The sequence below is a fragment of the Archocentrus centrarchus genome, chromosome 9 (genome assembly GCF_007364275.1).
Source record: "Archocentrus centrarchus isolate MPI-CPG fArcCen1 chromosome 9, fArcCen1, whole genome shotgun sequence".
In the NCBI taxonomy this organism is placed as follows: Eukaryota; Metazoa; Chordata; class Actinopteri; order Cichliformes; family Cichlidae; genus Archocentrus; species Archocentrus centrarchus.
Genome location: NC_044354.1, coordinates 27,501,909 through 27,562,856, shown reverse-complemented (window position 1 = coordinate 27,562,856; position 60,948 = coordinate 27,501,909). Strand labels below are relative to the sequence as shown.

Genomic DNA, 60,948 nt, shown 5'->3' with positions numbered 1-60,948 from the left:
TTTTTTAAAATTATTATTCATCAGTAATGCTAAGAGTTGATCAGAGAATGTCTCTCAAATGTTTCCTATGTGTTAACTGCTCCAAGAAGCAAACAAAAAGTGCTAAAATTTTATGACAAATCTTGAAATTAAAACCAGTGGTGCAGTAACAATGAGAAACAATTGAGAGATTAAATGTACCTTACGGGAATGAGTCAAAGGGTTTTAGCGCTTGTTTTTGATTTTTACTTACGTGCCATGTTTATGTACATTAAGAGAATTATTCAAGCATTGACCCCGGTATCCATTCTGGCAGTGTGGTGATCTCTTTCAAGGTGAATCTATTCTCAGGAAGGGTTCATGTGTTGCTTCAGCACTTGATGATGGGTGTGCTCAGTGTACAAAGGGTTATCTTTGGTTGTTCTTGTCATGACCTTTGCACCAGCAGTCACTTACAAGTCAAATTAACAGAGCTTCACTTATCAGTTAGCATGAACCAAGCTAGCTGCCTGTAACTGACTGGGTGATTACTCACTCCACAGACCAACTTCTTCATTTTGATGTTGAACAGGCCATATAAGCAACTACCTAATGGGTCATGGGTCATCGCAAATCATCACATTTTTCAAATATTTTCTGCTTCATCATTTCCGATTTGCAGAAACATTTTACAGTCCAAAGTTTGGACATATACAATGATTGCTATGAAATTTTAGCTTCGTATATCAAATGCTTTTCATGTTTTTTTTTTTGTTTTTTTTTTAAAAACGGTCCATTGGCCCACTTACAAGTTTTGGCACACGTTGAAATCTGAGGCCAAAACTATTAAATATAAAAGCCTGAAATTTTCACTTGTCTTTCTTGCCATAAAAATGAATGTGGATCTCTAATTTCTGATATATGCACAATAAAATTTTTATGGGTTAGTTAAAATATGAAGAAAAAAATTAAGCAGTCCTGTAAAGTGCCATATTTGAGCACACATAAATTAAAAAAATGACATTGCAAATGACAGTGAAGCAGTAACACACACACACACATATATGTGTGTGTGTGTGTGTGTGTGTGTGTGTGTGTGTGTGTGTGTGTGTGTGTGTGTTAATCGCATTTTAATCACATTTCAATATTTAACATGAGAAATATTAATTTAAGTTTGGTTGATGAATGAATCAATATACATGAGCTTAAACTTCAAAATTGTATTTATTTTCCCACCAGTCTACTACACAGACCAACGAAGGGCGGAAGTGCTCCTGTGATTAGCAAACTCCTGAAATTAAAGTTAAGCATCATAACTGGATAGTTTTATTCAACATTAATGTCTCACTTGTTGTAGTTGGAAATTAATCATTTGCTCAGCTGTATTCTTGATGTTGAAATGTGTCATGCTTGTTTTAACAGCTTATTTTGAATAAAAGAATGAAAATTAAACCACAAAAAGGAGAAAAAGTTCGTTCTCCGTTTAACAGCTGCTTTTACACAGCTGTGGTTCGCACTCACGGTTGCTAGGCGACATGAGCTACGCAGAGGTGACGACGCTGATATGAGGGCTAGCCGCTCACTTCCGGCCTTTGTGGTCTTCGTGGGCTGCGAACGATGCGGCCCCTGAATTTGGACATTGCGCATCGTTATAATCTGTATGCCTGGAATTCGTGCACTGAGAAACGTTCCACGGTGCAAAGTGCGATTAAAATGCGTTAAAAATTTTAATTTGTGTCACTAGAAAATTTCAAAACCTATTCAAAGCTAATTTTCTTCCTTTACTTGATCAGTCAAAACGACTCTTATCTAAATGGTCCCCATTGTTGCTGTCTCTTGTAGGAAGAATTAATTTTGTGAAAATGATGCTGCTCCCTAAATATCTGTACCTTTTTCTGTGCCTCCCTCTTATGATTCCTAAATCATTCTTTAAATCACTAGACTCATTAATTATTTCTTTTATTTGGAATGGTAAACACCCCAGATTAAGGAAAGCCTTTCTTCAGAGGCCTAAACAATTAGGTGGAATGGCCTTGCCTAACTTCCAAAACTACTATTGGGCAGCTAACATCCGAGGACTGCTTTACTGGAAGTATTTTCTTCTGGAGCCTTCACCTCCAGTCTCGGTGTCCATGGAGGTTCATGCTGGAGGTTCTGGAACTTCTCTGTCTGCACTTCTAGGTTCACCTCTTCCTCTTTCCTGTTCAGTTCCCTTCAGTGGTCCAGTGGTTAACCACTCTGTTAAAATTTGGTCTCAATTCAGGAAAACACTTGGTCTCCAGGCTTTTTCACTTTTAAGCCCTATTGCAGCTAATCACCTGTTTGTTTCATCAGCTGGCTTCCGGGTCTGGCATGAGAAAGGAGTGAAGTGCTTTGCGGATCTATATTCGGATGGATACTTTCTCAGTTTCTCTGATCTAACAAAAAAATTCGGACTTGCATCCACAAATTTTTTCAGGTTTCTGCAGGTCAGGCATTATGTGCAAAGTATGACATCACAATTTCCTGGTAAACCTCCAGAGAATCCTCTCGATGATTTTTGTCAATCAATCCTACTTCGAAAGGCCTGTTGTCTAAACTTTATAATCTCATTTTCAGTTTGCATTGTCCATCTCTGACTGCTATTAAAACAGTCTGGGAACAAGACTTACAATCCCCCATCTCTGATAATGTGTGGGACTCTATTTTGGATCAGGTGCATTCATCATCAATGTGTGCTCGCCACGCTCTTTTGCAATTTAAAGTTGTCCATCGGGTACATTTCTCTAAAGCGCGCATCTACCCAGGTGTGGACGCAACATGTGACAGATGTAGGAGTGCACCTGCGACATTAATCCACATGTGGCTGTAGCTCAGTAGGTAGAGCAGGTCACCTACTGATCAGAAGGTCAGCGGTTCGATTCCTGGCTGCTCCAGGCTACATGCCAATGTATCCTTGGGCAAGATACTTAACCCCAAGTTGCTCTCCGACCGTCCCGTCGGAGTATGAATGTGTATGAATGATAGTTAATTAAAAAAGCACTTAGCTTAGCAAAAACATGGAAGTGCTTGTATGAATGGGAGTGCATGGGTGAATGTAAACATGTTGTAATAGCGCTTTGAGTGCTCATACTGAGTAGAAAAGTGCTATATAAGAGCTAGTCCATTTACCATGTTTTGGTCTTGTCCCTCTCTGGCTAATTTCTGGAAATCAGTCTTTCATACTATATCTGAAGTTTTGCTCTGTAAGATTGAGCTGAATCCCTTGTCTGCCATCTTTGGAGTTGCCCCAGAACTGGATTTACCAGGTCTCAAACAAAGAATGCTCTCATTTTCATCTTTAATTGCCAGGAGAGCTATCTTATTAAGGTGGAAGGATCCAGCTCCCCCTTCTCATTCACACTAGATAAGGGATATTATGTTGTATATGGACTTAAAAAAGATAACATTCACTGTCTGAGGTCATGAAAATAGATTTTATAAAGTTTGGTGCCCCTTCTTGACAGTCTATGAGAAATCTACTACTATTGTCCCTGAGTAGCGCCCCCCCCCCCCTCTTTTTTTCTTTTAATAATTATTATTATTATTATTTTCCTTTTATACATATTTGTGGATAATATATTTTATCATCTTAAGGTTATCTTAAATGCCATTATTCATCTGGGTTTTTTTTGTTTTGTTTTGTTTTGTTTTGTTTTTTTTTTTACTTTGAGCAAATGTTATATCTATATTGTACCTCAGTTTAGTTTGGTGTTTCTGCTGTCTGGGGTTTTGGTTTTGGGTTAAAATCTGTTAAAAATTTGGTTACTACACATGGCTTTGTATTGTATCTGTCAATATATTTCCAGTAATCAATAAAAAGACATTTGAAAGAAAGAAAATTTTAATTCGTTATTTTCCCCGTAATGAATTAATCAAAATTAACGCCTTAAAGTCCCACTCTTAATATAAATAAATATATATATATATATATATATATAATATATATATGCAGCTGGAATGGCGTAGTGGTAACATTGCGGTCTTTGGAGCAGGAGGTCAGGGACTCGATTCCTGACCAGGATGTACTTCCAATAAGGGTCCCCAGGCTAGACCCCCTATGCCTGGGCTACTTACGGCATAAGTGGGCATGAGATGAGAATGCTACTACATGTAATCCCAATGATAGGGGTTACATGAAGAGGATGTGGGACCTATGGATTCTTCAAAACCCAACATCCAAACTGATGGCGAAACAACTTGTGGCTCAGTGTTCCAACATATGAAGGAAGCAACTGCCAAGCAAAGACTCAGCCTTGGCTAAGGAGATATACCAGGAAAATAAACCAGATGTTATCCACCAATATGAGAACAGCACCCCCACCACGGCTGGAAGAGCATATGGGAGAAGGATGTGTCACACAACTGCCCTGAACAGGATCCAGTAACCATCACAGTGGCAAACATCCAGGAAAGAGTCTCACATATGAAGAGCTGGACAGCTCAGGGGCATATGATTCACACCTATTGGCTAAAAAAGCTAACTGCACTCTGCGACCACCTGGCAGCTGCTAGAGGCTAGGACACACCCAGAATGGCTGACTGAAGGCCGGACAGTCCTGATCCCCAAGGACCCCCAGAAGGGACCAGTTCCATCCAACTACTAGCCCATAACCTGCCTCAGTACAACATGGAAACTCCTGTCAGGCATCATAGCAGCTAAGATGAGTAGGCATGTGGCACAATACATGAGTGAGGCCCAGAAACTGATAGGCAGACAGCAAAACACCAGCTACTAGGAGATAGAGCAGTCACTCGAGACTGTAAGACCTGACTGACCAACCTGTGCACCACCTGGATTGACTACAAGAAAGCCTATGACTCGATGCCACACACATGGATCCCTGAATGCCTAGAACTAAGATCAACAGGACCCTAAGAGCCTTCATCAAGAACTCAATGTGTATGTGGAGGACAACAGTAGAGGCCAACTCCAAGGCCATCACACAAGTCAACATCAAGCGTGGGATTTACCAAGGAGATGCTCTATCCCCACTGCTGTTCTGCATAGGCCTGAATCCTCTCAGCCAGATCATCAACAAGACTGGCTACAGATACTGACTACGGAATGGAGCAAGCATCAGCCACCTCCTCTACATGGATGACATCAAGCTGTATGCTAAGAGTGAACGAGATATCGATTCACTGATCCACACCACCAGGATCTACAGCAATGATATCGGAATGTCATTCGCACTGGAGAAGTAAATGGGATCGGATGGTAAAAAAGAGAGGAAAAGTAGTCAGAACTGAGGGGATTATGCTACCAGAAGGCAACATTCAGAAATTGAGGACGGCTACAAGTACCTTGGAATCTCACAGGCAAATGGCAACCATGAAGAGGCCGCTGGAAAGCTGCAACCTGAAGAGTTCTGAAGAGTCAGCTGAATGGGAAGAACAACATCCAGGCAATCAACACCTACACCCTTCCAGCTGTCAGATACCCTGCTGGGATAATAACCTGGCCAAAGGAGGACATAGAAGCCACTGATGTTAAGACAAGAAAGCTCCTTACCATGCATGGAGGGTTTCACCCCAAATCCAACACCCTGAGACTATATGCTAAGCAGAAGGAAGGTGGCCGAGTGAGTGTCAGAACCACTATCCTAGATGAAACAACAAAGATCCATGAGTACATCAGGATGACCACAAAGGATTATGTGCAGAAACCCGAGGAAGAAGAACAGGAACCATCATGGAAGGACAAACCTCTGCATGGCATGTACCACCGGCAGATAGAAGAAGTGGCTGACATAGAGGAATCCTACCAATGGCTGGACAAAGATGGACTGACAGATCAGCACAGAGGCACTAATCATGGCAGCACAGGAACAAGCTCTGAGCACAAGATCGATAGAGGCTGGGGTGTACCACACCAGGCAAGACCTCAGGAGCAGGCTGTGCAGAGATGCCCCTGAGACAATCCAGCACATAACAGCAGGGTGCAAGATGCTAGCAGGCAGGGCATACATGGACTGCCATAACCAAGTGGCCAGCATAGTATACAGGAACATCTGTGCCGAGTATGGCCTGGAAGCCCTGAGGTCAAAATGGGACACGCCCGCAAGGGTGGTTGAGAACAACAGAGCTACGATCCTGTGGGACTTCCAGATACAGACAGACAAACTTGTTGTGATGGCTAACCAACCGGACATCATAGTGGTGGAAAAACAAAGGAAGAAGGTCATGGTGATAGATGTTGCAATACCAAGTGATGGCAACATCAAGAAGACGGAACACGAGAAGCTTGACAAATACCAAGGGCTCAGAGAGGAGCTGGAAAGGATGTGGAAGATGAAGGTAACAGTGGTCCCTGTGGTAATCGGAACACTCGGGGCAGTGACTCCCAAACTGGGAGAGTGGCTCCAGCAGATTCCTGTCCAGAAGAGCGCAATAGTGGGAACAGCTAAGATACTGCACAGGACCCTCAAGCTCCCAGGCTGCTGGTAGAGGACCCAAGCTTGAAGGGCAAAAAGACCGCCAATAGGGGCGAGCTGGGATTTTTATATATATATATGTATATATATATATATATATATATATATATATATATATATATATATTAGGGGTGGGACTCGATTAAAAAAATTTATCGAATTAATTACAAGCTTTGTAATTAATTAATCGAAATTAATCGCATTTTAATCGCATTTCAATATTTGACAGTAATTAACAATAATTAACAGAGCTTCACTTATCAGTTAGCATGAACCAAGCTAGCTGCCTGTAACTGACTGGGTGATTACTCACTCCACAGACCAACTTCTTCTTCATTTTGATGTTGAACAGGCCATATAAGCAACTACCTAATGGGTCATGGGTCATCGCAAATCATCACATTTTTCAAATATTTTCTGCTTCATCATTTCCGATTTGCAGAAACATTTTACAGTCCAAAGTTTGGACATATACAATGATTGCTATGAAATTTTAGCTTCGTATATCAAATACTTTTCATGTTTTTTTTTTTTTGTTTTTTTTTAAAAACGGTCCATTGGCCCACTTACAAGTTTTGGCACACGTTGAAATCTGAGGCCAAAACTATTAAATATAAAAGCCTGAAATTTTCACTTGTCTTTCTTGCCATAAAAATGAATGTGGATCTCTAATTTCTGATATATGCACAATAAAATTTTTATGGGTTAGTTAAAATATGAAGAAAAAAATTAAGCGGTCCTGTAAAGTGCCATATTTGAGCACACATAAATTAAAAAAATGACATTGCAAATGACAGTGAAGCAGTAACACACACACACACATATATGTGTGTGTGTGTGTGTGTGTGTTAATCGCATTTTAATCACATTTCAATATTTAACATGAGAAATATTAATTTAAGTTTGGTTGATGAATGAATCAATATACATGAGCTTAAACTTCAAAATTTTGTTTATGTTCCCACCAGTCTACTACACAGACCAATGAAGGGCGGAAGTGCTCCTGTGATAAGCAAACTCCTGAAATTAAAGTTAAGCATCATAACTGGATAGTTTTATTCAACATTAATGTCTCACTTGTTATAGTTGGAAATTAATCATTCGCTCAGCTGTATTCCTTGATGTTGAAATGTGTTATGCTTGTTTTAACAGCTTATTTTGAATTAAAGACTTAAAATTAAACCACAAAAAGGAGAAAAAGTTCGTTCTCCGTTTAACCAGCTGCTTTTACACAGCTGTGGTTCGCACTCACGGTTGCTAGGCGACATGAGCTACGCAGAGGTGACGGCAGCTGATATGAAGGCTAGCCGCTCACTTCCGGCCTTTGTGGTGTTCGTGGGCTGCAAAGGACGTGGGCCGGGTCCTTCGCAGGATGCGGCCCCTAATTTGGACATTGTGCGTCAATATAATCTGTATGCCGGGAACTCGTGCACTGAGAAACGTTCCACGGTGCAAAGTGCAATTAAAATGCGTTAAAATTTTTAAGGCGTTAATTTCCCCATAATTAATTAATCGAAATTAACGCGTTAAAGTCCCACCCCAATATATATATATATATATATATATATATATATACTTTTTAATTTTTTTTCTATTGATTGCTCTTTGATGTTTCTGCCTCTTCATACTTGTTCTCCTCATCACACGCATGCTATAGTAGCACACTTTGTCAGCCTGCAAAACATTTCTCTTTTTTTTGCACACATTCTCTGCACTCTCTGGAGCTAATACTTTGTTCCTAGTTTCCAATTTCAACTGGAATACCCCCTTGATTTGGACTTCCAATTCAGAAAGCCCCAACGAGTTAACAATCCAAGATGGTGGCAGTACATGTAAACATTAGTGAAGCTGTAACACTTGTAATCTGTATTGCTGCTGCTGTGTATTTGTGACTCATTAAATAAGCCATATGCAGAGCACTGACTGTGTTTGTGAATGTGTTTTTCTAGGTATGCCTGAATATCTCTGCCTTATTAAGGAGCAAAATAAACCCTGTTTTTCTCTTGCTTTTGTGACTTCACTACTTCGCTATATAATGCCATAGCTGAAGGGGGAAACGAAGCAGTCTGAATTTGCTGATTCCCAGTCTGCATCTGCTCTAACAAATGTTAAATTGAGAGTTGTTTTATATTAAATTGTAATTCAAGATGTATTTTACAGTAAAAATAAAGCTCTGAGGGAACATTTTGGAATTTAAATTTTTATAAATTGGCTTTACTTAATACGTGTAAATCATTTTAAGTCATTGCCTGAAAAAAAAAATACTATATTTACTGTTCAGTATTAAGCTAAATACATGTCACACAACCATAGTTTAGCTAATTTTATATTCCATCCATCCATCCATTCTCTTCTGGTCATTCTGTTCAGGGTTGCGCCGGGGGGGGGGTCTGGAGCCTATACCAGCTGACATAGGGCGAGAGGCAAGATACACCCTGTGCAGGTCACCAGCTTTGCCGCAGGGCCAACACAGAGAGAAGACAACCGTTCACACTCACCTTCACACCTATGGGCAATTTAGAGTGACCAGTTAACCTAACCCCAGTAAGTGCATGTCTTTGGACTGTGGGAGGAAACCTATGTAACTGTGGTAACCAGAGTATATTTTGTAACAAAAATAGATCCAACAACAAACTCAGCAAAACACAGCTTGACTAAAATGATGATCACAGCCCTACTCGGTGCAGAATTTGAAGGTAAACATTAACAGTCCCATGAGTGTTTGAGCTTATGTTCTGTAAAGTGCATATAAAATGAAACAAGTATGCAGTATACTGTATACTTTACTTCACAGCATGTGGTCAAAAAGTACAATATAACTAAGTAAGAAAACTTTAAAGACTAGCATAGATTAAGTTAAATAGACTCATTTAAATAAAGTTTGCATTTGCAGTCGAGGCCGCAAATTCACCTTAAAGGTTTTCACTGCTCAGTAGCTGTTAAAAAGCACTTTGGTGTTATACGAGTTGGAGCAACATTTCACTGACTGGTTAATGGTTATGGAAATGTGGAAATGTCATGTACAATGACCCTGAGGGCAGCTAACCTTCAGCTCCCAAACAGAATCCATAGGCTCTGAGCTTGATAGAAAGCATAGGAGCACAGGCGGATAGGGGGTGGAGGAAGGTGGGGTTATATCCATGTGAAACCAGCCCAAACAAAGACTCCCTGTTTTTGGGGGCCAGGCAACCCCCCACTTCTCCAAGCAAGATAAATAAATAAATACAAATGGAAAAGAAACCATATACGCCCACTGAAAGGGCCCGTAAGAGAATGACTGACAGACAATTGAAAAGACAAATTGTTACATTGTCTTTGGGTGGGGATGGGCGAGGGGTTGATGCGCAAATATAATTACAAGGAGATGTGAACCTGGGGGTCAGGGGTCAGAGTAAGTGTCTGCCCCCAAGTTTTAGGCCAGTGCTGGGGAAGAAAGAGGCTCTGAATTGGGCCAGTGTCTCTCCTTCTAGCTCCTGCATTCGTTCCTTTTTGCTCTCAGTTCTCTTTCTTTCAATACCCCTTCTAGAGAAAATTAAATTAAAAAAAACTTTTCTATGCCAGAGCTGAAAATCTCTGATGAGGTGTTTGTCCTGCAGCCACTCACCCATGTTTGATTTAATTGCTTTTCCACCCCTCTGTGCCCCTCTGTCACAGCAGCCTGGCTCTGACGGACAGTGCTGGAAGCTGGAGAGGAAGGTACTGTTATTTTGACAGTCAGGCGAGGAGACACGGTTGACCTGACCCGTACTCACTTGGCTGGCTTTCCCATGGTGCTAAAGGGGATGAGAACTGGAAGGCTGGGAATAGCTCCAGCATCTGCCTATGGTACTTAGGTTAAAAGGAAGACTTGAGGTGATCAGGAGGATGTCAGCATTAAAGCAGTATTCTTTCACATTTTAATTTTTGACTCACAGGCTTTTAGCTTTTCTAAGCCTTAAGAAAAGATGGTAAAACTCCCAATTTTTAGGTGTCTCCACTTTTTTTTTCAGTGATCCCCCTTTCAAAATGCTAATATCACAGAGCACATTCCAGTGCTGTGTGATTAATGAACCCCCGAAAGCATGACTGCCAGGCAAGATCAGGTAGTAACTGGTTACATGTAATTGGGATGATGTAACCAGATTTTTAAAGTTAACGGCCATAATCAGCAAAAGGTAGCTAGTAGAACTAGTCCTGTCCAATCACTTTCCCATATTAATTATTTTCTGGGATAGCAAATGAAAATGATCACAAAGCAGGAGGAAAACATACAGTACACAGATGATAAAATATGCAGATTTGGGCCTTGTTAGCATTTCAACTTGTTAGCCACCTCATAATGTCATTATAGTGGACAAGCATACAGCTCCTTATTTACAGCAAGCAGCATTAGCATGTGTTAGAAGCATTTTTGGCCACCCTGTGCACCCAGCGTTCATTCTGCTTTTAGCTCTGTTTCGATGTTTAAATGTTACACTGTTTTTCGCAGCTGTTCATTAACTCTGTCTGTCTTCTATTTAGTACTCTGCCGGCAGTATTAGGCATTTACATGAGAGATTTAACATAGATGGCAGCACCTGCAAAACAAAGAGCTGACAGATGCTAAAACACTAGCACAAGCCAAGCCAAGTACAGAGAGGTTAAGACATTTTGTGATTTTCTCTGTACAACATTGACATTAACCACAATAACTGAATGCACTATAAATCTAAAAATCTGCATTAATGCAGTTTTAATGTAGCTAGCTACTGCAAATTAACAAAACAGAATAGTGCACCAGAAGTCTTGGCTGTACTGATCTAGTACTGATCATTTGTATGGACTGCACCGTATGTCTAAATGGTAATAGGTCTACACTCATATTTATCTTGGCAGTTCCTCAAAACTGCAGGAGTTTGATAACAGTGTGATCTGTAGAAAGGGAGGAGCTGTGGAGACAGTCTCCATTTGGGAAGGATGGATGAACTCAGGAAAAGTTTTCCTGATTAACTGCAGTGAGTTCCTGTTGAACCCACACCAGGGTCAGTTTAGGAGGGGGGGTGCAACTGGAGAGGTTCCCACTTGGTGGTTGTAAGACAAGAATAATGCATTTGGCCTGCATCACCCCAGCTTGGAGAAACAGCTCTTGATAAAATGCAAGAGGAATACAGGAGCTTTCTCTGGATGTGCTTAATTCCTGGCACTGAGGCTATTCGCACCTCTGCTGAATCCCGTGCTTTAAAGCTGGATGGTTCAGTTAAGTTTAATGTGATGTATATCTTGCTCATTAGAGCAATTTGCGCTTTACTGACATGTGAGTGTTTTGCATAAATTGTTTGCTGCCAGCATGTGAGATGGAGCTCCATTAGTAATGATCCAGGGCTTTGGTTTGCATTTGAAAAGCTGTTGTCTGTTCTCAGTGGTGATGGTATGGGCAGTTTGCATTTATTCAGTGAGAGCTAGAAGCAGAAAAGGCCCCACACAGTCTCTATTTAGGTAGGTGCGTGTTGGTGAGAACTGTGCAAGAGAAGAGGGGGGGTCAGTGCAGCTGGGTTTGTTTATCATTGCAGTTAAAGCCTTACTCTCAAGGTGAGGGACAGAACATAATCGATTGCATGAAAAATGGCCAGGCATTTGTTATTGTGGAGGCGGTGAGAGGGACATTTAGCTTCTGCTGTCGCAAAGGCTCATTAATTGTAATGTTTATGCATGTTAATGTTAGCCAGAACACCCCTTGTGCCCTGCTTTGTGTCAAACAAGCAGCATGTATCATGGGAGAGCCTGGAGGGCCGTCTGTATGCAGGAAGCCGGTGCCACAGGGCCCATCTCTGCAGCGACACCGTGCCCAGTGTACCTGAGAGGTCCTTGACTGCTTTCACTCACCTTCCTTGAGGGGAGCGCTGCAAAGATGGAAAGTTGCTGAATGGGCCAGACTGCAATGGATCTCAGCTGTAAATACTTCTCTTCAGTCACAATGTTTAGAAGGGAAGACAAAGTGGCCAGCAGTTGTTACAGGATAAAATGGAAAACGGAGCGTGAAAGCTTTATTTAATGTGTAAAAACAAACCCATTCCATCAGTTCAACCAGGAATTATGTCACCGCATTGAATGAGTGCAGGAACATTCCATCACATCTAAATAACAGACTGTAATGGGGTCAGTATGTTTCAAACAAGGTGTTGGTTTGGTCAGAAAGTCCAACAAACATGCTTACTTGTGCAGCAGGTGTGCAGAGCTATGAAGTTGAGTGAGATCTGAGCTTCTCTCAGTCACAAGAGTGTGTAATCTTTGCAAATTCATACAAAGCCATAACAAAGATTAGCTTCTGAAAACCCACCATGTTGTTTATGAGCTGATTAGGGGTTAGGCTTACTTTTATCCCTTTACACTGAATATTCATCTATATGGAAACCTTATAACAGAAGTACTATGAGGTCAAAATGAATGGGATAGACTTGCTTTCTAAGGTATCTCTTAGTTTGTGAAAATATGGTTGTTTACAATAAAACACAAGTCTAACCTTACCCCTAAGTGGTTCACTGATGATGTGGTGAATATTAAGAGTTTGACACAATGATTTTTTTTTAAAGAGAAATTTCACAGTACTTCAAAATTTTTTGTGAATCCAAAAGCTTTAGGTTCTTGCTCTGCTGGCAAATTTCCTCTTATCTGTGATTAGCTCAGCCAGTACAATATTATAAAAGGGGATGAGGTCAAAATAGTTAAATTATGATCACAGGTGTACTAAATCAAAATTATCCTTCAACACATGAAAACACTCATGGTCACTTTATTAAGTACCCCTTGTTAGTACTGGGTTGGACGCCTTTTCACCTTTAGAGCTGCCTTCATGTTTCACTGAACAGAGTCAACAAGGTGCTAGAAACAATGCTCAGAGATTTTTGACCATATTGACATGATACCATAACACAGTTGCTGCACATCCATGATCACAATCTCTGAACTGCAGCCTTAGTTTCCTGTTCTCAGCTGACAGGAGTGGCACCCAGTGTGGTCTTCTGCTGCTGTAACCCATCTGCTTCAAGGTTTGACATGTTGGGCATTCAGAGATGCTCTCCTGTGTACCTTGGTTGTAAACATGTAGCTATTTGAGTTACTGCTGCCTTCCTATTATCTCAAAGAAGTCTTGTCATTCCTCTCTGACCTTAAAAATACATTTTCACCCACAGAACTGCCACTGGATATTTTCTTTTTTCAGACCATTCTCTGTGAACTGTAGTACGGAAGCTTTTTTCCGCAACTAAAAAAAAAAAAAAATCGCCGTCCCTAACTCAAAATTTCGAGTTATTTTCTCAAAATTTTGATTTATTATCAAGAAAAATTGAGATGCGTAACTTGAAATTTGGAGTTACGCATCTCAAATTTTCGTGTTAATAAGTCAAACTTTCGGCTTAGCGCTGCCAATCAGGAAGCTCTGAGAAAGAGGTCATTTCCTTGTTACCTGGAAGGAGATGCCGCCAGTGCATGTACACTCAAAATGAGGTAGCGACAGTATCAGTGAGCTAGCAGTTTCTAGCAAACGTGAACAGATTGTTGGCATCTTTTTAACCGTCAATGATCAAAATGTCTTCTAGCAAAAAACAACTGCATGAAAGGTAAGGAATCAATGTTTTCATGTCGATCTGGTGGACAGCTGATACCTTCAGCTTCCTGCTTCCGGTTAACAAGTAAATGATGTATGGATCACGGAGCTTCATACATTTCGGGTTATTTTTCTCTGTATTTCAAGTTGTTTTCTCAAAATTTTGAGTTACTAAGTCAAAATTTCAAAATAACTCAAAATTTCGAGTTATGGATGGCAATTTTTAAGAAGCTTGTTTCTGCCACTAAAAAAAGGAGAAAAGAAAAAAGCCATCCGTAGTAACTTGAAATTTTGGGTTATTTTTCTCGAAATTTCAAGTTACTATGGATGGCTATTTTTTTTTTCTTTTTAGTGGCGGAAACAAGCTTCTTAGGTATAGATATGGAAGTTTATGGAATCTTGTTTCCACCAATAAAAAGAAAAAAGAAAAAAAAACAGCATCTGTAACTAAACATTCATTGTAATAAACACAAGTGTAAACTGAACAAATTATGTGGGACCTGAGGCAAATATTGAGCAAGTTATTTTTTTTTACTGAAGCACAGGAAAGAATGAAGACTTAAACTGAAAAAAATCAATGGTCAGAGGTATGAAACCAGAAAACTTCACTCATGCTAATCCATATATTGTGTTTACATGGAATATTATTACAAATATTATATTATTACAAATAAACCCAAACACAGAGGTCTGCCTTGCCAGAATATGCAGTTTTGTTTCTGGGAAGGTGCATGTCTGGCTTAGGGTATGGCAAATGGGAGGGGTGCCAAACTTGTTTCCAGGACCACATAAAGCCCAATTTAATCAGAAGCGGGCCAGACCAGTAAAACCACTTCATTAAAAAAAAAAAAGGAATGGCAAGTACTTTCTGAAAATATTCACCAGAATCAAAGCCAGGAGTTTAGGAAAGCTGAAACATAAAGGAAAGACATTCATTACTCCACCCACCTAAACAATACTAATTTGTCTTTATATTAAAACATCTTGTCTATTCCTAGAAATACTTCTATACAGTTTCTCTTCTTTGTAGTAATGCTGGCATCAGCACATAATAAAAATAATAAACATAATATAATAAACAGTTTATTTTATTTATAAAAAAGGAACATTGATGACTTCACTGAAATCTTTACACTTTGCAAATGACTACTTCTGGCCCCACAGCCAAATGTTTGACATCACTGACACAGGGTATAAAGGGAATTAATGCAGTACTTTAAATTGAGCTTAAAGAGCCTCTGTAGAGTGCGGTGTGGGCGTTCTTCAACCATCACTTACCCCATGCTTAATCCAAACACATCCAGTGGTTGAGGAATGGCCAACTTTTGATTGAGGAATGCTCTTTGATGTTCTTCGGAGACCTCTGCTTGGTGTAGGATACAGCATGGAGTTTTGAAGCTAGCTTGTCTGAACAACAGGTGGTCAGCAGCAGTTGAATACCAGTTTGTCCATGGATGCATTAAGAGTGTTGGATGCAGGACCACCATTCAGCCATTTTTCCATTTTGGGCTACATAGACCATCATCATAAAAGAAACATACATTTTTGGCTCTTCCACCTGATCAATACCATGTCCAGTTCTCTGTAATATATTAACTCTCTGAGGTCTAAGTCAGCACAGGTGGTAACTCTCACCCTATATTTTGGAGAAGACCAAAATGGGCTGGGGTCATCACTGACAGCAACTTAGACCTCGGAGGGTTAGAGGCTTGTATGTAAGTACTGAACAGTCGTGCATACAGCTAAGGTAAAACAAAACAAAGGTCAAAGCTTGGTGATGGAATGAAGTCATGCTGTTGTCCAAAATTAGGAGAAATATGTTAGACTGTTATGCATCAACTGATGTCACTTTCCTGGATACTGGAGATAAGTCTTTCCTTACTGCTTACACTTGTCTGGAGTCCCCAAAATGCAAAAGTTGCCAAATGCAGCTTTAGACTTTTGAAACATTTGGCTGATTGAACCCAAAGCTGAGTGAGCTGAGGATAATTACCCAATTGGAAATTAATACCATAAATTATGATGATGAATGGAATGCTGCTGGGGCTGCAAACAAGTCTATGTAATTGTACACAGATGGATGACTTTTAGCTGAAGTCCTCGTCTTCTGACCACATGCACACAGCTGCAGCACTTCCTTCACACAGCTTTTAATACTCACTGTCTTACAACATGATTATGCATGATAGCCTTCTCCTGTACCTTTTGGCTAGCCGGTTGGAGAGCACAAATTTAATACCGATGAAACCATTTCATTTCTATAGCTACAAAACCACTGCAGACACGTCCAGCATTAGAAAACTAAAGCTGGCTCAGATGAAGGAGAGATGCACAGCTTTAAAGTGGGCTGGCCTCGTCTGCTTTCTGAGTTGTGTGGTTTAACAGAAATGCAGATGGTGCCTGTGCATATGGTGGGAAATGCATGAGAAAAATGCAAAGACGTGTCTATTGGGTACATTTTTTTTTCCTACTTATATCAATCTGTCATTTTTGGTTTACAGATGTGGGTAAATATGCGCTGAGAGCTCAAAAAACATTAGCATGAGTGCTCGTGTGGGTGAAAATTCCACACAGAGTGGTAGATGTGAACCTTACCCTAATTCTAAACAGGTAGCTGGACATTTGGTCCAGCTACCTGTAAAGATTTTAAAGCATTTTTTCCTAAATTATTAGCAGTAACTTCGGTAAGGTAAAGACCCCATAATATTAGAGACGTCCCAGCATGTAGAATAATCCTGGAGTATCGACCAGATAACAATCACATTTCAGACACCTGCAAAATCTGCATCAGAAGATTGGGGGGGGTGGCGGGATAATTTGATGAGTTAATCAGCTGGGAGACTCAGTAAGGTTTAGGCTCTAAAAACTACCTGGTTAGGATTAGGAAAAGATTTTCCCTCCTCATCAGTAATCTTTCTCATTGACAAACAGTGTTTTGGGAGTGGCAGATCCCTGTCATTAATGCCGTAGCCTGTTGTCAGGGCATAGATGCCAAATGAGCCACACCAGTGATTTTAACAAAATGGCACTAATTGATGCCCCGGAGATCATAATGGGCTTGGAGAACCCCAACAACTAGATGATTCCATGTAGGCGAGCACTTGGTGAAGCTAGGGAGGAAAAACTACCTTTTAACAGGAAGCAATCACCAGGAAAAACCAGGCTGAGAGAAGGGCAGCCATCTGCTCCCCCCGAATGGGCAGGGTTGAGGGGAAAGTGAAGAGAGAAAGGGGAAGCATGGACAGCAACAGGCAAAGGTAGACAAAAGTTAGCAACATGCAACATTACCATAAAAACACATGAAGGAAAAGAGGAACATGAAGAGAAGTACTCTAGACATCATGGGAAGACCACAGCAGTCTCAGCTTAGAGGAGTTTTGCTGCCAATTTTTAACAAACAAAAAAATATCAGTGTAGGATGCAGCCTTAAGACTTACAGAAACCTACAATGAGCTACCTTGAAGTGGGACTCTCTGTGGGCCAGAAAAGCATTCACTCCCCACTCCTGCTGAGCAGTAATGCTGGCAACACAGCATGAGGTATGACTTATGTAGGCGGTATTTTGGCATGTGTTTTGAAACACACAGAAGCATCCTTAAGCCAAAGTAACTGCCATGTTTTTTTTTTTTTTTTTTCCCTTCTCGCTTTTATTCTCGCCTGCATCTAAATGTCACAAATTGCCTGGATTAGTCATGGCGAGAGCAGTGCATCCAGGCAAGTCATCACAGGCAGCTGCACACTGTGGCTCACTGTGTTGCGAAACTCCCTCACAGAGTATTGTTTGCTTTGATTTCGGAGATCATGAGTGGTAGCTGTACAGAATTACAAGGGGCATTCCAGCAGAACTTCTCATTTGGATTAACATACAAATTAACAAACTATTGACTTAACGTGTATCAGCCATGTTTGCCTCTAAAGATAAGAACAACTTGGATGATGGATGGCCTGCTTTGACTGTTATCATCTCATTGAATTGCTGTTACCATGTTATCACTTCGGTCAATCACTCTCACAGATATGGCCCATAGGCTCCCTGGTGGTAGTCCAAATAGCAGTTTATCTTCCATTTGAATCCATGATAAGCAGAAAGCAATTCAGACTATGTGGGAGGCCGCTTGCATTCATGTGAATAAGGGCATGAAAGTGGAGTCATCAAAGTGACAAAATGATGTGCTGATATTATGGCAGTAAAAATTTAATTCAAGTCAAAAGCCGTGCAGTGTAAGTCTAAGCAGAAATCTCAGGGGCTGACAAATGAATCAAAACGTGGAGGACTCAAAAGCTGCAGTTTCATGAGTACTCAGTCAAACAGGTCAATCCTTGGACTCCCAAGTTAAAATGCATAAGTCAGCAGCAGAGAAACATGTTTACAATTTGGTAAAAACACAATTTTGGTCCTTACAATTTTCTTCTTATTTCCTCTTTCATAAAAACTGCACAGGGGTGAAATGTCTTTAAATTTTGTCAAGGCTTCAGATTTGCGTTATTAGGGACCGCTTTGAATGAGTGGACCTCTCAACTGTGTTTCTTGTGTTACTGTCTTTTTAATGCTATTATCTGGCAAATAACATGGCTTGCTATGCGATTAATTTTTCTAACAGGTTGCACTCCAGTTTTGGTATGTGAAATTCTAGTTAATATTAGTATATTACCAACATCCTTCTAGAAATAGGTATTTTGGTAACTCAGCTGAACAGCTACTTTTACCACACATCTGAGACACACATCTAAAGGAATGGTTGGAGATTAAAAACTTTATTTGTTGAACTATCCGTTCTCTTCTGCTTATCCTTTTCAGGGTCACGGGGGGGGCAGGAGCCTATCCCAGCTGTCATGGGGCAAGAGGCAGGGTACACCCTGCACAGGTCGCCAACACAGAGAGACAGACAACCATTCACACCTGTTGGCAATTTAGAATGACCAATTAACCTAACCCCATGTCTTTGGATTGTGGGAGGAAACATGCAAACTCCACACAGCGAGAGGTGGAATCGAACCCAGACCATCTAGATGTTGTTCTAGCTGTGAGGCAGCAGTGCTAACCATGCCACCATGCTGCCCGTTGTTAAGCTCATGCCAAGCTAATTCATGATACAAATAATATTAGCCAAAAGAAACATTTGTATGCAAAGTACCCTTAAGTCAGATGTTACTATAATTTAGAGCTACCATATCCTGTAGCTGAAACGGTCATAAACCTCAATTGTGTGCATGTGTCAGTAGAAGAGCATGACTGGCTCATGTATTTTGCGGTGTGGCTAATATCCTCTTTGGGGGCAGGAGTAGCACAGCCACTGTTTTTAGTGCTGTAAAATTCTCCCATCGAGAGTGCCATGTGTGTCTTCCATATAATATTGCTAATGTTGTTTTTATTAAACAGCACATATTAGCTAACTGTTAGCACTCATTCAAACCTCTCAAATATGGTCACTTCTGGCTCCAAAACAAAACAAAACAAAACAAACACCAACAAAAAAGCAGATATCAGTAGGTGATGTCACTGTGGTTATACCCATCTTTTATACAGTCCATGTGTATTCGCCCATGGCTCCTGCCTTCTTTCATGGTCTTCTTTTGCTGTCTCCAAGTGAAAATACTCTGATTATTGCCATTCAGCATCACCAGCCTACTCGCTGGAGCAGATGGTATTGTCTGGTATTGTCTAAAGTGGTGATTACCACTGAGAAAGGCCATTCAATAGGCAATTAGCATTTGAAATGTTTGGATGCATAAACTGTAAGTTGTGTATTTTTCAAACCCAGGCTAGGGGGATACAACCTGACATACTCCTTGTGCTCGTCCTAAGCCTGGATAAATGGGAGAGTTGCATCAGGAAGGGCATCTGGTGTAAAATCTGTGCCAAATCAAATATGCAGGTCCATCCACTGTGGTGATCCTTTGGAAAATAAGGGAGCAGTCAAAAGTACCTTTCTGTGCTAAGTGATCAACTAAAGCTCGCCATCACATGGTAAATTTGAGCATCTGATTACAGCATCCCATCTGTGCAGCTCGTGGTTCAATTCCTGGTTAGTCAGCCCATTAGCTCCATGGGGAAAGACCTGCTCTTTTCCCCCATGTTCCATTTCTTACTCTCCATTGACTAATAAAGGCATGAAATAATTTTTTTAAAATAGTAGTCTAGACACGAAAGCCCAGTAATACCCCTGATGACATAATTAATAATATTTTACGACTTGACAAAGATCCTCCAGAGTCACAGAAGACAGTATGTAACTGTTTGCACTGAATGAGCTGCTCTTTGGATGGTAAATGAACTGAGCTTGATGTATTAAAAATAGCTGTAATCTGCTTCAACTAACCATCTGGAGCTATTACTCATCAAATCCAGAGAACAACAAAAAGCAAAAAGGCACGCATATCTAACTGGCTCCATAACCATGTTCAATTTTAAGTCATTTTCCAGCAGGATCATCCAACAAGCTTGCTGACCACACACATGTAAGCTTATTGCTCCACTCTGAAATAAATGAAGAACACACACAAGCATGTTGCATAAGTATATATGTATATTTTAAACAAATTTGTGCTGCCCTATTTGTTTTCATTCTTTTAATCATACACTGTATAGAAAAGATGGATTTAGCCACCGTAAAGTCACCCACTGATTAGCGATGTCCCTCTTTTGAAGCCATTTTGTCCCATCTCACAGGGGTAAAGAATCCTTAATAAAACTCCTGGATTCACATATGAATTCAATTCATCTCCAAAAGTTATTCACGTCTAAGTTGTCCTCCAAGCCTGCTTCTGGTGAAATTTTCATGCAAATCCCACAATAACTTAATAATCTTGCTACAAATGAAGAACAAAGCAAACCAGTCATATAACCTCATGACAGAGGTGGCAATACAGTATGAAATTATTCAAAACTAGTGTTGATACTGTCATATTTATCCTTCATATGGAGGCCATTTGGATACACATCCTCCAACTAAAACAATCTTATGCCACGTTCCCAGCGCAGGTCGACTCGACTCGCCACGGTCTTGTATTGTTTCCGTTACAACTGAGTACCACCTCAATGTAGTAGTCTCTTGATGTAATTTGTATGCGGCTCAAAACACAACGCAACAATGGATGAGATAGATGCAAGCTAACATAGCTAATGCCAGTTTACTATCGTCATCATGCACAAGTCCTCCATACAATGTTTTAATGGATGAAGGTTATATTGTTAAGAATTAACCCTATACCGTCGAACATGTCGTAATCGACTCAGTGTACTTCAAAAGTGCTGCCGTTCCTGCACTTCCAGCAAGAATTACCATAATAACCCTATGTTGGGTGTGAAGTGCAGTTTCTCAGCTTTCAGAAACCGTTTGAATTTTTCTGATAGGACAAACGGTCGCGTAATTACGGTAATTCCAAGTTCCTTTGATCAGCCTCACCGCTCTGTGTTAACCAGCTGTTCGTGGCTAGTAGTTCATGGCTAGCAGTGGTGCTATAGGAGAAAGATAATAGCATAAAGTGAAATTCCTCTTTTTCCAATATTAATGTTAGAATGTTATTTCCTAAGTCACCAAGGTGCAGAGTCCTTCCCAACCATATGAATGGTGCAAAGTTAGGATGAGCCCTTGAGCCCAAAAAACCACATTTATGGAAAATACACCAGATTGCTCTAAGCTTTTACTTAAGTACAGCATCTTGGCAGTGGTGCACCCAGGCAGTAAATATGATCCATAACTTCAAGAGCCAAAACTTCAATTTCAGTGGTCACTGGGATCATGCACAGACTACATGCACAGAATCACCAAATCTGATCAAAACCACCTCATAAACTTTGATTTTTACCCCCCAAAAAACATACAAGTTATACTTCTACTGCACATGCACAAAATTACACATCACTATGACTTCATTAGCAGCTCAGTCCATGTTAATTCATGCTGTTGTGTTTCTTTGCTGACAATATTCCAACCAACATCTTTACTATGATAACCAGCAGATATGCATGTCAGATACAGGTGAAATTGGCATGAACCTCCTGTTCTGCATGCTTTAGCGCAACACGTGGTTCATATGTTTCCAGATTTGGCTGTTGATCAGCTCTTTGGGGGCAGGACAACCACCATCTTTGGCATCATGGAATTCTCCCATAGATTTCTATCCAGGATTCATGCAGTGCCATGTCTCCTCCTTCTAATGTTTCTGATATAATACAGCCCTGAAAATGGAAGGAGCTCTATTCATCTTCATCACAAACACTGTAAAGAAAAGGTCATAAAAGATACATAAAAGCTATACCACTTTCATTTCTTGGAATTCTACACACACACACACATGCACACACAATCAGTCTCCAATCACACATGATGCAGCAATTATCATTTTTCCATGACAATCTTTCTAAAAATCTGCTCATGGAAAGTCAAGTGCACATCATCCATCATAAAATGACTTCTCATGAGACTTTAGAAACAGCTAAATGAAACCTTGCAGGTCATTGCTAAATAAAATGATGCCAAACAGTACAAATCAATGAGCTCTCAACACTCTCCTGGTGTTACCTGACGAAAAGCAGGTGTGCTCGCTACTTTAAACTTTGACGGTGTCAAAATGGAGCTTTTTTTTCAGCATCCTTCATGGACCTCATCAGCCCGCAGCTGATGTCGTGCTCTGGAGCAGATCCAGTGTTTAGTCAGGGCTCGCTGGTGACAGATGCTTAACGACATACATGTTCATTCTGCCAGGGCCAAAATGCCCTTTCATGGCAATACATGCACATGCACCCCAGACTGTGTAGCTTTAAACACCGGTGAATATAGATGGACTGAGAAACTCTGTTCTCCCACAGGCCTATAAGTCCAAATATTTAGCCTTTCCTGGGTAAGTCATACGCTGTTAAAGAAACAAAGTTTAATGTTCCTATCTGCTATTGTTTGTAGGACCCTTTTTTTTTTTTTTTGGGTCTCCATTTCTTTGCCCCACACTCATACGGAAAGGCGCTGTAGACTTCTCCACTCGCAGCCTTTCTTTTGACTCACTGAGATTTTTGGCTTGCCCCTGTCCCGCTGGTAGTTTTTAACAGGCCTATCACTCTGGATAGGAGGCTTCCATGTGCATTTGAGCTAAGCCAGGTCTCGTCTGAAGAAGAAAAAGAAAACAAGCCTCCTGTCTCCTAAATTTGGAATTTGCTTTAGCAACCATCTCTGCACAAACTGTTGTTGAATGCCATCAGCCCATAAAGCAGTCTGTACAGCATCGCTGCAAACACAGCCCCGCTTGTTAAACTATCACCATTAATTTGAAATGTTAACCGAGGTGTCGTCTTTAAAGTGCTTTAAAAAAAAAATCACTTGGCCTTCTTTTGAACAGACATCACCGCTCTGGCATGCAGATTGCTGTGCAGAGGTCTAAGTTAATGGATAATTTAACTCATGAGCAATCTGAAGCTGGTTTATTTCTGATTTGATTATAACTGCAAGATGATTTGCAGCTTTTTTTGACATCTTTATTTGTCATTTCAACTTTTGTACCCAGTAAATCTTTTTTTTTTTTTTTAAGTGGTGCCATCTGTCACATCTATCCTTTCTGCACATACTGTACTAAACATTCTGCATGCTGTTACAGAACATTTTCTCCTGGCCTCAATTCAATAAGAAGAAAATGCCTAGGTGAGCAGCGTCTCTGGCACTGGAGACAGCTGTAAAACACATTGATAAGTTCAACTAGGCTGTTCCTCTCAAAGGCCTCTGTTTGCTGTGTGGACACTTAAAATCAAATTAAGTGCTTTGTTTTCTTTTTCCTCTTGCTCTACAAGGGCTGTTAACATCACAATGGAATGCAAATTGACCTCCATTTAAATAGAGGGATTTCACACCTTTGGCCTTATCATAAGATGGGGTCAGGCCGGGGAGGAGATGGACGCTCATGGGCTCAGCAAATTGACTTTAGCCTCAGGTGTTAAATTGAGTTGGATAAAGAAACTGTTCCCCAACAACCTGCACAGCAAGCATAGTATTAAACCATCAGCCCCCAATTGATAAGTTAATGTACCCAAGAACTCCCAAAGGTGGATTATCTGAACTTTTCTCCTTCAGAAATAATGAGTGAAAACACTGTTTCCTGTCTTTACTTGGGAACCTTCTTATCCTTAAGGCCTCACTGTGTTTCCTGCAGCATATGTATTTGTAGTACCACTGGAATTAAAAGGCAGCACCTAAGCAGATGTATTATGATTATTATATTATTATTATTATTATTATTATTATTATTATTATTATTATTATTATTATTATTATTATTATTATTATTCAGTGAGTTATGAATCAGACTCTTAAATCCAGAATCACTGAAGAAACTTCAACCTGTCAGCAACAAGGTGATAAAATGCTTTCACTCCCGTTACAGAATGTATTCCTACGCCCTACGTCAGTTTTAAAGTATTTACAATTAATGTGTACATTTTCAAATACTTTAATTATTTTGTACTGACAAAGGAAATCCACCGGGAAAGCTAGGGAGACTCCCGGAGAGCTTTTACACACAAGGTAATTAAGCGCTTTGACTGACAGCAGAGTGCCAAAAGGCGCAGACGCACTCCGATTGGTCAGAGCGCACTTTACAACCCCCTCTTGTTTCGGAGCTCGTCACAGTCACAGCGCATTACCTCCCGAAGCTCTCGCAGGATCCAGACGCAGCCCAGCAGCGGGACTACAGCCAGAGGAGACTGTGGACTTATTACAGAGCTTTTTCTGCACCGTTACCGCTGTGCGTTTCTTCATGAAGTGAGTGCTGAGTCGCGCTCCGGGCAGTATTCATTCTGTTGTTGCAAAGAGAAAACATGAGGTCTACTTCTGAGTCGTTCTGGAGGATGATCCGGCTGGTGGTAACGGTGGCACTCTTGTCAGGGTGCAGGGCGACAGAGTACGAGTACCTGAACTGGAAGTCGGACGGGTACAACGCCGGGCGCAGCTACGGCAAGCAGCCACAGTGCGTGGACATTCCGGACGACCTGCGGCTCTGTCACAACGTGGGCTACAACCGGATGATGCTGCCCAACCTGCTGGAGCACGAGAGCATGGCCGAGGTGAAGCAGCAGGCCAGCAGCTGGGTGCCCCTGGTGCATAAGAATTGCCACCCGGACACGCAGGTCTTCCTGTGCTCGCTCTTTGCGCCCGTGTGCCTGGAGCGGCCCATCTACCCGTGCCGCTGGCTGTGCGAGGCAGTGCGGGACAGCTGCACCCCCATCATGGAGGCCTTCGGCTTCCCCTGGCCGGAGATGCTCACCTGTGACAAGTTTCCCCAAAGCGATGTGTGCATTGCCATGACATCCCCCAACGCCACAGAGGCCACCAAGCCAACAAAGCCCACAGGTAACTCACAGCACCATCAATACTTTATAAAATGACTGAACATTGGCAGAAATAAGTGTCAAAAAATACTAGATCCCAGGGCTGTAACTAAAATTTTACAAAAACTGAGATCAGGAGCCCAGACGCCACCACTCCCCCCTGAAAAAACGAAACAAGAGAAGAAAAAAAAAGACACTTAAGTGTTAATTTATATTTTTGTTAATTGAACTCAATTTCTCAGGGTGAAGTTTGAAAGTAAAAATTTTAAGCTTTCACAAAATATCAAGAAGTCCAACTTCTATATAAAGTTTAGAGCATTTTAGGAGAATTACACATGTATATTTTTGTATAAATAATATATTAATTCCAAAATATGTATTTTTTGTATTGTATTTATAGAAAGCGTGTGAGGGCTTCAAATTTATTAATTTTTTATCTATCTATAATTAAAAAAAAAAAAAAAAAACATGCTCTCGGTATAGAAACTGAATTCCTCAAACTGTCTTTTGTCAGGACCGAGAGCCTAAAAAATTTACAGGGACAAAAATCTGCAACTTTAAAAAAAAGAACTTGCACCGTAGCTCGATAAATGTATTTTCTTTGAATCCACTACAATGCAGCAATTCAGGATTTCTTAATATAGTATTAACTACCTAACACAGACTAACTAGCACACTGAGAAAACAAACAGCCAGCACTTTTGCCACTGTGTAAAAGTCGACACCCGTGCAGTTAAATGAGCACGAGAATGTTGTTTCAGGGGTGAAAAGTGTGTTTGCAGATGCAAATGCGAGCACAAACAAACCAAATCCAACCTTTTGGGGGAACAAATTCAGCCGTGAAAACCTGGATTTGATCCCATTTTAACAACCCACCCCCCTCATGTTTTTTAAAGAAAGTCATTTTCTTTTCACCCTGTAATCTCCTGGCTTTAATGTGAAGGTGGAGTTGCTTGCTATTGACCAGCAGTGATGGTGTAATATCAGAAACGCTCCAACAGATGTTAATCATTAATTTCAAGGTGTTCTCTGGGCTGGAGGACAATTCTGGGAGGAAGTCAAGCAGCAAAACAGCAAATACCTGCATCTATTAATCCCTACTCTCTGGCAAATGCAGTTCATCTGATGAAAAGATGGAGCTCTGAAAAGCGCTGTCCAAGTGATGTCTGGGGGCGGTTTGCTTCCAAGGACACACTTTTACCCCTATCATCTATCACTTATGGCTGCTTTGGTTCAGATTCCCCAAGAAACAGCATCAGCAAATGGGGTTGTAGGGGGCAATAATATTAGTCCTGCAAAATTGTCTTCCAGCACTAACCTCTGTAAGCCAAGCTGAGAAATACCAGAGAAGCCCATAAAAATTGCAGAAAATAACAGTTCTCTGGATTATAAAGCTGAGAGTTGGGCCGCAGTGCCAGGTTCTCTATCAGTTGCTGAGGCGAGGTGTAGGGGAAGGAGTACAACCACCTCATTCACTTTAACCATAAATTTAAAGGGGTGGGGGCTCGACTTATATTTCAATCTAAGGCCGCTCACCGAACATGTCGGCCATAAATGGAGGGACTATGGATCTTCCAGCAATAACACAGAGCCCGCTCTATCTTAAGAATGGGGGGGCATATCCCATGTGTTTGTGTGTGCTGAGAGGGCGGGTGTCGCTGACTGACAGTGGTATGGATGGAGGCCTGTTTTGCTGAAAAAGATGCCCTTTTCCGAGTAAGGGGGGGGGCCACACAGAGCTCCATGCGCTCCAGACTTCACCTGTTATCATTTGCCAGCACTGGCCCACTTTTCTCCCCACAGGCCAGCTGAAGCTGAGCTCCTCAAGAGTTGTGGTTTCTGGAGAGTCTCTTGGTATCTGATATTTAGGTTGATAAACGTTAACAAAAGAAAGCCAATCTCCTCGGCCGTTAATGATTGTTCACAAAGGTCAGTCAACCACACTGCTGCAGCACGCAGCCTGGTGATAACTGATTTAAAGTTGAGCCAGGCTCACAGAGGCAAAGGGACCCAGCGACTCTGTAAACATTGTCTGTTTTCACAAGCTCTTCACACCCGAGTGATACTTTCACGAGTTTGCGTTAAACAAGTGTAAACAGACAACTGGCAGAGAAGAGAGGGCTGTTGGCTTTCCCTGGCCTGATCGATCCAGACCCACAGTGGGACACTGGAGTGTAGTTGGTTTGAATTAAGTCCTGCAGGACGCTGCAATCGCGTCGCAGGTCCAAGTTTGTTTGGAAAATCGGCTCAGCCGTTTGGCATGAAGCGATTGTTTGTGGTATTCAAAAAAATTGAAAAATCGTGTCAGTAAAACGTTCGCAGATATGCCTCGACTGAGTTACTTTTTGGCAAAAACACTTTTTGGCTCTTCTGGGGGGGTTTTTGTCTTTGAGCTAGCTATTATGCACCCCACACTCAACCCTCTTTTTTTTTTTTTTTAAACCTTAGAATGTCAGAACATTCCTTCAAGGTTGAATTGAATATCATTACCATTTATTCCTTCCACATTTATAATAATTTTTTATAGGTGTATACATGGCTGTTGAGCAGATCCATTTTGAAGACCGTCTCTGTAGCAGAAAGTCAAGAAGAGTGTTTACTGCAGCTCTTAGTTACAGCTGGCTATAAAAGCTTAAGACATTCCTCACTGACATCAAGTCATCAGAGTGTACGAAACCCAAGAGACTAGATGACTGACCACGGACACTGACCAGTATCTCTGCATGTGTAGAAACCTGCAGGATCATTGACAAAAGTTGAGTATGAGGGCTCCTGATTGGTCCCCGAATAGGTGGTGAAAATTCCATGTGACATTTTGCCTCCCATAGCACTGATTTCTGAACTGTGTCCAATTGCTTCTTTGCTTTTTCCACCCACAGGTTACTCTCCCATCTGCCCTCCGTGTGACAATGAAATGAAAACAGACACCATCCTAGAGCACATGTGCGCCAGCGAGTTTGGTAAGCAACACCCACAAAACACGGACAGTCGGTTACGCTCCATAAAATCAAAAGAACTATTTGCGTCTGCTTTATCTTCCATCTTCAAACTTCAGAGTACATCATTTTTTTTAAAAAAGTATTCAGCTTTTAGTTTTTTTTCCTTATAGTGCACTGTGTACTGGCCATACTTGGTCATATTTGGCAATTCAGTTTAATGTGAAGTTTTATCTCTTGGTTAGATACACTATCCCTGTCTGGTCTGGTGGAGCATGATGTTCTGTGACTAATGAATTGGGGTCATTAAAATCTTTAAGTGGCAGGTCTTTGTGGTTGTAAAATGGGATGTTTGTTCTGTTGTCTGGGCTGACTGATGTTACAGATTACCTTCTGCATATGGAGGGAAATCCACATTATCTTCCTAAAAAGAAAAAAAAGTTAATGATAAACCATTTCCAGAAAAATCTTTTCCAAATGACAATAACATTTCTTCATGGAAAAAGATAGGAATTCTTTTCTCATTCTGTTGACGCTGGGAGCAAAATAAAATCAAACTGACCTGGAAGGTCTTTGGGTCAAATAGTTCATAGATCTAAGCTATTATAGGCTTATAAAGCTTAATGTGTTGCATGGTATCACTTTTTACAAGAACGTTCCACTCAGAAGCACAGCTAGCATTCTGGTTAGCATTCAAGAGAAGTGATCGGTAGTCTGAAATTTGCTGTCCAACATTTGCCTGTTTTTTCTATTATAATTCCTTTAAATACATCTTTAGCTTTTTTACAGCATCTGTAGCCTTTTATTTTCCTCAAATGGGTGGAAACTGGAAGAGTAGGCTAAATATGATGCATCAGCAAGCTTAATCATTGTAGCTGTAAAATTCCAGTGCACAGGCCACAGCATAATACAGTGGTGGAAACCCCACTGGGTTATTGTTGTCATCTTAGTCAATGCAACTTGTTGAAAGCTAGTGAGCCGTGTTAAATAGATAATTGTGACAGTAAATTATTGTGTAAATGAGAATGTAGCATCAAGATCATTTAGAAGCTGTTATTTTAAGGAAACCGTGCTGTAACTGTGCAGTGTGGTTTCTGGTTTTGCTACATGCAGGCGACTGGATTCAATTTAGATATTAGAAATGGCTCGGGTTTACTTATTTCAGCTTCATTTCATGCCTTTAAAATCTTGGCTCGGGTTGTTAGGTCTGTATTTTGTGACAGCTGTAGCATTTTTGGGAAATCAACTGATGCTCCTTAAAACACCATTCCTTTGATTTAAAAAAAAAAAAACAAAAAAAACAAAAAAAAATAAAATATATATATATATATATATATATATATATATATATATATATATATATATATATATATATATTGCCATACTCATAAAATGAGCAAAAGCCTAAATTAAATCACCAATTTTTGGTCAGACCTTTCAGAGTAAAATCAAATTGAAAACAGGATGCAGAGATTTCTTTAGGTCTGCATTTATGGATGCAGTGACAGACTGTGTTTACTTACAAAGGTTTTCATGTGGGGATTTTTGCTACAAAACTGTCTGTTTTAAATGCAGCACAGCCTGATGATCTAAAATTCACTGCCATTCTCAATTGGCTTTTGGCCTTGTCCGTTGTTTATTGGGATTCTTCCAGATTCTTTGAACCTTTCAGTCATATTGCATACCAAAGGGATGAAATCTCCAAATATTTTGTAATGTTAGTTTGAGAAATTTTTAAATTGTGGTGCTGTTTTCCCATGCAGTCAGTTTTTAATAGAGAGGAACTCCCTATCTTCCCAGCCGAACCTCAGAAAAGCTCAGCCTCTCAGGGACGCGCTTTTTATACCAACTGAATCTATTATTGACAGTTTGAATGAACACAAGTGGATGTCACATGTTCCACCTGGAGGGTTCTTTACCGTTACACAACTTTTCCAGTCCTTTGTTGCCCCCTTTCAGCTTTTGTGAAACATGTTTCTGGCATCAAATTCAAAATGCAGAAATGCAGCAGAAATCACTGTTATTTTCATATATACATAATATCTAAAAATATAGTTTTTACAGTTTTTCTGGACAAGACGTTGTATCAAAAGCGGTTGTACGAGCAAAAGTCTGTGGCACAACGGTTTAATTCTGGAAGTATATTGTTCATTTTGAAAGGTCTTCACTGGCTCCACAGTCATGTTCTTAGGTGGTAATGGAAATTTTTTTTTGGAATATTATCAGATCTATCAGGCATATTCTAAAGGGGATTTGGAAGAGCTTTTTGAACATGTCAGGGCCTATTTGGAAATATTAGAGATGGATCTGAATCTGCTGCAGCCAGTTTCACACGCTCTTTTCATTAGAGAATCCTCAGTCCAACTGGAATGGAAAACAACATAAAAAAAAAAAAAAAAGGAAGGAAGGAAGATCTTAAGCTGATGAGGGCACTTGTTTTAATTGTGGAAATTTGGAAGTCTTGCACGAGGAAGCCAGTATAAACCATATGGACTTAAAAAAAGGAAATTGAAAGCTTTGAGTTCAATTAATAACACAAAACACAGACTAAGCTGCAGTGATGAGAACTTCCAGGAATAATACACACATGATGCAGACAAGATGCAAGATGTTCAGCTTTCTTGTTTTATTCACCAAAACTTGTGGCAGCTCAAATTCCAGGTGCCATGGCAAGCAAAAAAGGACTGGATGCACATTGAAAACACACATTCTTTCAGTTCTCAAGAAAAAGTTTAAAGTTACATTTGTTTAACAAATTGCATCGTGTTTATGCTGCGGTGATGCGACTCGCCCCTTTCAGTCTGCGTCCCAGTTTGCCAAGAGGAGAGGGGCACATTATTGGCTTGTTTCATCTTGGATGAAGACAGATGTTGTTTTGCTTGCTTGTCATAAGTCGCCCAACCAGCTGACATATGAGGATACACAGACAGATTTAGTGTCAGGCTGAGGATGAGACACTGTTGCTTGTGTTGACCCCGCGAGGGAGGGACCAAGTCTGGAATGCAACAAACTTCACTATCCCTTCGGTATGGCTTGCTTGCGGTGGGTAAACAACTAATGCGTAGCTTCACACGACACAGCTTTGCTGCGCGCCAAAGATTTGTTTGTTAATTTTTTATTTCTTTTTTTTTCCAGCAGACTGACAGAATTCAGTTTTGGTCTCAGAAGAAAACTATAAATACATCCAACAGCAGCTAAACAGCAGACGCTAAACATGAGTTAATGTCTTGTCTTGAGGAAAAGGAAAATATGCAGATGGGAATATCCCACGCTTTAATCACACTGTGTTTTATCCCACAAGGTCATCCTTATATCTTTATTTAAAAAAAAAAAAAAATTGGACTACACATGTTTTACAAGGCAGCGTCTTAAATCCAGGCCTGTTTTGTTTGGAGAAGACTGTAAAAATAGATATGATAGATGGCTTTCTTGCTTTTCTCAGTGGAACACAGGGATGGAAACCATGGAGGAGCTTGACGAATGAATCAGTGACTTACACTGAAGTCTTTATTAATCTTTATTAATCAGACCAATCATGTGTAAAAAAATCCTCGCCCTGGCAGCGAATTAGCATTTTTGTCCACTGAATACCTCGTTTTACTTGAAGCTGCAGGAGGACCGATCTTAGGATGACGTAAAAGTTAAGTGTGTAGTTTTTTTTTTTTTTTTTTAATACTAGTCTTTGTATCGTTTTGCATCCTGCATATCTGCTTCCCATCATTTAAATAGAGCATGTCTGATTTTTTCCATGCAGTTTGATAGAAGCAGAGGATGATGTGCTGAAGCCTTTGACTTGTGCAGTTGTTCTGGCACAGGAGGGAGGATTGTTTAAGTTACGTGTGTTGTCGAGCTGACACATCAGAGTTGGTGTAACGAGTAACAGGTTCACCTGGTGAGGACCAAAAATCTGATTGCTCTATCTGTTGGACACATATTTATACTCACACATCCCGGTTGCTGCACTCAGCTGTAAATGATTTAGAACTCATTCCACTCGGCTCTTTGTTCCCACTGCAGTTTATCTCCATGCTTAAGGTTTTATGGTAGCTCATTGTCCCCAAACCTCCAGCAGCCCTTCAATTAAATCCCTTCTCTGCTTCCAACAGCTCACTTTGTCCTTTTCCAAATTCCTCCCTCCCTTTGCTGATGTGATAAACAACAGGGCATTCCTATGTGGGATGACTGTTCACTCCAGCTTGTTGGATCAGTTGCATTTCCATTATTGTGAATGGGGAGCAATGCACACCCTCCTGCTGGGTTTATGATGACCTGGGCGCTCGAGGGCCCCGTCTGTGCATCTGAACCAGCAGAGGAAATCGAGTCAAGGTTCAGGGACCACAACAGAAAAAAAAATTCACAAAATAAGTGATTTTAGTTGCCTGATATCAGTGTGTAGATCTGTATAAAACCCAAATGATCTTTATATTTCTGTGGGAGTGACAGGAAGTGTAACCTCTTAACATCCACCTGATGTTAACTCAGTGGATTTTCACCTAATTGGTATACCCAAATAGAAATCTTGTCACTGAAGAACTGTAGGCTTATTATTCCAACTTGGTCAATGAATCACATATCTAAACCTGAGGTCAGGAACTTTGCGAGGTGATGATTATGAAGAAAAGAAGAAAATCTCAGGCTTTCAAATGATCCCAGAAGAAGCTGAGCTAAAAACACATTCACATCAGTGCGTAATTTCCCATTAATATGGTAATATTATAGGTCATGACTTTGTAATCTCCACCTCAGTTGTAGAGAGCAAGGCTCTTTCGCTCATTCACACACACATTCATACAGCACTTGGGATTCAGTAGATTACCCAGAGACACTTTGGCATGTGGACTGGAGGAGCTGGGGACTGAAGCATTAGTAGTTCGATTGGACCTTCCAATTAGTAGATGACCTGCTACCTCCTGAGCCACAGCTGCCTTCCAACAATCACCGGGGTTACTTGCCAGGTCAAATGGCAACTACTCTCTTAAGGTGATCTTTAAGCAGTTAACAAAATGACTTTTCCATGTGGCCAAATTTACTTTTTCAAGACTTGAAAACAAACGTATGTTAGCATGTTAACATGCACGTACAACAACACAATCTGTTCCCACTCCCAACTCACCACATGCTCACTCTTGGTCAGACATTTTAGTCTTTTTTTATTAAAAAATGTGCATGTAGTGCGACAGTGAGAATTTGCATTGTAACATTTGGGCTTTAGACATGTTAGACTGAAGACTGGTTTCTTGAAAGGGGTTCCTTTGAGTAAAAGTTTTAGGTGCTTTGAATGCAAACAGGGATCAGGTTGTTGTGGATGAGTGGGTCAAGTACAGGACTGTCAATAAGCAGAATTGGATTGGAAGCCATTTTAAACTTTTTTTTTTTCTTTTTTTAACTAAAAATACATTTTTAGACTCATTCCCAACCTGCACTTTAGTTTCTGTCAGACATGGCCTCCTGGCAGAAGCTCCCAAAAGGCAGTCTTTTCCCTTTTGCAATAAAAGGTGAATTTATTATTATGTGTGGTGACTTAAGACCTCAGAAACAAATGTAGGAAGAACACAAAGAAGAGCGGTTTTACCAACCACGGAGAAAGGAAAGCACTGTTGTCAGTTAGTTGATGCTAACTTCTTATTGTATGCTGCTGCAGAAGAGATTAAACCCTCGAACAACACGAGGTGCAAAGAAAGTTCAGGGCGTCAAAGGATTATCGAGGATGGAGGATTTATCAAGATGAAGTCCTTTCAGTGGTGGGCCAGGCCTTTTCTTTTATGACTCACTAATTATGACTGCTGCCCATTTTGACTTCTCCGAACACTAAGCCCCTGCACAGAGACTGTTTGACGGAGGATAAAAGTCTTAATCCGTACCATGTGCACTCTTAATACAGGGGGGAAAAAAGGGTGTCTCTCTCTCTCTCTCTCTTTTTTTTTTTTTTTTTTTTTTTTTTAAGCACTTTAATTAGCAATGGAAGATACAAGCGTGATTGGAGAGCAAGAAGCCAGTACAGGTTTTTCTGTCTAGCACAGTTCTGCAAATGATCTGTTGTATAAATAGTTGATAAAATTAGATAGAAATTAAAGTTTGTTCAGTTCTTACTGGAATGTGGAAATGCTCATTTAGGCTGTTCTGCTACTGAAGGTCACAAGACTTTCTCTCCGACATGACTTGTGATTTATCCTGACACAAGTTAAGTTGGACCTAGATTTCTTTTCCTCCTGTATGATGACTGGTTATAATGCATGTGGGGATATGGAGATTTGGACCACCAAAGTCTAACTCATGCTCTGTTTCAGAGGGAAAACTGGAGGAAGCTGACAGATTAGAAGGTTAAATGGAGTTTAGTGAAAGATCAGCAGTATTGTGGTGGATCTGAAAAAATATCCTGGGATTTGGATGGAGGAGAAAAAATAATTATATGATACTGCTAATTGTGACCTGATAAAGATATGTGCTACCTTATTAGTTATCTACTTAATATATCTTAACCACTTCACATCAACCAGGTCTCTAGTGACATGTTTATGGTTAAGCAATAGCTGACAGCATTTGAATAAGTTGTACATGGACTCATGTGAAGTGTATATACACCATTTGCTGAGTAGTCTCAATGCTATCACTAAAATAAATCTTAAGTGTGCGGTAATACGTTTCCTAAAATCTGAAGTTGAAAAAATGAAATGCTTTGCAGGATCTGCCAAGGTTACAGATTTTCTTCTGTAGATTTTATACGTAAAAAAAACTGATTGGATAATGACTTGTCAATCACAACTGGTTTTTCACCTTTTTGAATCTAGTGGGCTGCATAATTTACAAAATGAACATCCTACTGTATTCGGTATGAAAGCACAGATTGAGCCAATAAATACATTCATGAAGAAAGTTTTTATCAAGGTTGAAAGTTTGATATGAAACTAATAATTTTAGTGTAAATAGTCTGAGGTTTTTTGATTACAGGATACTGATCTGCCTAATGTCCTTCACCATCGTTCATTTTATTAATGCACTATACCACGCAGGGCCTTCAGAGGCAGCACTTTGCAACACATTCTACACAAAATGTTATTCACCTTTGAGAGTAAACTCATGTTTCTGCTGTTTCTCCACCCACAGCTTTCAAGGCCAAGATCAAGGAGGTAAAGCTAGAAAACATGGATCGCAAGGTGATCCTGCAGAAGAGGAAGAAGATGTTGAAAGAGGGAAACCTGAAGAAGAAAGACACAAAGAAGCTGGTGTTGTACTTGAAGAATGGTGCTGGCTGCCCCTGCCAGCAGCTGGACAACCTGGGAAACCAGTATCTAATCATGGGCCGCAAGGTTGATAAGCAGTACCTCCTCACAGGCATCCACAAGTGGAACAAGTCCAGCAAAGAGTTCAAAAATGCCATCAAGAAACTGAAGACCCACAAATGTCCTGCATTTGAGAATGTTTTCAAATAATATGACCTGCCCCTTCATCACTGTCCACATCTCATCGTACATATGAACTTGCACAAGCATTCCCAAACTTTGCTTTCTATTGTCCTTATCATATATCGATATGTCTTTGTACATTTACAGACAGCCTATACTGTGGAATGTCTGTCATGTTATGTTGAAGATGTGACAACACAAATTAGAGGGTTGGTTTTTTTTTTTGTTTGTTTGGGGTTTTTTTCCCCCTTCAACCCAAAATGGCAGTAAAAGTCCTCTCGTGCTGAAATCACTTCCAGTGTATAGATTATTAATACCCTTCCTCAAAAGGTCAGTGAACTGGTTAGGCATTTTGGGAACTATTATTTCCTTTTTTTGCTAGAAGTTAGAGCAGAAGTGTAACACCACTTTCCAAGAAGGTACGTTGTTGTGGGTTTTGTGTGTGTGTGCGTGTGAACGTTCAATTTGAAGACAAAGCCAGCAAACTGTTAGCTTCCCATAAAAACCTGTTAGCTTAGCAGGAGGGAAACTGCTAGCTTGACTTTGTCTAAAGGTTTAAATAAAAGGATAAACTGTCATTTTGTATTTAGTTTTCTGTGCATTACAAATGAAATGTGCTGGGTTTTTTTGTTTTGTTTTTTGGGGGGGTGCGGGGAGTCAAGCTAGCTGGTCCCCTTTCATGCTTTGTATTAGTGTAGGCTAACAATCTGCTGGCTAACTCTTGCAAATGCGTCCAACAAAACATCTCTTTCGGATCATATAACAACTCTTAAAATCAATGTGTTTTGAACTTTAAAAGCCACACACACGTTTCTCGTAGAATAACTTATTGACAGAAGTCTGAGAGAGCTGCCGTGATTATTCTGTCCAACTGACGACTGCACTACCAGCAGTTCTGAACTTTTGTCTTTGTCTTCATTTCATCATTAAATGTTGCTTGTTGTTTGAAAATCTTAAGAGAATCATTAACACCAATCACAGAGTAATGTAAGCCTGGGTGGCAGATTACTTGATTTTGCCTTTTTTTTTAGATAACTTTCTGTCTGTATACATCCAGTCTGCAGTATTCATTATTGTTTGGTCATGGAATCTGCCTTGTAGTCCTTCAGTTTTGCAAAGTTATCAAAAAGCAAGTATTGCCAATTCCTTTTTTCTTGTTTGTTTTTCTTAAGTGTTTTATTTTTTAGCACTCTATTATTTCAGATTTGAATGTCAGCAGTGCATTGTTGCCTATTACATGTACATACAAATTTTACATAAATATATAAAAAAAATTGTTGCAAAGATTAGTTTTCTTTCATCGATTCACTCTTTGTCTGTCTGCTGGTTGGCCCACTCTTGGTTCAGTAAAATATCTTTATAACTAGAATGGTTCCACATTGTTATTAAAATTTTAGTACTGGCGTTCCTCCTGACTTATCTTCCAGTGCAAGTTTTAGGTTAAATTTTGTTAAATTTTATACAATTTGGAGCCTAAGTAGTAAAACTATGCAGTCACCCTTAGTGTTCATGTATTTTCACATACATTTTCTCTTTTCTCTTCCTGGCTACAGGAGTTGTTGGAGATGCATCTAGAAATCTGTTAGAAAGTTATCAAATATGGCACAGTGATTTGAGACACTTTTCACAAGGTTTCATGTCTGTGCCTCCAGTAATCTTGGATCAAATGGATGAAAGTTGGAGGCATATTTATGCACATTTCCACCATATGCCAGATTTTCAAATGTGAGAAACTGGTGGATAAATTGCCTCAGGCTGAGTTTACAGCATGACTGGCTATTTTTTTTAGTTATGCTCAGTTTGTTTTTTACAGGCTGTATTTTTTTCACCATGTTCACAAAAAAAAAAAAAAAAAAAAAAAAAAAACTGAAAAAAACACAAATCTGTGAAAGAGGAAGCTTAAAGCAACACTGAGTGATCAAAACCAAATTTAGTGCATGGACTTGTCTTCTACATTTCCAGTTTGCATGGCCCTTTTTGAAGTTTTACTTCTGCTCTGCTTGTAGTTAGTAAGCATCCGCAGACATGTTGACATCCTTCACGCAAACTACGGGTGACAAAGACAATCTGCCATGCAACCAAAGCAATCACAAGGAGGTTTTTGGTGCAGCACCTTCTTTGCAGCCGATTTCATCTAGCAACAACCAGCAACCACTCACCAGCCAGTCAGAAAATACACATTTTTCCCAAATGACCTGTGGCTGTGTTATGTCCGATAGACAACTCTCGAGCAATGTGGGCATGGTGTTAATTTGCTTAATGTGTTACACTCCTAAAAAAGATGGTTGCCTAACTTTCCTGTGCTATTTTATGCACTTCATGCAAAAGTGAACTAATGTGCAGAATCCAAAAGACAGACAGCGGAGACGACAGAACCAAATTTGCTAACACTGGCATGTTAACATTTTTCACAATGAGTATGTTAAGCTGATGTTAACGTTTGGCTCACAGCCATACTGTACCTAGATATTTCTTCAAAGAGTTCTAGGTAAAGTAAGCAACTTGTCATAGGGTTCCAAGGGTCATTGCTGTTAGGTAATCTCTACTGTAAATTAACAGCAAAAAGTGACATTTGAATGACCCAAATATGTCTTAATTCTTACTTAAAGCCCCTCTCACATAGAAGTCACATATGAAAATATTGTTTTTAAGCTTTCAGATTTCAGTTATTTAGGTAATCCAATTATCATACAGTACCTAATACATAGCAAACCTGGGGCAAGTTGACAAGTTGAATTTTTCTCATGCATTGTAGAACACTTTCATACAATGCCTAATTACAACACTGTCAATCATACCACATAAGTGAAGTGTAAAGAAATATAATCAAAGTTCCACTGAAAACTAAAATATTGGAGAAAAAAAAAACTATCTACCTTCTAAAGACTATATCTTTATTACTTGTAAACACTTGACTTTCTTGCAAATACCATGCAGTCTCTTATCTGTCTGTAAGCCCTTATTTTGGTCTCTGTACATGATGGGTGACACTGCCAAAATAATTGGCTTCTGCCTTGACATGTCAAACAGGGCCGTGGCAAACTAACATTTTGTGATGCTTTATGGAAAGATAAAGCATCACGTTGCCAGATCTCCATGCCGGAGGATCTCTGACGCATGCATGTTTTTACTCCCACCACTTCTCCACTGATGTTAAACTCTTGTCTGGGTGGCTTTGAATCCAGGTTTATTGTGGTTTCATGGGCTGTTGGTGTCTTGGTATGTGGAGTGTAAATGCCAGTCCTGAGTTATGCATCATTAAAAGCTCATGTTGATGGTGAACTGTAATGCTTTCTTAACCAATGGCCAGCACTGTCTAATCAATTGTCTGTAGTCTGTGCTGATGAATATGATCACCATGCTTTTTAATACAAGTCCAAAGATTAACAGAGTAGTGTAGTAGATCTCAGCAACTCATTGATGTGTATTTTAATGTAAATCTTTTTCTGAATTTAAATCCATCATGTCAGTACTGCATAAACGACAAAACATGAAACTTTTCTGTCAATAAAAAGGCTTGTTAAAAACCAGGAAGTATCAAACGGACAAATGTCTTACCCATCTGGTTTCAGTAATGACTTTGGTAGTGGAAAATATATCTCAGATGTTGACTTAGCTTTCTAATCATTACTTCAGCTGCCTTCAAAAGAGCTCCAGCAAACCAGAGGCCAAGATCCAGCTTTGTCCTATTAAGAGATGATCTGCAAAAAATATCCTGTTGGATTCATCCTTTTACTGAAAACCTCAAATTGACAAAGCTGATGAAGTACTATTTTGGTTTGTTCCATGTCACAGCATGGCATTTATTTATCCTTCCAGTATTTATACCACACACTTGGTTTCAGTCACTAAGTTGACAACTGGATTCAGACCTTTCAATTATACAGTGTGCGCATCAGATCTTGTGGAAATACCTTGACCAAATTCAGTTCCATTGTAATTATGTAGTGCTAATTCACAACAGCAGAACCCCAGCAAACAGATGATGCCCTGTGATCAAGAATTTGGTGATGGTGGGAAGGAAGAAATTCCTTATAACAGGAAAAGACCTCAGGCAGAACCATGTGCCATCACCAGTTGGGGGACTCAGGAGAATAGGAGTAAAAAATGGACCTAAAGAGACCGTGAAGGAGCATGAGCGAATACAAAAACCTAAACTTTCTTTTGTGAATTATACACAAAATATGACAGGAACACTTTTAATCAGAGTATAGCATCAAGTCAGTTAAACGTCTGGAATATTGAGCTGATCAGTTAGCAAGTAGTAGCAGAAAACTTAATCAGTTTCAGCTGCTTTGGTGTTAATGAAATTAATGGCAGGTGCACTAGAGGGGCAACAATGACACAATCCCCAAAACAGGAATAGCTTCACAGGTGGAGGCCACTGACATTTTTTCCCTCCTCATCTTTTCTGATTGTTTTTTTCACAAGTTTTGCATTTGGCTAGGGTCAGTGTCACTTATGGCAGTATCATACCTGGAGACTACAGAGGTTATAGATTTCCAGCACAATTCTTTTCCTATTGAGATCTGATGTTTTCAAAGTGTTCCTTTAATTTTTTGAGTAGTGTATGTGTAACTGGTAGGGCTGTGCAATTAATTGAACCTGACCTGGACCTCCCGAGAGATATCAATTAACTTCCATTATGCCCCTACCAATCATGGGGCATGATTAAATATTGGTAAGGAGATGTCCCTACCAATATTTGCGCTGCGGGTGATTGGATTTATGTCCTTACCAATGTCAATACCAAACCTTTTAAATACATATACAGGATCTGTCAGTATGTTGTGGCACTAAAATGTGAGCAAATTTAATCGGTCTAAATAACTTGGTCCGAGCAAAGCTGTTGATTTACCTGTCAATCTACGTCCCTACCCTCACCTATGGTCATGAGCTTTGGGTAGTGACTGAAAGAATAAGATCGCGAATACAAGCACCAGAAATGAGCTTCCTCCGAAGGGTGGCTGGCCTCTCCCTTAGAGAGAGGGTGAGGAGTGCAGCCATTCAGAAGGGGCTCAAAGTAGAGCTGCTGCTCCTCCACATCGAAAGGAGCCAGTTGAGGTGGTTTGGGCAGCTAACTAGGATGCCTTCTGGGCACCTATTGGGTGAGGTGTTCTGGTAGGAGGCCCAGTAGGACATGACTCAGAACATGTTGGGGAGATTATATCCCTCAGCTGGCCTGAGAACTCCTTGGAGTCCCCCTGGACAAGCTAGAGGAGGTAGCTGGCGAGAGGGAGGTCTGGGCTTCTCTGCTTAGGCTTCTGCCCCCGTGACCCACGGCCACAGATAAACGCAAGAAAATGGATGAATGGATGGAATTTGGTCCAGTTTCTTCCTAGTAGCATTAGTCATGATAACTGGCTTTACCTTTCTATTTATCTATTATTTGTTCTTCATTTATAATGTATTTATTTATATTGCAACATATTTATATATTTTTTACATTGTATTTATATTTTTATATTTTATTTTTATAGTCTGTATTTCATTTGAAATTTAGTATTTAGATTTCAAAGTATTTACTGTTCTTTAATTGAAATAACCGCAGTGTGTTTACAAAGTCAATGAGTAATCATGTTAAATAATCGTGATTTCAATATTGACCAAAATAATAGTGATTATGATTTTTTCTATGATCGAGCAGCCCTAGTAACTGGTTAATAAAGCTGGCTAGCCAGTCCTAGTGTTAGCTGATAAGTCACCATGCTCGAGCCTTTTGTAAAATTATGTTCTCCACTGGTTTTTAAATAATAAAAAAACAAAACAAAAAAAAAAACCCAAATTGCAACAGCTAAACTCAAGGCCTCAAAACACACATGATGTGACCCCTAGGGTACATCTATTTTAATATAAAGTTGATGATTACCCTGACATTACATCACATGAGTTGCAAACCCACCTCACTAACAAACTAACTAATTTGGTATATCACCTTTGCTGTGCGCAAATGACATGCCAGCAGCTTTGACAGAACAGCACTAACTGACACCCCAGGAATGAAACACAGCTGGTGATAGTCCTTATTAAAAGACTTTTTGGTGTATTCCAAACAAATGCAAAGCAAGGTTGCCCCTTGCATTAGTCATATGAATAAATTTACTCAAAGATTTTAGGGCAGTTCTGCAACATATGAATATTTGCTGCCAGTTTTGGGGTCCTTGCTCAGAAAAGGAAGGTATTACACATTCTTCATTCCTTTTTTTTTTTTTTAAGTAATACATTACATTACCTAATTACTCTATAGAAAGTAATAGTAACAACACAAAACAATGCTGAAAACTAGCCCAACCTGATTGTTCATCACTACTTCGTTACCTGTTGAAGATCAGGCTCTAGCTGCTAGGCAGGGGTTTGGCATACACTCATCCTGGGTTATTCACTAGCTTTGTGTTAGCACTCTGTGGAGGTACTTGCAAAGAGCTAATGTTGTGTTAGCAGTAGTTGTTTCTGTCTTTGTCATTGTGCTCCTGTCCTTTTGTGCGATTAAAAAAAAGTCATGTTTAGCTGACTGCAGCACAAGTGTGCTACAATCACCTGAAGAACAGGGCAATCTTGTTTCTTTATTTTTTGTATTTTCCCATCATGCAAACAACTGAAGAACGTTTGTAACACAGGTAACAACAGTAAGTTGGTTACTGAATTTAATACAGAAGGTGTTACATTACTGCATTACCAAAAAATATGTTATTACAGTAACATGTTACTTTGTAATGCATCACCTCCAACACTGTTTGCCACTAACAGTTAGCAGGAGGAATACTTGATTCCAAATTAAAACCATTAACTGAAGCTATGCAACAGATATTTTCTGAACTTTCATACTTTTCTCCTGTAAATCTCTCCATATTGACTCATTCAGCTGCCACCAAATACTTACAATAAGAATTTCCGATTGTGCTCTCAGTACAATCCACTGTGTGTGGGGAAGTCTCAGCTGCGCAACTTGGATGCATGCTGTGCAAATACACTGCTAAATAAATAAATAAAGGAACATTTTGAAAACACATCAGATCTCAGCAGGAAAAAAAAAATCATGCTGGATATCTATACTGGTTTGGACTGGGTGATATGTTAGGAACAAAAGGAAAATGATCGATCTACAGGGGGCTGAATTTCACTGCAGAAACTTAAAATGGTACTCAGTAGTTTAAACGGCCCCCATGTGCTCGTATGCATGCTTGACAACATCGGGGCATGCTCCTAATGAGACAACCAATGGTGTCCTGAGGGATCTCCTCCCAGATCCAGACCAGGACATCAGGTTTAATGTTCTAATTGTAATTTGCTTTCCATTTCCTCTGAACACTGGAAATTTTAATGTGATTTTTCACAAAAATAAATAAATTAATAAAATAATAAAATCTTCTATACAGTTCTGTACAGTTTTGAAAGCCCAAGACAGAGGTCGTAATGAATGTTGTCTCAAAAAACTCCACACCAAAAGAGCCTCTGGTTACCTTTTTCTCTCCTCTGTCAAAGACACATCTGGGGAACTCTTGGGCACCACTGTCTGTTTAAGATGTAACTCCACATCCTCACATTAACAGGAGGAAACAATAAAGTGCTATTAAGACTTATAGTGCAAATATTTGGCAGCAAATAAGCCATCGTAACATGACTTTCTGTATTTTTTTTCCACCAGGTCCAAATGTTTCATTTTATGGAGGCCTGAGCCTTGAGGTTTTAAAAAGTGAGGCCCTTCTCTGTTCTTAATCCATGTATGCGCCTTCAAAGCTGCTGCCATTTCCCCCCAACTACTATAAAACCATCCTTTGTGTTTTAAGGTATAGCTGTATACTGTGTTTTATGGTGCACCATCAGTAGTCAGCAACTTAAAAGGGTGATTTTGGAAGATTTTGTGTTGGCATTTCAGTCAGCCGTTATGTGTGCTGTCATACAGCTGGAACATGGATACAAATCACTTTTAGATGTAACATTTAAATAATTTCCTATAGCTGCAAATATGAAATTCATCCTCTGTAACAGAGTTTGGGCTGAAGTTTGAAAATTTAAAAGACAACTTTGGCATTCCCTGAGCTTCAGTCTGTGAGACTGCATAAATTTGCAGTTATTTAAATACAGAAATAGTTTTTTGGCTCCCTTATTGACCCTGAGCTACAGAACTATAACCTCTAATGTCTCTGGCTTGTCTGCAGGATTCAGAGGGATGAGTCTGCACACAGCACTGCAGACCAGGTTCCTCTGGAATTCTGGGACTGCAGTCAAATTGGCAGATTATTCACATCAATCTTCTGGCTACACCTCAGGCTGTTTGCCTCCTGCTAGCGGCGCTTGAGGCATGTGATATAACTATAACAGCCACTGAAATCCTGGCAGAAAAGCGAACAGCCTGCAAGGAAAACAGAACAGAGAAACAATTGTTTTCTTTTTCACACAGGTCGACAAGGGAGCCGGAGGAGGTGTGTGTGTGCATGTGTGTGCATGTGTGTGCATGAGTGCGCGCGTGTGTGTGTGTGGTGTGATGTGGGAGAAAGAGAGAGACTACACATGTGGCCAACGGCCATATGTTTTTGAATAATAGCCATTAGTTTTAAGAGGATGATGTCACTGTAGGTTTGCTGTTCCAGTAACTATATTCATGCAGTCCTGGATCTGATCCCTTAAATGACTCCTGCAAAGCATGATTCTTATTCTTCACTGAGATCGGTGAAGAATTATTCACAGTGAACTGATTGGTCACTAAGTTTCCTCAGTTTGAGATGTGTAGATTTAAATCAAATCAGGCTTTGGTTGCATTAGAAATTAAGAGAATACGATCCTTGAAGTTGTGCTGGAGTTTTGATTCACTCTTATTTTAAATCATAGCTTTCAGCAAGCAGTTAAACTTCTTCCTCTTCAAAAACTTCTCCGAGAGGCTTATCCTCTTTGCCTGTGGACTTGGGCAAGGATGTGAGCAAATATGAGTCTCTGGATAAGGCTGCGCAGTGCCAGTGTCAATGTGGCCATGCTGTTTTGGGAGTACTTAAGTGGCCATCAATCACCGGTGCCCAGCCACAAGTTGTAAAAACATGTGGTGAAAAAAAATGAAGATTTATGATTAGTCATTAAAAGACATGAAGACCTGTCAGAAACAACCACAGAGAATATCTGGAAGTTCTCCTGCAATGCAAGCAGCTAGGTCAACTTTGCAGACCTGATGTTAAAATGTCTCCGATGATTGATTCCTGAAGAGTACTGACTATTGTCACTGACTGCTCTTAACAGCAATCAGACTTTGAAATGAATTTCTAATAAGTTTTTCACTGGTTTTGACTAGATGGATTTTACAGTTCTTCAAAGACAAAGGGGATTTTGTTTTCCCCAAAGATTTGATTGGTGTAATCCTTCACAAAACAATCTGTTTGCATGTCAGTTATTTTTCTTCCTCTTATGGATCCAAGATTTTAAAACAAAGTGCAGTAAACTATTCTGCAAGTAAAAGTATAGCATGTTTTTCTGCTTGGACCACACATACAAAGCACGATGACACAATGATAACAAATCCTACAGCAGTACAGAGCTTTGTGGCTGACTCCATCATCAGAGGCTGTTTAAAGTTCAGTTGTTGCTCAATAATGACTTTACTGCTTCTGAAGCCAACAATCTTAGGTGAAATTTATAAATTGTTCCCCCAATAAACCACAAGCGGCTGTTACTTTGAAAGTTCTGACTAAGGGAGCATAAATGAGGGTAACCCCACCTAAATTCATTTTCACTGAACAAAGGAGTTCACTCAGACCTGTGACATGCATCTGCATTACCAAAGCAGTGTTCATAACAATTTAAATAAAACCACACATACATTAATATACTGCTTAAAAAAAAAAATCACAGGAACACTTTGAAAACACAATGGATCTCAATAGGAAACAAATCATGTTGAATATCTATACAGTAAAGTGTTAGGAATGAAAGGATCCCACATCGTTTGACGGAACTGAATGTTATTATCAGCTGAATTCAAAGTCACCCTGAAAATGAAAATGAAAAAAATGATGTGGCAGGCTAGTCCTTTTGGCCAAAATTTCATTGCAGCAACTCAAAATGGTACTCAGTACTGTGCGTGGCCACCATGTGCTTGTATGGAGGAGCTGGAGGAGACAACTGAGGAGAAGGAGGTCATCTCTGTTTAGACTGATGCACAAATGACCTGGACCTGGATAAACAGCAGATATTCAGTGGGTGGATGGATGTCATTCTGTTTTACAATTCAGTCACTTTTTACATTTTAATATAGCCTACATAGTATGTAATCCATTTCTCTTCCACATTAGTGATTTCTGAAAATACAGGTTACTTGCTCTGTATCATTTTTGCATTTCCACTTTTTACCTAACACTCCAAAAAAGTTTTAGACTTGCTTAGTTTTATTTTGTTTAATGGGTTGAGTCGGGGGGTCATTGGTATTATTCAAGAACTATTAAGGTTGAGCTCTGCTCCCTAATCATTCTTGCATCACACTGCCATCTGCAGTCCTATTTAAATGTGAATATAACGAGTTAGTTACATTTGTTGTCTGTATTATTGATCTCTCAAAACACAGTAGTGAAAGCTCTGCTATGAAGAAACATCCTCTGTTGCAAGTTCTTATTTTTGACCTCTTTGAACCCCAATGGACATGCCGCTGGGCCAGTTCCAAACTTGTGCTGCCAAATTCTGTTCAGACTCACAGATAATCATTTACAATTCCAGTACAGATCCAAGAGTTTCCAAAAATATCAAGCATACTAGGGTGAATTTGAGGGCAATCTGTGAAAAAAAAAAAGAAAGAAAAAAAAAGATATAGCTGATTGAATTGTGCGGCTCAATGCTAGTGAAGAGCTAGAACAAGATGACACATCATTTTAACAACCTTAAAACTATGCGAAAGGAGGAAAGCAGGGTAAAAGTGCATGTTTCTGGGTTGGCGTGTTATGTGTGCTGAAGCACTAATGCAAAAATTAGCACAGATGGACATGAAAGTGAAGCTGTTGAACATCAACCAATCTCAAAAGAGTTTAAAAAAAATTATCCAAATGTTTGTTATTTTTTTGGTTTGGTTGTTTTTTTTATTTATTTTTTTTTTCTCCGAGATAATTCCTGGAGTCATCACACACAATAATCTTGTAATTTCAAAGAAAAAGGCTGCAGTTACTTTTCATCATTTCCTGAAAGTTTTACAACACTCTTTGTTCTTTGCATGAGAGGAAATGTCTTTTAAACCTTTCAGTCTGTGCACAATAAATGGAAGAACTTGGTGGTAAACATGGCCAGTGAGCACCACCAAGTCTCAAACAACAGTGCAATTTTTCAGTTCAATTCAGTTTTATTTATATAGTGCCAAATCACAACAAAGAGTTGCCTCAAGGCACTTTATATTGTATATATTGTAAGATAAAGATCATGCAATAATGATAGTGAGCTTATGAAGCTGTGCTGTGTCATATGCTAATATCAGCAAGTTAACAAGCTCCTAATGACAATTCTATATTCCAATTCTAATAAAATCTAAACATGTCAACATGCAGAATTAGCAATAAGCACAAAGTCCAGCTGAAGATGACAGGAGTTGTGAAACTTTTAAAATTTGTAACAAGTGACAGTGCCACTTGAAAATGCCCCCAAAATGACTGAATGCTATCGTGAGGTGGAGTTGAATGTGTGAGGTCACTTTCAATAGCAAATAATCCAGTAGTTATTGAGATATATATTCAAAACCATGCATATGTCAGTCAAATATGGAAACTATGATTTTGTTTGGAGAAATGTCAGAAGATCACCAGAGACAACAAAATCCATCCATCCATCCATCCATCCATCCATTTTCTTCCGCTTATCCGGGGCCGGGTCGTGGGGGCAACAACCCAAGCAGAGAAGCCCAGACTTCCCTCTCCCCAGCCATCTCCACCAGCTCATCTGGAGGGACCCCAAGGCGTTCCCAGACCAGCCGAGAGATATAATCTCTCCAGCGTGTCCTGGGTCTACCCCAGGGCCTCTTCCCGGTAGGACATGCCCGGAACACCTCACCCAAGAGGCATCCTAATCAGATGCCTGAACCACCTCAACTGGCTCCTCTCGATGTGGAGGAGCAGCAGCTCTTCTCTGAGCCCCTCCCGAATGGCCACACTCCTCACCCTATCTCTAAGGGAGAGGCCAGCCACCCTTCAGAGGAAGCTCATTTCTGGCACTTGTATTCACAGTCTTATTCTTTCAGTCACTACCAAAAGCTTGTGAAAATAGGTGAGGGTAGGGACGTAGATCGACCAGTAAACCGACAGCTTCGCTTTTACGCTCAGCTCCCTCTTCACCACGAGAGACCGGTGCAACGTCTGCATCACTGCAGATGCGGCCCTGATCCGTCTGTCGATCTCCCATTCCCCTCTCCCGTGACTCGTGAACAAGACCCCGAGATACTTTAACTCCTCCGCCTGGGGCAGGAACTCATCCCTGGGCTGGAGAGGGCACTCCTCCCTTTTCTGGAGACACAATGACAGACTCAATGAAAAATCTGACTTCCTGTGGGGGGACTAGACTGGACAGGAAAGGTCTGGAGATCACCAAAGACTTTAGGAACCATGTTCTGGAGACTGAAAATGTCTGTACAAAATATGGAAATGTGTTTAATACTCTTTAAATGTAGGTGGCACAAAGTTTTACACTGACAGGCTGAAATTGTAACAATGTCTGTCCCTACAGTATGCTGTTCAGTTCAGTAGCTTTCCCAATCACATGCAGGTGCAACATAATCATTGGCTGGATTACATCCAGAGGCAGCATATCTTGGATGAATAAAACAATCCCCCATGATTTTGATTAAATAGAATGTTTTTACTTTCTGTATTAGAACAAACACATCCTTCTCAACACATGCTTCTCTAACCTTAAAGTGCTGTAAGCAGACTAATATCCAAGGAATTTAATCACCCTTCAGTCACTACAAATAGATATTGTGCTGTAACGTTTTGGCAGGAAAAATGTGTCATCATTGAACATAAAAGCCCGGATGGGGAGGCTGCATCAGGAAATGATATCCATATCAAATATGTGGATCTGTCTGCTCTGGTGACCCCTTGGGAAATGCGGGAGCAGCTATAAGTACCTTCACTATCAGTATTTTAGACATGCTAATTAACAAAGTTTTGTTATTATCTTAATGAAAGAAAATTGAATCTAGTTGCAGTTTAGCTGTATAGAGCAAATAATTTCTCAGAGACAGGGATGATGGAGCCATGCTGCTGGCATCAATAAAAAAAACAAAACAAAAGAAAAGATATCACTGTGTTGGATAAGAGTCTCCAGGAAGGGCTCTTTGTCTTTGCTTATTTTAAAACTGCCTACTGGAAAATTAACAGTGGATCCATCAAAAGGTATTTAATCATTCATAATGACAGGCTTCACTGAACACTGCTTTCTCTTAGGTTGCTTCCACCATGCTCGGTGTAACCCCACTACAGAAGTCATTACTTCCAAGGCTGACTTTCTGTTCTTCTTCTCAGCGGCAACTTTGAACTGTGGCTGCTTACTTATTATGTTATTATGGTATATTTATGCAAAGAATTACTTACTTGGGGGGTTTCCACCTGAAATGAATGAATATGGCATGTTTAGTTTTCCTGGCAGAGTTCCCTTTGGAAAATGCTGAAGGTTAAGGTAGTCTTAAAAAAAAAAAACACATGCTTCTTATTTCTAATTATGAATGTACTCTTTCCCTAGCAAACAATAACAAGCAGAGTCACTTAGAAAATGCTAGCTACATCTATCTAAGTGTTTAGATGCTGCATGGCAACAAAAAGGATCGAGGAACAAAGGTTTCAGTAAAGCCCCTGTAAAAACACTTGGGCACGCTGACAATTCAGAGACATATAAAAAGATAAATTTATGCTTGTAACACTCAGATAATTGTAAATTATGGTTGATGGTGGCTGCAGGTGATGTGGAAAAACAGTCTAGTGTCTGTTTGCTTAATGGCCTACAATAGAGATTTTTTTGAAACCTATAATTTTCATTGCTGAGGCGAATTAAAGTTAACTCTGATTGGGTACATGAATTGGATCAGTCCCGTAAGTCATTATTTGCGTTACACTGCTAAACAGGTGCAGTAAAAAGAACTCTTTCAAACTCTATGGAAGCCAACGTCTGCCAGGAATAGGAAAAATAAAGGTTAAGAAAAAAAATTCAAATAAATTAATAGAGACATTTTTAAAATAAATTTGATTTAATATGTTTTAATCATAACTTTGTAAGTCAAAGTCTGTGCATACTACCGCATAAATCGGATTCTGTCCATATGGTAAGTACGAGCTTCCACACAAACCTCTCTCCATAGTATGATGTAACACATTTACCCCACTCACTACCGTTAAAAACAAAACAAAACAAAAACAAACTGCTCTATTCTACAAAACGAGCTGTAAAAAGGAGGCAAAAGATTACGGCTATAAACATAACATAGCCTGATGGAGTGTTTACTGTGTGTGACAGGAAATTAAAATGGTGGCTTAACAAGCATGATGTAATTGGTTGTTTTAGCTGCCTGTATGAGCAGTTCACCCCCTGACCCATAAAAAATGTACTTCTCTTTAAGAACAAGGAACGAAGAAAATAAAATACTTCTTGAATTCTAATCGAGTCCAAGTTCTGGCACCACATCTATAAGCTAGCTGTTTTTTTTTTTATCCTTTTATCCTTGAATTTAGAATACACTATCCAACAAGTGTGTGCCCGCTACAGCTGCTAGCTATTAGAAATTTAAAGGTCTTGATCAAACTTAAAAGATTAAATAACAGTTCATTTGTTAGTATATTTTTGTGAAAGTTTACTTTCATCGTAGTACACATATTGCAGCTTTTTCCATATATCCCAGTAGGTAACTTAATTCTAATATCCTGTTCCCAAATCTGCTGAGATGTGTTTATCCCACAGTAGCTTAAGGCTTGTATAGTGTTTGTTAAGGTCCCAAACACGCAGGCCTAGAGACCCGTCAGTGAACCCCTGGTAGCCACAACTCAGTAAGGAAAAATGTGCTTTCTCCAACTGGCTGGCGAATGGTTGCTGGAGGTGGCTTGTTGTTGCTAGGTGAAACTGGTCGCAAAGAGGCATACAGTGCTGGACAGTGCTGGGGGCAGGCAGGCAGTGATCCGGTGGAAAACGATCCAAGTAGGTAATGCAGAAAATGGGGAGTCAAACAGCAGCACTGGAAGTGGAGGTATGGGGGCTCGTCAGCAGACGAGAAGGTTTTCCTGGAACGAGGGAGAAACTGGTGAAGACAGGTACAGGACCAAAGGTTGGCCTGTTTACTGCTGTGGAAGGCAGATTATCTGGTGGGGACTGGATGACACCACTGGTCCTTAAATACTGGAGGTTGACGAGGAGAAGGATGAACAGGTGTGTGCAGCTGAGCACATTTTTCTCTAGCGATTGGAGGTTGCCAACTGGTCTCTAGGTCTGTGCGATTGAGGCCAATCGCGCAGACCTAGAGACCTACCAGCCTTATGTTGATGTTTAACCCTTACTGGTTTAGGGCTAAGTAGCTAAAGTGAAAATATTGTGACAGAGAAAAGTAATGAATGAAACGATCCAACCTCTTAATATGTGGTGTTTGCACACAATGGTCTCAGAACCCATGAAGGAAAGAAGCTTCTCTTTCATTGTCTTCATTACCAGGACCAGGAGATCCACACCGACTGGTGGTGATGATACAGCTGCCTTATTGAAAAGCACCAGCTGCTTAACACTAATACTATTGCTGTTTTTCAGATGAGGACAGACTGCCCAAATTATAATATTTTCCTAAACCTAACCCAAGTAGTTTTTGTGCCTTAATCTAGCCAATCAGTGATTAAAAGCACAAATTAAACTGTTTTAAAACATAACAAAACAGTGACTGAAAATTAAATTAATTAAAGAAACCCACTCTCTTCGGTGAAAGTCTTGGGTTTGATGTTTTCCCACAATGCACCTCTTGTTTCTTACAGCACACGTTGCCATTTATGTTGCTTCATGTGAATCAGAAGATTTGTATGGGCATAGTGGAAAGTCCCCACCACATAATGCATGAAAAGGTTTACACTGTTTCTCAAATTTTCTTACAATTTCACACAGAATGCGTCATCTTGTAAGTCTACATCTTCTTTTTATCTAGTTTGTTCACCACCACATTTGACATTGCAAGCTGCTGCCAAGTCAAAGCTCATCAAAAAAAAAAGCCAGAGGCTGCTCGGTACCCCATAATGAGCCTATCAAGTCTGGGCACGGCTTTTGACAGTGGTTTGTTCACAACATGCCGGATGGTTTGTCCCTTTGTGATTGCTCTGATTAAATAAACTTGAAATCACAAGTTGCTAGGAAAACATAAATCGGATCTAAGACTGATATTCCAGTGGGAGGATTTTTCCAGCTCTATCTGTTTATATAGCTCACTTAAGGGAAACACAAAGATTCCCTGAGGGCCTCTGTTTAATGTTGGTAGGTGTGCACACACACTCGCACACACATAGTCGAGTGGAAGTCATGCCTCATCAACGCATTTTTCTACACTTATCTCTCAGTAGACAGTGTGGTCTGACAGTCATGGCAGAGTACACTTTCCCAACCTGTTTTTTTTTTTTCTGCTTTAAACTCAACAAACTGACATATCAGGAATCAAAATCATAAACTCAGTGCACACATTTTAAAATCTTCAACACCAGCTTATGAATTATGTCGTGTTATGACTCTGAATGCCTACATGGAAGTTTTCATATTTCAAACTGGTTATTGTTTCCATTACAGTTGTACTCTGTTTCAGTGATGAAGGTCAGGGAATGCATCACAAGTGTCTTAATCATTCCTTCAGACTTACTGGATATTGCACTCTCCCCCACAAATGATTCTGCATCTCATCAATTTCATTCCTTTGTCCAGTCTTTTTATTCCTCGTAGTTATTGTCTGCTGATAGGGGCAGGCTTTATCAAGGATGTGATGACACATTTTCTCAACAGTAAGTTCCTGGAACTTGAAATCACTTCTCAGGCCAAAAGCAAATGCTGGGAAGTATCAGTGTCTTCAAGTTTGGTCAAGTTTGTTCTTGGGATGATTCTAGCCACTTTCACACATGCACTGCAGGCCTGAACACAAACGTCCCTGAATGTCCCGCACAGTTGGATCGGATATTGGATATTAACATGCCAACTTCCAAGTGCAAATTCAGTACACTGTCAGACTGAATATGTGTGAAAAGCACAAATCCCCACCACCCCCACTGAAAATATGTTTTTATGAATTTTCAGATTCTCCATGTATCCCTTCCGCACTTAACTGGTTCTTGGTTCTTGTCACCCCATTAAAAAAAAATGGAGAAGCAATTCCTTTTAGAGACAGTGTTAATGTTAATGTTAAAGACACTACTGTGAAAAGTAGGAACTTCAAAATAACCTTCTTGGAGGAGTGTCACAGCTGACTGTCTTTCCACCTGATTCTATCATCAGGTCAAATACTCCTGCCTAATACTTTGGTTTATTAACAAATTTAAGAACTGGTGGTTCATGTTTATAAGTAAATGTTAGGTTTAGGGTGTTAGCATGCTAAGTCCTGCTCACTGTGGGGCTCATGAGTCATACATTATCTAAAACAGCCACATGCACACGATGACAGAATGGGCTACAAACAACATTTTACAATTACAAAAGTCTGTTGTTATTTGTTCACGATTATGATGCTGTGTAATATAGCCAAATATGCTAATGCCAGCCGATGTGTCAGTCAGTTTCCAGTAAGCTTGCTTCACTCTGAGGTGGTTTCCAACAGTGTGTCAAACCTCTACTGTACTTCACTGATGTATATAAATATTTCCCTTTTTATTAAACAAAGAATATCAGCTGATTACATCTGAAGCATGTTGCCACTCCACTTAATGCAGTTTATGCACATGTGTAAAAAGTGATTTAAAAGCTTTTAAAAGGGCCAAGAAGTGTGTGTTCTCCATAAGAACTCTGAGATAATCCAGTTTTTCAAATGGCCTTCCTACCAGACTAAAAACACAAGGTTTCACACATACCTAGTGAATCCTATACAAATCTGGTTCAGACCCCAGCTTCTGCTGAAGTATCCTTGGGCAAGATTCTGAAAATGAAGTGCTGTATGAATGGATGAGTGTGACTTGTAGCAAAAAGTACTTTCCCTGCTCATTTAGTGTACCAGTTCATTTACCATTCACTATATCAAGATATAGCCTATACTTTCTAACCCTCTGAGGTCATCTAAGTCATCACTGGTGATAATCCCAATACCAGCCCTGAACCCTAAACCTTTGGGACAAGCATTATATTCTTTGTCCACTTAAATGCAAGAACAAAAATTGCATATCCTGATAGCTCAAGTTTTAGGTTAAATCTCAGAGAGTTAAGAACCTAAGGCATAGACATGGAACAAGACTCAAAACCTTTTTCACAACAGTGTTATGACAGGCTTTTTCGATGAATTCAGGCTGCACTCCATGCACACATCCCCCCACCACCAAAGGGCAAAATGAAAGAGATGTTGAGAAATAAGCAGTTTGGCATTGAAATGAAAGCAAGGTTGAGGAGGTTAGAGGGATGCATTCACTCTAAACTCTGAAGATCTGCTTTTAATTCTAACCTTATGCCAAGTTGTTTTCTTCTGTGAGAGTTTACAAATTTTGGCGGATGTTTCTTTCATTTAACCACAACCAGAAGCACAGCTAATTTTGAATACACTGTATGTATCAAAATATTGACCACAGTCCTGAAGCTAATCCTAAAGCTATTTCAGCTCCAAACAAGACATTCTTTTAGGCATTGTGGGTCTATCAGTTAAGGCTGATATGAGAATTTTGATGCTGAAATTCTTGGAAAACTGTTAAATTAGTCACAATAGAGGCTAAACTTGTGACTTCCAAGTTTCTTTCTTGTTGCAGGTTGAAAGACCAATAAGATCTTCCTTAGGGGTGGCTGCGTAAGGGAGGACTTTCCCTTAGGAAACATGGGGCTGTATCCCATGTGGTACACTTATTTTCTTTGGTTATTTGTAGTTCAAGCCCTGTGATCACCTGGAGGGACTATAAAAATGGAAAACAAAGATCGATGGAAGGACATCTTTTGGTTTCTGAAACTATGCTTGTTTAGCATGTGGTCAACATGTAATTTAACCATCCTAATCCCTGAGTGCTTTTGATGCATTTTCTGAGCATTTAGAATTATTTTTAAAGTAGGAAATGAATGGAAGTAAGTTATGAATAAAGTAAATAAAAATAAATAAGGAAATACACAACTGCTGATGTCTGCTTCCTCTTGGATCCTGGCAAAGCTCGGACGCCTGCGATCTGCCATGCCTTACTGAAGCCCTTCACAGCTGTGTTTCCTCTTATGGCAGGTCAAAATGTCTGCATTGTTTACAGATGACATACTAACATCAACCAAATTACGCGAAGGAAGCATTTTGGGCTTTCACTTTTCAAAGCCATATTGTGCTTTAGTAGAGTGGGACTAGCTGCATGGGAAAGAGACTAAAATTCAAATAATAAACATGAGCTCCTTGACTGAGCCCCAGACTTTAAATGTGTTTTCAAGACGAGGCTTCTTGATTGATGGGGCTGAAAATGAACCTGTCCTATAACTCACTAGTTTTGAGCTTCACGTAAGGATATAAGTTTGTGAAACTTCAGAGGGGATGATAAATGAGTGATTGAATGACATTTTCAGCATTCAACTTATCATCTGCTCCATCCGAAAATGAATAACAACTGCTGAACAGTGAAGCTGGTTTCCTGCCTGCTGATATAATGCATACCTTGTGCTGCATTGCCCATTATTAGCTAGGTTACAGTAGAAATAGAGGAGTGCCTGTGCGAACCTTGGACAGAAGGATAATCTGAAGAAATGAGTCTGGGGAAAGGCCTGGCTCATATTTCACTGACTATGAATGGGAGACTGAACTGCTATTTGTCCATGCCTATGGGGCTCATAATGAATGACATGGTGTTTCTGTTAGAGCCGTGGTATCAGGTTATAGATCAGCAGTGTCAGCAAAAAACAATACTGTCTGGACTTCAACTGAGATGGGTTTGTTTCTGAAAGCTGAAACCAATAGCGTTGTTTTTGTACCAAAGCTGCTTATAAGAAAATGTTAAAAGGAAAAGTTAGGAGAAAATGACAGGAATGCGGGTGTGGAAAAGCCTCTAAAAATGTTATTAAAAAGGCATAAAAGGAACTATCAATCAAATCCTCAGTTGAGAGAACTAACTGGCTGGTGGCTGGCATTTATTGAAAGGTCACTACTGAAATGCCATTATCACCCTAGATCCAAAAGGAAGAAAATATGAGATTGCTCTGAAAATAACCTCTGAGATCCAAATGTGCAATATGTTTAGATGGATTCTGTGTCAATAAGGTCACTAAGTAGATTACAACAGGGGAATGCAATGCAAAAACACTGTTAACCTTCATGGATATCCCTGTAGGCATCCAGCCTCCATGTATCTCTCATTCAAAGCTTTACTCTCTCCTTATCGGAGCTATTTCAGCAAATACACTAACGTAGGAGAGGGAAACCCCAAATAAAATCACTGTTCCTGCCTCAAAGGCTGACATAAATCTTCATTATGGGAAGGCGTAGCACACGTCACAGTAAGTAGTAAGTCAAAGGGATGGAGGCAATGTTCATGGAAAAAACATTGTGTTTTTCCAAGAAGGCAACAGATTTTCTGGCAATACCTAACTATTGCTTATTAACCATTAACTAATCAACAAGTTGTAAAAACTATAAATGTAGTGTCTCTAACCAATAATAAGCCTTTCATGATTATATCTTTGAACAAAAAAAAACATGAGTAAATTTCTGGTTTAAAAGAAAATAATTAAATATGTCTGTCCTTGAAATGACCTTTTCTTTTTTTTTACTACTTCACTATATTTAATACTGTGTTTTCTGTATAGATAAGGTTTAGAACACAAAATATAAAGGCAACAGCAAGTTTTGATTTAAGTTTTATCTAACTTGGTTGACTGTTCAGCTTAAAAATGTTTTACTTCTGTTGACTTTTTAAAGGTGTAAGCCTTTGGACAGACTGGCATCCTGTCCTGGGTGGGACAGCTGGGATCTGACACTGAACTGGACAGGTAGCAGAAATGTATGTATGTATGTATGTATGTATGTATGTATGGATGGATGGATGGATGGATGTATGTATGTATGTATGGATGGATGGATGGATGGATGGATTATTTAAAGTTCAGAGTAGAAGAACATCTGGGAGAAAGAGGCATCAGCAACATCAATGCCAAGTGGCTGGTGGACCTAAGAACAGACTATAGCAACCCCTAGAACAAGAACCAGTTAACATCATGAAGGCAGATATTCAGTGTAGAGCTGGACAGCCCAGGATCTGACATGATCTATACTTACTTGCTGAAGAAGCTAATTGCACTCCGGCCAGCACAAATAAGTGGGCTGCTGGCAGCATATACTCATCCAGACTGACTAACACAGGACAGAACAATCCTGATCATGAAGGATCCCCAAGGGTACAACACCATGAAACTACTAGCTGATTACCTACCTCTCCACAATATAGAAGCTCCTCTCAGGCATCATAGCAATCAAGTTGAGTAGGAATATGAATGCATGAGCACAGCTCAGAAAGACATTGGAAATAATACTTGAGGGTCAAAGCACCAACAGAACACCAGAAGTCTAAGACCAGGTGGGCCAACCTGCACACCACCTGGATGGACTGCAGAAAAAGTCGATGTCAAGACACAAAAACTCCTCACAATGCAGTCTCCACCCAAAGTCAAGCACCCTGAGGCTCTATGAGCAATGGAAACAGAGAGGGCGAGGATTAGTCTGTATCCAAGCCACAATCCAGGATGGAAAAGAAAAAGAACAGCAAAGGAACAGGCCCTAAGCACCAGATCAATAGAGGCAGGAGTCTACCAGAGCCAACAGGACCCAAGCTGCAGACTGTGCAAAGGTACCCCAGGGACCATCCTAGGGCTGCTCGATACTGGAGAAAATCATAATCACGATTATTTTGGTCAATATTAAAATCAGGATCATTTAACATGATCACTCACTGACTTTGTAAACACTTCATTTATCGCCCTTAAAAACAGTGAAAATCTAATGCATTTCTACAATCTCTTGAAATACTAAATTAAAAATTAAAAAACGGAATATATAAATAAAATATAAATACAATATAAAATATATAAATAAATACATTAGAAATTAAATACAAATAAATAAATAGAAAGGTAATGCCAGTTATCTCGACTAATAATACTAGGAAGAAATTGGATGAAGTTATTTAAACCAAATTAACTCTCACATTTTAGTGCCACAACATGCTGACAGATCCTGTACATTTACTCAAAGGTTTAGTATTAACATTGGTAGGGATGTGAGTCGAATCGGTTTCCGGTGCTGTGCTAATTACACCCGTAGAGAGAAAATTGGTAGGGACGTCTCCCTGCTGTCTCTTGCTAATCAAAATTGAAATCAAAATTTGATTAATTGCAGAGCCCAAGATCATCCACCACACAGTAGCAGGATGTAAGATGCAAGGGGACCGCATAAACTGAGAGCCACAACCTTGTGTACAGGAACATCTGTGGCACATATGCAGCAGAAGGCCCCAAGTCCCAATGGGAGATGCCACTAAAGGTAAGGTCCTGTGGGACTTCAAGTTTCAGACAGATTAGAAGCTGCTGGCCAATCAACCAGACATATTGGTGTTTGACAAGGAGCAGAAGACCGCAGTTGTGATAAATGTGGATATCCCAGGTGACAACAACATCAGAAATAAGGAGCACAAGAAAATAGAGAGGTACCAGGGACTGAAGGAACAACTGGAGCAGATATGGAAGCTAAAGTCCAAAGTGGCCCCAATGGTAATAAGAGCATTAGGAGCTGTATCCCCCAAACTGGAAGAGTGGCTTCAGCAGATTCACAGCACAATATCAGAGGTCCAGAAGAGTGCAGCTCTAAGAATAGCTAACATACTGCGCAGAACCCTCAAACTCACAGGCCTCGGGTAGAGGACCTGAACTTGAGGTGGAACACACACCTACCAATCCCCAGAGTGTATGAGGGTGATATACATGTACTGCAAAAAAAAATTAAAGGAGCACTTTCATCAGAGTATGGCATCAAGTCAATAAAACTTCAGTTTCAGCTGCCTTAGTGTTAAAAAAAAATAAATTAACAGGTAGTCCAGCTCTTCCAGGATGGCACATCAATACATGTAATTGCCAGAAGGTTTGCTGTCTCCCTATCTCAAGAACATTGAGGAGATTCCAGGAGACAGCAGTTAGTCTAGGAGAGTTGGATAGGGCCATAAAAGGTCCTTAACCCATCAGAAGGAACAGTATCTAATCATTTGTGCAAGGAGAAATAGGATGAGCACTGCCAGAGCCCTACAAAATGACCTCCAGCAGGCCACTGGTGTGAATTTCTCTGACCAAACAATCAGAAACAGACATAATGAAAGTGGCCTGAGGGCCTGACATCTTCTAGTGGGCCCTGTACTCACTGCCTGCCACTGTGGAGCCTGACTCGCATTTGCTATAGAATACCAGAATTTCATAGATGAGAACAGGTTCACCCTGAGCACATGTGACAGACATGACAGGGTCTGGAGAAGCTGTGGAGAACGTTATGCTGCTTGTGACATCAGTCAGCGATGGTCTGGTGAGGCATATCTATGGAGGGATGTACAGACCTCTACAGGCTAGGCAACGGCACCCTGACTGCCATTAGGTATTAGGATGAAATCCCTGAACCCACTGTCAGACCCTATACTGGTGCAGTGGGTCCCGGGCTCCTCCTGGTGCATGACAAAGCCCGACCTCATGTGACGAGAGTATGCAGGCAGTTCCTTGAGGATGAAGGAAGGAACCACTGACTGGCCCCACGCTGGACTGACCTAAATCCAACAGAACACCTCTGAGACGTTATGCTTTGGTCCATCCGACGCTACCATGTTGCACCTCATACTGTCCAGGAGCTCAGTGCTGCTCGTTTTTGTTGACACAATCAATGCACATCTAATGAAATAACTCAAATGATCAAATTGCATAAATAAATGAAAACTACTTGACATTCTCCTGCAAAATATTTATGGTCATGCTTCTTTTTCTTCAGGCTTTCACATCAAAATAAGATTTTAAATGAAACAAAATTAGTGAATTTGTCTAATTTGTAAAACACTAAAACTTTAAATCATGTATTTCATGACTCATGAATACAAAATGTGTACTGCCTTATGCTCTGTATATGAAAAGGCAAATGACACCTACTGACACCTCCCCCAGACTTTTTAAAGGCCACGTAATGCTTTCAGCGGCACTATAATGTTAAAAGTTGTGGTTAATTTTGCTCCAAACAACGTCACGGATTGCACAAATGCCGTCATTACCTGTCCGTCTGATGCTGTGGGTCAGAGCACAAGCATGTAGCAGTGGTTTGGCGATCAGCACTGCATGAGTGCTAACTTGAATAAATGCCCATCAGATATCAAAACACTTTTGGGGGGAAGTGATGAAAGAGAGGGTCATTTTTATTTGTAAATCTTGATGAATGAAGAACAAAATTGGACACCAGCAGAAAGGGCACTTTTCTCATCCAGGTCAAAAGGGCAGGTGCTTGAGAACCACTGGGGGTCTATCTGTGCACGTGCCTGCGACTAATAGTTTAGGGCACAATCTCCAAAAATCAATAAAAGACAGGATTTTGCTGAGAGATTTCAACACAAAGAGCCTGTATAGCCATTTACACATGCATATTAGGCAACTGGCAAGATATAGGCTGATTTAAATGTTAATATAGCATTTATATTTATATTGATACATTTATATTTTCATTCTAACCTGTAAACATTTTGATTTAGTTATCCATGCGACCCTTTGTTTACTTTAGGTCAGTACAGGCTCTGAATAAAAATGCTGCCCACCTCCGAGTTATGGGATATATTTGCTGATACATCTCTTGAGATGTTACTAATTAGTGATGTGTTTTTGCTTAAATGTCTTCCACAGTCACAACTGTTTTACTAGAGGAGCTCAAGACAGTGGGGTGTGAGAGGCTGGCATGAGGCTCCCTCTAGTGTTTCATGAGTTCAGTTTCACAGCAAAGCACAGCTCGGACTGAATGCGGTTTAAAGCAGAGGGGTTTTCCTGATAAAGGCACTAATTCTCTGTGATCTGTTCATATCATGACTGTATTTTTCACAGTAATTATTCAAAAAAAAAATTTCATAGGTCTTTTCAATACAGGAAAACTAATTAGAATTAGGGTTGCAAAAGATTATTTTGGGATAAAGTCAGCAGTTTATATGCAGCTTTAATG

General features: G+C 40.0%; 1 protein-coding gene across 1 annotated transcript; it reads left to right on the top strand.

Moving 5' to 3' along the window:
- Positions 1 to 24,582: 24,582 nt before the first annotated feature.
- On the top strand, positions 24,583 to 36,910 carry LOC115785901 (secreted frizzled-related protein 1-like). The gene is made up of 3 exons (XM_030737822.1): positions 24,583 to 25,307; positions 28,165 to 28,245; positions 35,326 to 36,910. The coding sequence occupies exons 1-3, from the start codon at positions 24,776 to 24,778 to the stop codon at positions 35,649 to 35,651; spliced, it is 939 nt and encodes a 312-aa protein (XP_030593682.1). The 5' UTR covers positions 24,583 to 24,775; the 3' UTR covers positions 35,652 to 36,910.
- The last annotated feature ends 24,038 nt before the right edge of the window (positions 36,911 to 60,948 follow it).

Excerpts from the sequence above, each read along its gene's own strand:
- LOC115785901 (XM_030737822.1), top strand. The coding sequence starts at position 24,776 with ATGAGGTCTACTTCTGAGTCGTTCTGGAGGATGATCCGGCTGGTGGTA. Across the intron at positions 25,308-28,164 it reads CAAGCCAACAAAGCCCACAG|GTTACTCTCCCATCTGCCCT; the intron begins GTAACTCACAGC and ends TTCCACCCACAG. Across the intron at positions 28,246-35,325 it reads CATGTGCGCCAGCGAGTTTG|CTTTCAAGGCCAAGATCAAG; the intron begins GTAAGCAACACC and ends CTCCACCCACAG.